Source organism: Chenopodium quinoa, unplaced genomic scaffold (assembly GCF_001683475.1).
Source record: "Chenopodium quinoa cultivar QQ74 unplaced genomic scaffold, ASM168347v1, whole genome shotgun sequence".
Taxonomy (NCBI): domain Eukaryota; kingdom Viridiplantae; phylum Streptophyta; class Magnoliopsida; order Caryophyllales; family Amaranthaceae; genus Chenopodium; species Chenopodium quinoa.
In genome coordinates, this window is record NW_018742329.1 from 4,427,436 (window position 1) to 4,499,524 (window position 72,089).

General features: G+C 34.9%; 5 protein-coding genes across 6 annotated transcripts in view; 2 read left to right on the plus strand and 3 right to left on the minus strand.

The window, feature by feature from the left end:
* Window positions 1-2,585, minus strand: part of LOC110690622 (transcription factor GTE11-like) — a 3,112-nt gene extending 527 nt beyond the window's left edge. The window contains exons 1-7 of one of the 2 annotated variants that reach the window (XM_021867479.1): window positions 2,410-2,585; window positions 1,127-1,932; window positions 848-983; window positions 590-814; window positions 386-504; window positions 193-259; window positions 1-88 (exon numbers count right to left, since the gene is read on the minus strand). The exon at window positions 1-88 is cut by the window's left edge and continues 34 nt beyond it. In XM_021867479.1, coding sequence (XP_021723171.1) covers window positions 1-88; window positions 193-259; window positions 386-504; window positions 590-814; window positions 848-983; window positions 1,127-1,918 — 1,427 coding nt within the window. In that variant the 5' untranslated portion in view covers window positions 1,919-1,932; window positions 2,410-2,585. Of the gene's footprint in view, window positions 89-192; window positions 260-385; window positions 505-589; window positions 984-1,126; window positions 1,933-2,409 lie in introns of both variants that reach the window. The other variant, XM_021867474.1, reaches the window with a different exon arrangement.
* Window positions 2,586-17,241: 14,656 nt separating this feature from the next.
* On the plus strand, window positions 17,242-28,186 carry LOC110690644 (exonuclease 1-like). Its single transcript, XM_021867499.1, has 15 exons — window positions 17,242-17,775; window positions 19,039-19,158; window positions 21,438-21,561; window positions 21,683-21,820; window positions 22,386-22,595; window positions 22,791-22,966; window positions 23,056-23,128; window positions 23,775-23,898; window positions 24,271-24,467; window positions 24,585-24,639; window positions 24,749-25,224; window positions 25,321-25,372; window positions 27,318-27,540; window positions 27,649-27,818; window positions 27,921-28,186. Exons 1-14 carry the CDS (start codon window positions 17,615-17,617, stop codon window positions 27,737-27,739), a joined length of 2,220 nt encoding a protein of 739 aa, XP_021723191.1. The 5' UTR covers window positions 17,242-17,614; the 3' UTR covers window positions 27,740-27,818; window positions 27,921-28,186.
* Window positions 28,187-38,438: 10,252 nt separating this feature from the next.
* LOC110691654 lies at window positions 38,439-38,873 on the minus strand. Its single transcript, XM_021868607.1, has one exon. The coding sequence runs from the start codon at window positions 38,871-38,873 to the stop codon at window positions 38,439-38,441; it is 435 nt and encodes a 144-aa protein (XP_021724299.1).
* A 9,836-nt stretch (window positions 38,874-48,709) lies between these two features.
* LOC110691668 (glutamic acid-rich protein-like) lies at window positions 48,710-49,366 on the plus strand. Its single transcript, XM_021868610.1, has 2 exons — window positions 48,710-48,890; window positions 48,984-49,366. The coding sequence occupies exons 1-2, from the start codon at window positions 48,710-48,712 to the stop codon at window positions 49,364-49,366; spliced, it is 564 nt and encodes a 187-aa protein (XP_021724302.1).
* Window positions 49,367-55,815: 6,449 nt separating this feature from the next.
* On the minus strand, window positions 55,816-57,168 carry LOC110691677 (ATP-dependent DNA helicase PIF1-like). The gene has a single exon (XM_021868618.1). The coding sequence runs from the start codon at window positions 57,166-57,168 to the stop codon at window positions 55,816-55,818; it is 1,353 nt and encodes a 450-aa protein (XP_021724310.1).
* Between the last annotated feature and the right edge of the window lie 14,921 nt (window positions 57,169-72,089).

Below are 72,089 nucleotides of genomic sequence, written 5' to 3' on the forward strand. Positions count from 1 at the left end.
TCTTGTCTTTGCCTTTTGAGTTTAGATTCTTCTCTTGATCGAGCAGCTGATTTGGCAGCTCTTATTTTTGCATCCATGTTAGATTTCTCTGTGACATGAATAGCATGTTTAGTTGCAGTTGAAGGCTTAAGTTAAAACTAAAAGTCAGATTCATGTATTCAACTGCACATAAGATAGTAAATGCATACTCACCTTCATGTTGCCGCCTGTGCATTATTTCCTTCTCTTTCTGCCGATTTGTTGTATCAGCTTCAGCACCCTAAACGTTTGAAAAGTACATGAGTAAATTTGCAAATGGAATGTATTTCTGAGCTTGCCAATAACAACAGAAATCAAAAAAAGACTGAACTTTCCAAGTGATTAGAAACTAAGATTTGGCAATTACCGGTTCCAACAATGTGTGATTTTGGGCCTTCGTTATGGTTTCTGCATACCGACTCTTCAATTTTGCAATATGCAGGGCTCTTGATGGAGAGAGCTCAACATCTGATATAGTTTCCAAGCCTATACAACAACAAAATGAGTATAGCTGACAAACTCAATGCAGCCATAATTACATCTAGATATTATTAGGATTTTAAACACTGACCTTTGGCAGTAGCACCGAAAGAGCCACTTGTAGAAGGAGCAGTAGCACCAAAAGAGCCACTTGTAGAAGGAGCAGTAGCACCGAAAGAGCCACTTGTAGAAGGAGCAGTAGCACCGAAAGAGCCATTTGTAGAAGGAGCAGTAGCACCGAAAGAGCCACTTGTAGAAGGAGCAGTAGCACCGAAAGAGCCACTTGTAGAAGGAGCAGTAGCACCGAAAGAGCCACTTGTAGAAGGAGCAGTAGCACCGAAAGAGCCACTTGTAGAAGGAGCAGTAGCACCGAAAGAGCCATTTGTAGAAGGAGCACTAGCATAGCCACGTTCTAAATCCATAAAACTCATACTTGCAGAATCTTGACCAAAGCTACCCTTTTGCAATGTTGAATTATGTTTATCCTGCACATTCAAAACTGTTAAAACCCACCACCAAGATTTTCATCTATATATGAATATAGTATATACATTAAACAAAGTAACCATTATTATAAGTAAGTTCCAACAAATTCTTCAGACCACAGAAGATAATGAAAGTAGCTCACCTTCACAGCAGTAAATTCATCACAAGGAATCATTTTCCGTGCTACAACGTCACAATTGAACTTTGATGAAGACAAAGGACAGGCACTCTTATGCAGATGAGTTTGCCTTATATCTTCGTGCTCCCCTCGCAATTTTATTTTTACAGGTTCCCAAAGACGATCAAACACCCTGATGAGAGTATTCGCACGCTGATGAATATAATGGCCAGGAGGATTGTATAACATTGCATTAGAAAACGTCAGCCTCACATCAGCCTCAAACTCTTCAGCATGATCATATCTATGCTGCAGCAATTTCTGTTTAATGGTCCCAAGATCCATTGGCTTTTTGATGATGTCAAAGTAGTCGTCAATATTCCACATAACAGGATCTACAGGGACTTCAAACGGGGCACTCAGAGGATTCTGCATCAGCTTTTTAAGAACAGCCTGACAAAGAATCGTCGTAGACCGGTCCAACTTCAACCTCTTTGATACAGGACCTTTGATCACTTCCTCTGATCTTCGTTTCAATCCAAGAGTAGAATTAACCTTTGTCCGATTGAAAGTTTCCGACGATTTCTTAAACCCACAGTCCGCTTTAGGCACTTGTTTTGACAATGGACATACTCCAAGCTCACGAAAGTTAGTTCCCAACATGTAATTTTCGACACCAGTACCGACTTCACTCGCATCATCAACAATCCGCGGCTTCTTCAAGCCGTTCGTAGGCTTCTTAACAAGAACTTTTAATCGCTGTTTCTTGCTCGTCATATCAGGTTCAGCAACACCTGAGAACACTTTGACCACCATGATTGATGGTCCGTCTGAAAACAATGGAAAACATCAATTTAAACTCATAAACTCATACAAAATTCTTCTCATAAATTACAAATTGCAGAAATTGAACAACCAAAATAACTCAAAAATTGACATAAAAATTTCCCCGCCTAAAAAAATATCGGCGTTAAATTCAAAGTTCAATCCTAACAATTAAAGGGTTATGCAATACATTAGCAACCAAATTTGATACCTCGAAAAATACATATTTATTTTTTGACGGAAAATTAAAAAAAAAAATAACATAATTTTAGGGATATTTGATTCAACAATCAAATTACTTTCATGATTTCCTTTTTTAGTAAAATAATCGCTGGTTATGATACTATAATCTTAGAATTTAGAAACAAAAGTTGAGATTTTGGAACCCTAAACTTAACGCACTGACAATTGAACTAGATAAGATCACAGATAAACCCTAGATTGGGAAAGTGATATGATGAAAACAAAAACAAACAACTTACATCAAAAGCTGCTTCAATGGGAGACAAATATCAGAAAGTGAACTGCGCTTCAATGGAGAACTTGACTGCGCTTCAATGGAGAAAGTGGAAAACTGAGAGAGAGGCTGGGTTAGAGCCCTAACAAAAGGCCATGAAGTCCTGAACCGCCTTAGTTTTTTTTTTTTTTTTTTTTTTTTTTTAATAAAGGTAAGAAAAAAAAGAGGCCTTAGTTTTTTTTGTTTTTTTTTTTTTTTTTAACAAAGGTAAGAAAAAAAAAGAGGACATTAGGAGACCCTACTCACGAGGGGAACTCCTAATTCAAACCGCCTTAGTTAGATTGGTCAGATTTCTTTTACTACGAGTACGTGTTTTTTTTTTTACAAGCAATTAGATACGAAGTAAATTTTTAAATATAAACCTTCTGTTCTTGAATTTTTGGCCCATTGAAATAATTTTTGACCGTAATATAGTGTTAATCTACAAGAAATATTATAGTCATTTGGGAACTCGTTGGATTCATAGGTATTTTTTATTAATATCTATTTTTTATAATTTTTACACGTATGAAATTGGAAATAAAATTATAATAAGGTGCGTTTTAGAGACCGCAAAAAGTCAAACGGGGCAAAAGATTAGGGACGGAGGGAGTAACACACTACACCCTCCTCCCCAAGTAACAACTAAAAAAAAAAAATCTCTGAACTACTCATATAAAAGCCTTAAAAAATATTACTCCTAGGGTTGTTAATGAACCGAGCTTGTTCGAGCTCAGCTCGGTCAAAGCTCGGCTCAAGATTAAACAAGACGATGCACGATCATGCTTAGCTTGCAAGGAGCTCAAATTAGTTTTTTTAAATAAATATTATACATTTATTTACATTTAAATAAAGTTAAAAAAAATACAATAACAACAGTCCACTACTATAATTAGGTAGTTTGGGTAAGTTACGTAACATGATTATGCATTTTACGGGCCCAAATGAGCCTAATTTCAAAATTGAGCTTATAACTAGCTTGATTTTGAACTCAAGCCAATAACGAGCTCAAGCCGAGCTCCACTTTTAAGCACTCGAGCTCGAGCCGAGCTCAATTTCCAAGGTTTGATGAGGCACGAGCTCGAGCCAAGCCTACCAATATTCATGCTCGACTCCGCTCATTAACAACTCTAATTATTACTACATTTTCTCTCTCCTCAAATTTTATACTTCGTACCTTTTAGTTGATATGTACATTTAAGTATAAGATTTTCACTTTTACTAATGTCTATTTATAGTTTATTATTATTATTATTATTATTTATAAACAAAATATATGTATATTTGAATAGTTAACAAATATTTCCTTGAATGCTTCCTAAAAAATGTGTAAATTTTTTTTGTCAAATTTGTCAGAACAAACCTTTTAAAAACAACATTTTGCAAAAAAAAAAAAAAAAAAAAAAAAAAAAAAAAAAAAACCTTTTAAAAGCCTTTTGGTTAAAAAAAACCACCACGGTTTTTTTTTTTTTTTTGCGCGAGAAAACCTATTTAGTATTTACTTAATTACCCTCTAATTTACTTAATTAATTGACAGGGTAAAGTCGTATCCCCAAATCAAAAGTAATACCTAAATCCTCTAACTAATGTAGATAGGGAAGTAGGGTCGAATCCACAGAGAAACGGATCTTTCTATTCCTAATTAACTAGTATGATCTAGATTATTAGGTAACCAATTATGTGAATTTGAATAATAAACTAAACTATGGAGATCAAGAATAGGGAGAAAATAATATATAAAAGGATCTAGGGCATAGGTTCACCAATAAATAATATTCCAGGGTAAAATATAATAATCATTCATCAATGCATATATGAATCGGATTATAAAGGGCTTTCGCTACGTATTATGATCACACAATTAATTTATCGGTATTAAATCTCATCTTTCGAATCTCGACCTAACCATTTATAAGTTAACCTGCCTATTGAAACTAGACCTAAACATCAATTCTCATCTGTCGAATCTCGAATCAATATTGTCAAACTCATGCATAAAAGATCGTGCCTAATCTAGTCACAGAGCATTAAATCAATCAATAGGAAATTAATCTAGCATTGACAATCAACAACAATAAATTACCCCTTCATATTATTTATGGATCCCCATAAACCCTAGAAATAGAACTACTCACACATAGTAAAAACTAAACTAATCAAAGCAATAAAACAAGTCATGATGAAAGGAATAAAATAAACAACTAAGATTAAGAGAAGAGAAATCGTTACCAAACAAATCTGGAATTAAGAGTAGATTAAGAACAAAGGTTTAAGAGAGAGAAAATCTAAGAAAACAATTAAGAGAGTAAAGAAAAAGTAAAAAGAGAGAGAGAAAGCTAAAATCGTATTACGGAGGAGTATTTATACTCCGTACAAATCCTAAACTAAAACAAACTAAAACGACGCTAATCGCCTCCCAATAAATACACGCGCCCGATCGGGCGAGGCACCGCCCGATCGGGCGCGCCTTTTTACACTCTAGTACCAATCTCGCGCCCGGCCGGGCGCGTCACCGAGCGCCAGCCTTAACTTCTCCCGCCCGGCCGGGAGTGACTCCGGGCGCCAGCCTCTTTGGCCGGGCGGCTCACTTGGGCCACTATTTGGACTACGATTGGGCTCCAATTCTTCGGGCCAATCTGGGTTTCCTCTTTTGGTCTTGAATACTCGGTCCAAATGCCTCGGTATCACCTATACCGAGCCCTTAATCACCGGTTCAATGGCTCTAACCGGCCCTGGGCTATAAAATCTGGTCGTGCTTCTCAAATGCTCGTGATTGCTCCAAAATATCTCGGGAAAATACTCCAAAAGTGTAATTTCCTACAAAAGACAACCAAATCTACGAAAACACTAGAAAACACCAATTAGTAATAAAAGTGGCTCTAAAGAGCCAAAAACACTACTAATTACGACCAAGGGACGGGGGTAAAATACTATATAAAATAGACGCATCAAACTCCTTCAAGCCAAACCTTTTCTTGTCCCTAAGCAAAGATCTCATCAATGAATCAATAAATATGCTTCACCCCAAAAGTAAAAATCAAGCACAAACGATCCAGGGTAAATCAAATAAACATGCTTCAAAATCAACCAATCAAATCCATCTAATTACCAATCTTTCCTAACGATTGTCAAACAGAGCAAACCACAATAGCATATAGAATTCAAGACTAGTGCTCACACACTCAACTCTCATTTTTTTGGCGAGTACAAGATGTACTCGATCGCTCTCCATCCAACCCCTTTATGTGAACAATGCACACTCATCTCACACTCTCGTGTGTATAAAACAATGAACGCTTAACCTACTAGTCGACTCGAAATATGTCAAATCATAACTTGCATTGATAAGCAACACTTTCACATTTATACAGTTCTATGCACAAAGGTCAGAAGGTCTTTAAAGCTTGTAATGTAAGGCTAGGGTAAAGGGTAGGAATCAGTTGGGAATAAGTGAGAGAAAAGCTATGCTTAAGGCAACAAATCCTATCGAAGCCCATGATCAAAATAAATAATGATCAACATCTCCTACATAACCAACTCTAACATCCACCAAATATACTCCAATCATAATAAACAATCCCAACTCTTACATATCACTCATAAGATATAATAATGAAGAAGTGGAGTGAATAAACAAACTTTATTTCCAAACTTGAATTTTTCATTGAAGCTCTATTATTTTTCTTTTGATCAACCTCCAACTAGAACATTTGAACATTGAATACTATTCTTTTGAAGTTCACTTATTTTTTTTCACATATTTTTTTGAACTTCTCTTTTTTTTTCTTCATAACATCATGCTTTATTTTTTTTTCAAGAAAATATAACTCTCAAACTCATCAAAAATAAACATAATCAAAAACAAAATAACTTCTCAAAACCCACCCAAATTGTGCAAATAATAAGCACACTACAAACTCCCTCACCTCAAAATCTCCCCCAAGCCAAGCTTGGGACTAGTAACCGATGGGGCAAAATAGGCTTGTAATATGGCTAATAAAACAACAAAAAGTCAAGGCAACAACATGGGTAGCAAGAAGGGAACAAATGTATCTACAATATCAGGAGGCTACCTAAAAGAACAAATGCCTTCGTCCTCCACAATGTGCATAATAATGAATCATATAAATATTACTAATAGTTGCAAACCAATACTCAAATTCATTGACATACCAGGAATTATGGAACTATCACACATTCCTAACCAAATCAACTAGTCAAGCACTATATTCACAAGTAGTTGGACAAAATTGACGCATGTTAAGGTTTCAAGGCAATCAAACATCAAATCATGATCAACTAATCCACAATGCATATCATCAAATACCAAGAATCAAAACAATTTTCTCAAGTAAGGGGCACAAGGAAGCATAATTTACAATTCATTGGAATGTATTTTTGGATTTTTTATTTTTCAATTTTTTTTTTTCAATATAAAAGAAAGCAATAAAACTAACCTAGAAAGCAAGAAATCTAACATTAGAAAACACACCAAAAATAAAAGAAAAGAGGAAAAGAAATATACCAAATCCAAAATCTCCCCCAAGCCAGAATCAGACAATGTCCTCATTGGCTCGGGAACTAGCCCAGCATAGCTAGTCCTGATCATCCTCATCCATCGAGCCGAAACCCGCACCTCCACTGCCACCTGCACCAGAAGAGCTACCACCAAAATAATCAGCATGAAAACTCCCCCCCCCCCCCCGCCGGTCCCCCGAAAGGAATGTCCTGGTCGTACCCATAGAAGGAAGAATAGTCAGTGTAAATACCATGGACAGTGGGATCCCTATCGTATCCCTGTGGTGGAGGCTGAAACCAGTCAGGGTGAATAGCGTCGCCGGGAATGTTGCCCTGACGAGCATAATCATCATACATAGGGTAGAGAGCTCTACCCTGGTTCCTCTCTAGGTACCCTAACCTATGGTTTATGGAACCAACCATCCTCCTAAGGTCAGTATGGGAATTCTCTATACGTCTTAAGGCCTGACCTATACTCTGAAGGTCCCAAACTGGGTCAGAGTCAACATGAGGGACGGAGTGAGACATACGAGGTGGAGAGAATGCCACCTCGGGCTGAGGTTGGGGTGGTGGAACTGGTGGTGGTGGTGCCTCCCCCCTAGCGTTGGCAACTAAAACATCATAAGTGTAAGATGGTTGCCCTGGGGGAAAGGCGGTCAAGTCAGGACTGGGTAGGGGAAAGATGGGCAAAGGTTGCTCGCTCCCAGTCCTAATACACCAAAAGGGTGTCTGCTTGCTATCTGGTCGAACCCACCCCAACTCCTCAAAATACCTAGCAGTCATATAGGTATCTGGTCCACAGTTGGTCAGCTGGTGGGGTCCATCCACTATAAAACCGGCCTTTTTCACTGCTATCCGAGTGATAAGGCCTCCTAAACGGATGGGGGTGCGAGATGTGGTGCTGGCCGGGCATGTCTACTCAAATGGTGAACAATAAACCTACCTATGTTCAATTTCCTGTACCCATACACATAGTGTCCTATGACAGCTAGTTCGTTAGATTGGGCATTATGGGGCTCGTTCCTACCTAAAAAACACAAACCTACAAATCTTTGCCAGATTTTTGGGACAGGGTAGTGAATAGGTTTGGTACTAGCATGTTGGGGGTCAGGAGTAGGCAAACCAGTCAAAGCATGATATATGTCACCCATTTTATAGTCCGCATGCCATTGGCGGTGAGATAGTTCAGAATTTAATTCAAATAATTTACAAAATTCTACAAAAGTTAAACTAATATTTCTATTGTTCAACCTAAAAAATAAATTTGGCCCATTTCTACTACTAACAACATGTAAAGAAGACAAGAATTCACAAGTAAGTTCTCGGAATGTAGGATAGTGCATATCAACAAATTTTCTCATGCCAATTTCATTTAAAAAACGTTTTACAAAATCATATAAACCAAATGATTCTAGAGTAGGGCGGTGTAACCACCGAGAAGGAATTACCTCACGACCGATTAAGTGTTCTAGCCGCTCCTTTTTCTCTCGGTTAGCAATACGGATCGTCGGTCAGTATGGAAGTTGCAAATCTGGGTCATATTCCTCCCTCGAACTGGAGCTCCTACCTAAAATGGACCTAGCCCTCTTTGAAGCCATGTTAGAAAATGGGTTTGAAAATATATTTGAATAAAATCTGAAAATTTTTATATGGAAATGTAGAGGATGAAGAGAGGATTACAAATATGTAAAAAGTTTTGAATTTGGTTAAGGGATGAAGGAGAAATCTTAGAGAGAAGGTAGAGAGAATTTGAGTTTTAGAGTGAGAAAGTAATGGAGGAAAGAAGAAATGAAGGAAGAAAGAAGAAAAGAAAGAAGAAAAGGACGCGAAACCCACTCGCGCCCGGTCGGGCGATCTGGTATTTATATTTTCGGAGGTTCTCGCGCCCGGTCGGGCGCCTTTCGCCTAATCGGGCAATCTGATACTCGATTTTCCTCAACACTCGCACCCGGTCGGGTGCCCCTTGCCCGGTCGGGCGATCTAACGCTCAACATCTGATGGTCTCTCGCGCCCGGTCGGCTGGCATTCGCCCGGTCGGGCGATCTAATGAGATAATTTTCGCCTCTTCTCGAGCCCGGTCGGGCGAGATTCGCCCGATCGGGCGGACAATTTAGTCCGTATACGACGAGTTTTGCGCCCGGTCGGGCGGCCATTGCCCGGCCGGGCGAAATTACTTGATTTTGAAGACTTGCTCTCGCGCCCGATCGGGCGAGCTTCGCCCGGTCGGGCCCGAGGCTAAATTATCGAATTTTTATTTTCTTCTTTTCTCTAAAATTTGGCTAACTCTTTTCCTTCAAACCTGTACGAACACTCATAAAACTCGTTAAATTCCCCCATCTCTCCTCTCATAAGAAAAAGGAAAGAAACACTAGTCTAAAAAGCATTAAAAATACGGGTTGCCTCCCGCAAAACGCTGGTTTATCTAGGTCCCGCACGACCTTATTACCAAGTACAATAACTAGGACCCTTGGCCTAACGCTTGATCGGGTGGTTTCTCACCCGGTCTAGCGGTGTTTAGGCTACGACGCGGCTTCCTGACATACCTTGTGGGACGCCAATTCACCTTATCGGGTGGATCCTCCTTGACTTGGGTAAGGGGTTCTTCAATGCTACTCACCAAAGATCCTTCTTTGATCGAGGATTGCTTCAAATTGTCATTGCATTCAACACTTGCAACTCGATCTGGCGGAACACTTACCGTAGGCTCAAATCGCACAACTTGCTTGATCGGTTCCACCTTTTCATCCTCGAAACCAAAACTAACGGTGTAAAGTGCTCTTTCTATTGCATCGACTTCCTTCTTCCATTTGTCTATCTCATCTGAAAGGGATGCAACACAAGATACCGCCTCCAAGGGATCTTTTTCAAGAGCTTGGGGCTTGTTAGAATAATTCTCAACCACATTAACACTAAAACATTTTTCTCAGTCATGGAGCTTTTAGGGGTATTATTAAGATTAAAAATAACTTTATCATCCCCTATTGATAGTGTTAAATTACCACTTCTCACATCTATGATTGCTCCTGCAATGTTAAGGAATGGTCTACCCAAGATAATTGGGGTTTGCATATCCTCAGCCATATCAAGAACAACAAAATCAACAGGTATATAAAATTTACCTACTCTAACGGGGACATCCTCTAAAACACCTAAGGGGTATTTGAAAGAACGATCGGCCATTTGTAGAGTTATATTGGTAGCTTTTAATTTACCCATATTTAACTTGGAACACACAGATAATGGTATGACGCTAACGCTAGCACCCAAATCACACAATGCATTATCGATCATTAGATTGCCTATATGACAAGGGATAGAAAAACTACTCGGATCTTTTAATTTAGGTGGAGACTTATTTTGAAGTACGACACTACACTCTGCAGTGAAAGCTACTGTCTCTACCTCACTAATAGACCTTTTCCTTGTCAATATTTCTTTCATAAATTTTGCATATGAAGGAATTTGTGTGATTAATTCAGTGAAGGGAATTGTTACCTTCAAATCTTTTACCATCTCCAGGAACTTACCAAACTGTTTATCCAAATTTGTCTTCAATTAACGATTGGGAAATGGAAGTTTGATAATTGGCTTTGGAGTATTATTGCTCTTGTCTAGAGTAGCCACCTTCTCTAGAATCGTACCCTGCAATGTAGAATTAGATATGTTAGTACTATGCTTTAGCCCTGCAGGGCTATTAACTACATTGTTTGGTTTAACGAAATCAAGATTAGCGTTATTTAATAAAACAGGTTCATCAACCCTGGGCATAGGGAGCTCTTCATAGTTTGAACCACTCCTTAGAATAATAGCAAATGCTTGATCCGTAGGCCTGGTCGGATGTGCCGGCAGAGCTCCCTGTTGGCGGGCTTGTAGAGTAGTGGAAAGTTGCGCAATTTGATTATCTACAATTTTATTATGTGCTAGAGTTTGATCAATTGTCGCATCTCTATTCTCCATGTGCTTTTGCATATTAACCAACATTGCTCTAATTTCCACCAGAGAAGGGTCAGAAGATGAGGAGGATTGCTGTGGTTGGTTCTTCTGGCCAGCATTGGGATGGTAATATTTCTGCTGCTGTTGTTGTTGTGGCGCCTGTGGTTCTTGTGGTGGTGAATTCTGAACATTAGTACTCCGGTAGGAAAGGTACGTATGGTTCCGATACCCAGGATTGTAGGTGTTGGAGTATGGGTTATTCTGCCTATAAGCTTGAAAGACATTAACTTGCTCCACGGAACTCCTGCAATCTTGTTCCCATTGACCTAAAATACCATAATTTTCACAGAAGGCCTCATTAGAATTATTATTAATCGCAGAAACATTAGCTACATTAGCAGTGCTCAGATTATCTAATTTTTGGCAAATAGAGGTTAGCTGAGCTTGCAAAAAGGATACAGAGTCAACACTATGCTTTCCCTTGTTAGCAAATCCTCTAGGATTCCCATATTGGGAATTGTGTATTGCCATGTCTTCAATAACCTGACCTGCATCTTAAACATCAAGATTCATAAATCTCCCACTAACTGCAGAATCTAAAATTATTCGAGAAGAATTTCCAAGGCCATTATAAAAGGCTTGGATTAACTGCCATTGTGCTAAAATATGGTGGGGGCAGTCTCTTTGTAGATCCTTGAACCTCTCCCAAGCCCCATATAAAGATTCATCGGCTTCTTGGGCAAAGTTCTGAATCGCACTCCGTAGTACGGCTGTTCTCTCTGCAGGATAATACTTGCTATAAAAATTCAAAATAAGAGTTTCCTAGTCAGTTATACCAAGTGCAGTTCTATTTAAGCCATTAAACCACAATTTAGCTTTTCCAGTTAAAGAAAAAGGAAAGAGAATCTCCCTGATTTGGTCTTGAGTGACCCCGGCTTGCCTGATGGTGTTACAATATTGACAATAGTCGGCAATGTGAAGATTTGGGTCTTCAGCCTTTGCTCCACTAAATTGCTTCCTCTCTAACATCGTTATAAATTGAGGTTTAATTTCGAATTGAACCCTATCAAGAGCCGGAGTAGGGGTGAGATGTGGAAAATCTGTAAGCTTTGGTTGTGAGTAATCACTAAGCTTCTTTGGAACCGCCATCTCTGATTCTGCGTCTGATGATACTTCTGAATCGCTAGAACCAGTCGGAGGGTCGCGGTGATTATTGTTATTATCACCAGAATCCGCCAGGATTTGCTTGTAGAGATTTTTCTGTCTATGAAAGGAACGTTCAATCTCGGGATCGAATGGGATGTACCCCGATCTGGAACACCTGGGCATAAACAAAAACTAGAAGCAAATGTGAGATTTGCCCCAAAGAACTAACGTTCTCTGAGATAAAAAGAAAATAACCTAGACTACAAAAATAATCAGAAATAAAAATTAAACCGTTTCCCCGGCAACGACGCCAAATTTTGACAGGGTAAAGTCGTATCCCCAAATCAAAAGTAATACCTAAATCTCTAACTAACGTAGATAAGGAAGTAGGGTCGAATCCACAGAGAAACGGATCTTTCTATTCCTAATTAACTAGTATGATCTAGATTATTAGGTAACCAATTATGTGAATTTGAATAATAAACTAAACTATGGAGATCAAGAATAGGGAAAAAATAATATATAAAAGGATCTAGGGCATAGGTTTACCAATAAATAATATTCCAGGGTAAAATATAATAATCATTCATCAATGCATATATAAATCAGATTATAAAGGGCTTTCGCTACGTATTATAATCACACAATTAATTTATCGGTATTAAATCTCATCTTTTGAATCTCGACCTAACCATTTATAAGTTAACCTGCCTATTGAAACTAGACCTAAACATCAATTCTCATCTGTCGAATCTCGAATCAATATTGTCAAACTCATGCATAAAAGATCGGGCCTAATCTAGTCACAGAGCATTAAATCAATCAATAGGAAATTAATCTAGCATTGACAATCAACAACAATAAATTACCCCTTCATATTATTTATGGATCCCCATAAACCCTAGAAATAGAACTACTCACACATAGTAAAAACTAAACTAATCAAAGCAATAAAACAAGTCATGATGAAAGGAATAAAATAAACAACTAAGATTAAGAGAAGAGAAATCGTTACCAAACAAATCTGGAATTAAGAGTAGATTAAGAACAAAGGTTTAAGAGAGAGAAAATCTAAGAAAACAATTAAGAGAGTAAAGAAAAAGTAAAAAGAGAGAGAGAGCTAAAATCGTATTACGGAGGAGTATTTATACTCCGTACAAATCCTAAACTAAAACAAACTAAAACGACGCTAATCGTCTCCCAATAAATACACGCGCCCGATCGGGCGCGCCTTTTTACACTCTAGTACCAATCTCGCGCCCGGCCGGGCGCGTCACCGGGCGCCAGCCTTAACTTCTCCCGCCCGGCCAGGCGCGCCTCCGGGCGCCAACCTCTTTGGCCGGGCGACTCACTTGGGCCACTATTTGGACTACGATTGGGCTCCAATTCTTCGGGCCAATCTGGGTTTCCTCTTCTGGTCTTGAATACTCGGTCCAAATGCCCCGGTATCACCTATACCGAGCCCTTAATCACCGGTTCGATGGCTCTAACCGGCACTGGGCTATAAAATCTAGTCGTGCTTCTCCAATGCTCGTGATTGCTCCAAAATATCTCGGGAAAATACTTCAAAAGTGTAATTCCCTGCAAAAGTCAACCAAATCTACGAAAACACTAGAAAACACCAATTAGTAATAAAAGTGGCTCTAAAGAGCCAAAAACACTACTAATACGACCAAGGGACGGAGGTAAAATACTATATAAAATAGACGCATCATTAATCTCTAATTTCCTCCTATTTCTTCTAATCTATTAACTATTACTAAAACAAAACATGCTGACATCATTAAAGAACACTTGTCAATTTCTTATGAAATTTTTTTCCGCCAAAAGTATTTTTGACATCATCATTTTTTTTCTCTATTTTTTTTTCTCTTAAGTTCTAAAACTAAACAATTACAATATTTCTTTCAAAATTAATAAATAGGATTATGATTACACTTTTTTGAATCCTTCACCAAAAAAAATGACACTTTTTGAATGAAGAATATTGACAACTATTTTAAACAAATAAAATCTATTTAAATCATGCAACGTATGGGATTAATCTAGTTAAGCTCTAATCCACTAACTTACTAAATAATAATATTTAATTAATCAGCTTGTCTTGTGTGCGACCGGCCACACCGTGTGACCACTTAAAGTAACCCCTATAACATTGATTAAGTAACCCCTGTAATACCAATCAAGTAACCCCTATAACACTGATCGAGTAACTCTATAATAGTGATGAAGAAACCCCTTTAACACTGATCAAGTAACCCTTATTACACTAGCAAAGTAACCCCTATAATGTCTGGCCACACGGTATGGCCAGCCACATATAAGACTTTGTGTTAATTTATATATAAAACAAACCACCATTCCCGACCACCGCCACCCCTTCCTCCTCTCCTGGTAGCAACCCCCTCCCCCCCACCTGACCCGCCACTCAAATCCCCAACCTTCGGCGACCTACATCCACTACCGTCCAACCCTGTTTTTCCCCTTTATCCCCTCCGGCGACCACCACCTTTTCATTTTGAAAAATAAGCCTTAGAAAATCAATTTGGGGGGTTTTTAATTTTATGCTTCTTGCTTGCAATTGATACTTGTTTTTGCTTTGATTATGTCTATATGTGATGCTAAAGTGATTTAAAAGCAAATTGCATTTGATTTGGACTTAATTTGAGCATGTTTAATTTGAGTAAACTAGAGCCAAAAGTTTGAAAGGAGGTGGTGGTCGCCGACGGGGATAAGGGAGGGAGGGTCGGCCGGCGGTGGAGGTAGGTCGCCGGAGATGGGTTGATCCGGGTAGAGGTGGGGGTTGCTGCCAAGGGAGGGGGAAAGGGAAGGGTGATTGGTTGGTGGTTGGGTGGTGGTTTATTTATATATATAAATTAAATATAATTATTAAAGTAATTTGATGGATTAGAGGTTAGTTAGAAGAAATGGGAGAAAATTAGAGATTAATTAAGTTCATTAGAGGTTAATTAAGTTAATAGGTTTTCTCTCGCTAAAATAATGGACGTGGTGATTTTTTTAAACAAAAAAGCTTTTAAAAGGTTTTTTTTTCGCAAAATGGTGAATTTTAAAAGTTTTTTATTTATTTTCTTCTTCTTTTTTTTAACGAAAAATGAGTATATGTTAATTTGAAATAATGTTATAACGTATTTGAATTATTTTTTTTATTATTATTTTTTTTCTATATTGACATATATTTTTTCAAACAAAGTCTATTAATTCAACAAATAATAACGCAAATCAATAAAAATGTCTAACAACAAAAATATAATAATTTGAATATAGTAGGTTGTATTAACAATATTGAACATTTACATATACAAAATGAACGAACATTTACATATATACAAAAATGAACATTTTTATGTGATTTGAAACCGAAAAATATAAGAGGACATCATTATGAAGGAAAAGGGGGTGCAACCGTGCAGGTAGTGCTACCTATACAAGGGTGTAGGTAAAAACTAGTATGGGTTAGATCCTTCTAATAATAAATGGTGTGGGTCTTTTATACGATTGTGCAATCATGGGACAATGTGGGTCGTATCAAGGTTTAAAGTAAACCTACTTTACTAAGCACTGGTACTAGTTTTCCTTTATTTTTCTATTTTGCAAATGTTATTTTCACACACCAAAGCTTGTATAAATTGTTTGTAAGGATGTTTTTATTATTATTTTTTTAATTTTGAAAACGGCTAAAATTACATTAATTGATCGACTTTACAACAAATAGAAAAGTTAAGTAACATAAGTTACTATTATGCAACATCAACTAAGGCCATTAACGACATTTTTACCTAGAAGCTATTATACAACAAGTGAACACAAATAAGACTTACTAACTAACCAATTTACATTTAAACATGCGATGAGACTATTGATAGAATGGGGAAGTAAATGATGATGCTTCGTGGTGCAAAGTCTTTTCGAACATACAAATAAAAGTCGATGAATATTGCTGAAATGACGAAGTTAGCCAAAATCCATATGACTTATGCTAAGTGACGAAACCATTTTCCACGGATTAAAATATATAAAATCCTCTTGATATTTGTGTTGATATCAATCACATTTCCTTGTGATCAGACAAAGTTATTCCAAAAAAAAAAAAAAATCCTAGGTATTGTACATGTATAATTGTATATATATCCCCTACTCTATGGGATAATAAACACTTCTCTATTCTTTATTTTACAATCGTGATCAATTTTCATTATATATTTATTATTTTTATGTTAGGTTTAACTATACTAAAATCTACATACAAAAATACTAGTGTACTTTTTTTTCTTTTAATTTTTATCCTCTAATTAGTTATTACTTCGTCCGTAATTTTTTTTTTTTTTTTGCCAATTTGACGTCTTACGATCTCTAAGATGTGTATTAATTATACATATCTCCGGTTCTGTAATATACTAGTATGAAGTAGGGATATAAGCAGTAATACGACAGACAAATTCCATGTATTAATTTTAAATGGCGAGCATGATTTAAGAAGTGAATTGCTATATACCGCCAACGTTTTTTATCAAACCGCCGACAAAAGTAATGAAGGGACAAAATTACCCTTACTCATTTATAAGTCCATTAAGCTTCAAACTCAATCGTCAACCACCCCAAAAGCAATCACCAACGCCCAAGCCGCCACCAGCCATGCAATGATGCAATAACAAGTAATGGAGTAATTATAATAGAGAGTACTTTTTTTTACAAACAAATAATTTTAATGCTAATAAATAAAAAAATAAAAATCTAGCAGTGAAAACCAATGCCGATCGGCGCCCAAAATCGGTCGACCATGACCAACAATCGGAGCCCAAAACCGGTTGGCCAGGGTAACCAACGGTTTTGAGTGCCGGTTACCGGTGACGTCAACCGGCGTTGAGCGTCAATAGTGAAAGTCGGAGGTGGTAAAAAAAAGGGAAAACGAACTGGTTTTTCCGACCACCGCAATACCAGTCTGTCACCTTCGGGGTATAGTAAGGGCATTGGTGTTCAATCACCTTAAATGTTAACGTTGTTGATAAAAACTGTTGGCGGTATTTACACCCCCCTTTAAGAGCAAGTTTAGCCTCAAGTCTTAAGACTTAGACGTGACATCATTTTTGGTAGTCCCTATTGAAAATGATGTCATCAAATTCTTGTTAAAACTCGCCAAGACTTACACAAATTTATCATTTTAGCCCTAAGACTTAAATATTTGACATATTATGTAGAAAAGTTTAAAAAAAGAAAAAGGGATAATAAAATAAAATTTAAGTGGGTGAAGTGAGTCCCAATCTCAAGTCTTAAGTTGAGTATTGAAATTTTTGAAGAAAAATGGGAAAAGTGTTAAGTATAAATCTTAAGACTCAAAATGATGATGTCATCGCAGGGAAGACGACTTGGCTAATTACTCACTAACCCGAGTGCAATTTTCTAACACAAATTCTAACACCAAAACTACTGTACATTCCCGCCAACAACAGAGTTCATAGGCGCCTTTCTCATCTGAAACCTTTCTTCTTCTAAACCTAAAAACCCCTTCAATTTCTCTCTCCCAAATTTCTTTCAATTTCATCGAATTAGTTCAATTATATTTGTGCCCTTAAAAAATGGGGATACAAGGGCTATTGCCGCAACTAAAATCGATAATGTCGCCATTACACATTAAGGAATTACAGGGTTGTTGGGTTGCCATTGATACCTATTCTTGGCTACACAAAGGTGCCTTATCTTGTAGTACCCAGCTTTGCAAGGGTATTCCTACTTCTAGGTCAATTTCATCTCCCTTAAGTTTTGCTTATCATGTTTGATTTTGGGATTTTTTTTTTTAAATTTTTTATTTGTTTGATTGGAAATGAAATCTTTGATTTTTTTAGCAGTTTTGGAAATACCCAATTGGAGAATTTTGTTAAAAATGACTTTAATTTAAGATTTGTTTGGATGGTTTTCTGATTTATTTGAGTTGGGTATTTGGGCCTTTTGGGGTTAAGCTTTATTTTGTTGTTGTTGTTGTTGTTGTTGTTGTTGTTGTTTATATTAATTTCCTAGCTAATAATTAAGGTTGTGTTTGAGAAGAATAAATCCCAATTGAAGTGAATGAATTGGTATTAATTTTTGGGATTCTATTAGGTTGATTTTATTGTTTAAGTGGAGATATATCCTTGTATGATTTACCATTTTGGAAATACCCATTTGAAGAATCGTAGGAATAATGTTTTTATTTTTGATGAATTTTGACCTAGCATCTGACTATGGTGATAATATTTCAATTGGGTATATGGGGTTAAGCTTCTACTTTTAATGTTAATGGTATCAGTTCCCATTTCCCAGCTATTGAGGGAAACTAAAATCCTGATTACAGTGTTGTTTTTATTAGTTTTTTATTTTTTATTGACAGCAAAAGCACAATTAAATTAAAAAGTTAAAATTTTGCATTTTCAATTTGGCATGCATGTGTATGCCTGATTGAATTGCTGGCATAGGGGGTTTGATCTAGTGGCTTCCTCTCTATTCTAATGTCATATCTCCCAACCTCCACATAGTCCACATTAGAGGTGGAGTGGAATTACATTAGAGGTGAGAAAAGACAGTGGATCTCAGAATAAAGTTTACAGTTATTACAATGTCATCAATTTTGACATGAATGGAACACCTTCATCTTCGATCCATTGGTCTCCATCTCAATGTTCATAGCTGAGTAGATTTCTTTTAGCTGCAAAAAATGCTTGTGAAGTGGTAGTCATACACTTGTCCATATAGACTGGAATTGATATTCATATTTGTTAGGATTTCTTTTAAAACTGGAAAGACAAGTTGTCAAGCTGTATACACAATTAATGCAGTTAATATGTGATTGAGACAGGTCAAGGGAGGAGATGGCACTCATATGTCAATATAAGATCAGGAAATAAAGAGATTATCAAAAGATAAAGAAACTTTACTATATGAACTATGAAACATTTTTTAGTAGCTAGTCTAATTATTGATCCTCAGCTTTGATATCATATACATACTAACGGTTTTGCATTGTCAGGCACATTGATTATTGTATGCACCGAGTCAATTTGTTGCGTCATTATGGTGTCAAACCCATTCTTGTTTTTGATGGAGGTGATTTGCCTATGAAGGGTGAGCAGGAAAATAAACGTACACGGTATGCATCATTTCATTGCAAGGAATATGCTGTTTTCATCATCTCATACATATCATGCTATTAATCTTTAAGCTACACTTGAGCATGATGTTTGATGTAATTGTGCATGCCATACACCTAGGTTTCTAATTCTCAGCTGCTCCTTGGAAATAATATTCATTATTAAGGATTGCATGCCATTACTTTAGTGCCTCTAGCACGTTTTCCACTTATGGAAGACTAACAACAAGAAGAATTCCTTACCTATATACAGTTAGGGAGGTTTTGTTAGCCATATCCTCGCTGTTGTAAAGCACAGACCTTTGATTGGAAATACTATTGATTGACCTTACTGTTGTAAAGCTCAGTGATGGATCTAATCTACTGCATTGTAATCTGAAGCTGAAAGTTTCTCAATAATGACTCAATTAACTTTGTCTAAAATGGACAAAATCTTATGTGCTTCCGTTTCTTATCTGTTGTGAAATACTGAAGTGGGAGCATCTGATCACCAATGAATAATTTTTTGATTAAATTATTATAGTATTTTTGGTTTAGCTTAATTTGCATATTAAAACAGCTCATGGAAATTTGGGATGTGACATAGTATTCATTATTCTTGTGGGCACCTCTAAATACCCTTGCGGCTTTCTTGTATGAATAAGTGGCAGCTTTTTTTTGTTTTGTGTTTGATTATTATGTTGGTTGATCATAATCAATTTGGACTGGATGAAAAACTGTGGTACTTGATCATGGTAACATCAAATCACTTTGGCTACAGCTAAGAGTAAGGTGTATGACAGCCTTGACAGGTTGAGTTGTAGGCCCTTGAATCGCCGATACAAATGCTGTGACGATATAGTGCAATGCTTTGGTTAAATGCAGGGGACAATTTACAGTGAATATATGATTCACTCTAACCTCGCAAATTCCGTGTTGTCAGTAGCATGTTGATGTAGTGAAACAGATATGGGAGCTTGATTTGCTACACAATTTTGTTAAATACTTAAATCAGTCCAAAATTATACCACTGTTAGGTGTAACATGTACCAACGAATGTTCCGGATCATGGTAGGGGACTGGGTGGAATTCAAGCAACTATTTTTCTACCATGGACATAAATTACTTAACACTTTGCAAATAATTGGCTTTTTACATGGGTTTCTGTGGCAATAAGCACACATCTATTGCTTTGGAACTCAGTGATTAAAGCATCATAAAATGTGGGAGATGTAATTTGGATACTAGATGGGATTTTGCTGCTGCATCTAGGATTGGTGTTACATTAGTTGAAGTTGTAAAGTGCCAAATTTAACTAGGAAACAAGTTGTATCCATGGTGTAGAAAAAATCTGTATGCTTGTATCCATGTGCGTATTTCTTTTGAAAATAATCATGTGTATTCTGTTCTATCAACACTGGTTACGTGATTTTACCAAATCATTATGAGTTTGGGTTTATATCTGTAAGTTCTGTGATTTCTCTGCTTTACAGTATCAGGGGGATTAAGTGCTTATGAGTCTCTTACAATTTGTGTTAGGGTTGTTAAATCAGCTCGTAGTCGTGAAAATCAAAGGCTATAGGACCCTATACTATGAATGATTTTCTTTGAAAGAGAGTTTGTTATATGAAGTTTGCGTCTTTTTCCTGGCAAGATTGCTTCGAATTTATCTCTCTTGATCTGCATGACTGAAATACATATTTAAACCCTTAGTTTTGGCGAGTGGAACCTAACATGAGTTCCTTTATATTGAAAATTACTCTAGTTGAGTGAAACCAACGAATTAATTTAAGATCTCTGTTAAATTGAATGTTAAGTATGTGAAGCCTAAGCCAAAAAAATTAACTGGATGCTGTAAACTGAGTGAAGGCGTTATCTTTTAACATCTATCATTTGAATTCATTTCTTTCTAAGCGATTGGCCTGCTTGGCCATCCAAAGACTACTGTATCAAGGCTGTAATACAATTATACAAGTAATCTCCTTAGGCTGCCTCAGTGCCTTTTAACTTATTACCATTTGCCACATATAGGAGGAATCCCTTTGAAAGGCACTTATGGTCTTGTACTATTGCAGAAAGCTTTTGACAGGGTTAAGAGAACAGAGGATTTGTCTAATGACCTTGATGAAATGACAAAATCATTTTTTTCATGGAGAAAGTAACACATGCGACAGTTCACTTTGAATAACTAATAGTCTAATACACAGTCTGTCCATCGATTGAGCATGAACTTTCTTGCTGTGAATCCCTTACCCCTAGAATAATGATAAATTCTTAACTTAATTTTTGCTAAAATGCAGCTCTAGGAAAGAAAATCTAGAGCGCGCTATTGAACACGAGTCAAGTGGAAATTCAGCTGCTGCCTATGAATGTTACCAAAAGGCTGTTGATATATCCCCAGCAATTGCTCATGAATTAATTCAGGTACTGCCCTGTCTTCAACTCTGATGGCTCTGGTTGCAGTTACTTTTAGTAAACTGTTAAATATTTGAGTTGTGTATCTCTACAAACGAGATGAAAGTTCACAGGATTTTTTGCTTGCAAGGTTTTGAAGCGGGAAAGTGTTTGCTATATAGTGGCCCCTTATGAAGCAGATGCGCAAATGACATTCTTGGCAATTACTAAGCAGGTTGATGCTGTGATAACAGAGGACTCAGACCTCATTGCATTTGGTTGCCCAAGAGTAAGTAGCAATATGAGCTTCTTAGGTGTAATTTATTGCACCTTCATCTAGACTGGAACTTTGTCATAAAAGTGTTTTTAAGATAGTGTGAAGGATTATGTAAAGCAAATATTGTACTCCGTAATAGGCAATGTATTACTAAGGCCTCTGTTATCTTCTACTCAGCATTTTCCATGCCTAATTAAACAGTTTTCATTTCCTGATGGGACAATCTTTTTATATTTAGCACTATTGTATCCTTCAAGTTTAGGTATTATGTGGAGGGACAATTGTCTATTTGTCTTACATAAATCCTTGTTTAACTAAACTTGTGAGTTTGTCACATATGCACAATTACAAGACTGATTTCTATAAACTTATAATGTTCACACAAATGGACACATCCTTTATAACTATGCTAAGAAACAAAAATGTTGTAGTTTTCCCTGTACTTTGTACACCCACAAGGCTACAAGGTTAGGTTACTTGAAAGTTCTCTTTTTTATTTGAAGAAGAAGCAACTTTAAGGATCCTAATTATTTTTAATTTTTCGCCGATGCACTTATCTTATTTTGTTCAACTGCAGATCATTTACAAGATGGACAAATATGGACAAGGTGTTGAATTTCTGTATCAAAAGCTACAATACAACAAGGATCTAAATTTTGCGGGATTTACTAATGACATGATACAAGAGATGTGTATTCTTAGTGGCTGTGACTATTTGCCATCACTTCCTGGCATGGGTCTGAAAAAAGCCTATTCCCTAATTAGCAAATTCAAAACGTATGAAAAGGTGAAATTTCAGTTAGCAGTTGTACACACGTTTACTTGGTATATAATACTCTGTTGAATATCAAAACTGACATGTTTTGCATGATAGTATTATTTATTATTTTACCATCCACAAAGCTAAAGCAAAGACCCTGAAAGTTTATCTAATGGGATTTTGAGTTATAATTTAAGCTATTACGTTTTCTTAAAATTCTAGGTAATTAAACACTTGAGGTATAGCTCGGTTGCTGTTCCTCCTCTCTATGAGGAATCTTTCAAGAAAGCAGTGTGGACTTTTCGGCATCAAAGAGTTTATGATCCAAACAAAGAGGATATTGTGAACCTAACAAATATCACAGACAGTATTGATGGAGATACTGATTTTTTAGGCCCATATCCTTGCATAGTCTTCTTATTGCAAATTCATACTAATTTTATATAAATTTCAGAAGTACATGTGATTAACCTTAACCAGTTCTTACATTGATGCCTCAACAAGTAGTCAAAGCCATAGCAAAAGGTGATCTTGATCCGATAACTAAACTACCATTTCAGGTACTGTATCCTTTGTAAACATTATTATACTGTATATGTCTTCCTTTTCAATGAGCATTAATTGTTTTGTTTAAATTGAAACAAGCTTTTCTAGGAATTGCTTTCAACTGGGGATTGACTCAAAATAGATAGTTTAGGATGTTATGTACGTTGCTGCCTTTCTTTGATAACCAAGATTTTGTGGAGCATAAGTCAGGCACAGGAGGGCTTTATAATGTAATTTAATGATGCTCTTAAAAAATAAGGCCACAATTGACAATCTATATAGGACAAGCATATTTAACTTGTAGGACTAGCGATGTGTTCAGGATGAACAGCACAAACAACCACACACATGGTTAAAGTTGAATTGTTAGGATGCAGAAGCATGTATATATAACTCTGCTTTTTAGCTATGGTGATGTCTAATATTATAACTTAGAAGTGCATAGCAATCAACTCCATTGCATTGGCCAGTGTAGTGGTCTGACATTATATTACGAGGCTAGAATTGCTGTGAAACTATGCACACTTGGGGTAACTGCACAAGGTTAGGCGTAGCTCATTCAGATCATGAGATAAGATTAAAGACTAGACACAGTAGCAGATTTATACGCTGTCCATTATCTTTTCCGAACCCTCATTGTCCATTTTTTTTACCTTACAGGATGAGAATGGTCATGAGAATTCAGTGTTGCATACATCTTCTCAACTCAAAGATTTTAGACCTGAAAGCAACAAGAAGAAGCTGGATTTGCCTGTGCAGAAGAATGTTATGACTAACTACTTCTGTATCCTTGCATTTATCTTCCCCTTTTTTCATATATTTTCTACTGTTCTACTGTTCTACAAATCCGTTTATAGATTGTGTTATTTTTCTTCAACAAAAAATATATAAATATATCTTAGTGTAATAGACTTTAAGCTGGTGCAGAATTGATGTGAGAAGAAGACACTGGACATCTACAGAAATTATAGATATAGTAGCCACTCCCAGAATTAACTAAAAGAATAATAATTAAGCCCAGAATCAATTTTCTTTCCAGAGATTCTCAATGATTTAGGTCTTCAAACAAACTGAGCATTTTGAGCGTCAGATTTCTTTTTATTTGGATTGGATTTTTCTGCATAATGTTTGCTTTTATGTTCCTTAACTTGTTTAGGTTTTGCATCACTAGAAGCAAAGAGGAAGTTCAGGATCCCTCGAGTCTCACCAAAAGATTCAGATTCAGGAAATGACTCCCCTACTCTGATGAAACAAGTTTTTGGATCCAACAAAGCCTGTAAAGCAGATGATTCACCATTTGAATCCTTGCTTGATCAGGTGGTTCAGGGAGATAACGTGTCTTCTCATAATTCTGTAAGTTCATAGAAAACTTTTTTCTGCTGTCCCCTTTTATACGATGTTATATTGTTATGATTCATGTGGCAAATTCTGCCATGGTTATTTATTTATTTTCCTTAAAATACTCTGCAGATGAAGAATGGGTTTTCCCAAAAAGAGGTTGAAGATAATGACTCTCCAGTTGATGGTAAGAGGGTTAGCTTTATTTTAGTTTTTGAATCAGTATTTGTACCACAAGTTTCTGTTGCAATTTTGAAAACCCATATGTAATGCCATTGACTGTATAACTTCTGTAGGAAGTCTGGGGCAAAATCCTTTGGAGCAATCCCATCGTTCAATTCATAAACCTTGCTTAGTATTGCGTAGGGGGAATGTTGATGAGCATGGTCTCGGAATAGTCTCAGAAAAGGAAAACCTGCAGGAGCAGGAATCCCCTGTCAAGAGCTCTTCTTTTCATCATAATTCAGTATGTGAGCGTGATCCTGATTGTAAAACTAACAGGATGACTTTGAGGCGTTCTTATTTTGTAGATAAGCCAGATGAGGATCAATTATTGGGGTCTGGTAAAAAGGTTGTCATTAAAAGTTCCTACTTTAAGCCTAAGTCGAAAACCACTGGAAGTTTTGTAAATGATAAGTGCTTAGTCAAAGACAATTCTTCTATTGACGGTGACAATAGTGAAGAGTGTTTACCAGAAATGGCTGCAGTTGGTAATAACTATGATGAAGACTTGTATATTAAAAGAAAAGCTTCTTCTAGTCTTGACCCTGAGGTGAGTTTTTAGGTTTCAATATTCCTATTTACTTTTTAGCCGCAGTGCATCTATAACCATAGTTTGTTTAATTAATACTGACTTGTGATCTTTCAGGAACACGTAGAGAAAAAGCATGCTCGAACAGATACATATGAGGAAGCAAAAGGTATGCTTCTTTTTGCCTGTAACAGTAGCTTTCTTGACACTGCTGTGTGTAGCTTTCTAATAATCCTATCAGGCAATTTGGTTGATTGTTAATGATAATTGGCAATTATAGATTGCATAGAATAACTGCCACCAAATTTTAGTTTTACAACTCCATTGTGATATGTTATAGAAAACATTAGCCGCTACACAGTCTGCAAGACACAATTCGAACATTAGTTAGTATTTGGAAGACACATAAATTCATAAAATAATTCTAACAAGATATTTTATGATTTTTTCTATGTATATTAAATAAATTGCGGTCAAAACTTACAAATTTGGACCTTGAAAGGACTAACGTTTTGATTAATATGGAATGGACTGATGGAGGAAGTGTCTTCTAGAGATAGAAGCTGTGATGAAAATTTAAGATGTACATTTTAGTAGATTAAGCATTCTTGGGGCTTGGTTGGTTCTCTTTGACTAAGAATAGTGTGTGGTTATAATTAGTGAGAGCCATTATTTAAGAGAATCTCTTACACCTCCAAACTCCTTTTAATAGGAGTGGTGTAGTGAAATATTCCCTTATTCCTTTTTTGTTCTATTCACTTTACTTATTTCTAATTTTGGCATACCTTTTTACCATCTTACCCCTTAAACCCCACAATAATTACCATACTCACTCTCTTACTTTATTCACCTTTTTCTTACACAAACCCACTCACATTCTTTAATATTATCTTAAATAGCGTATCTCTAGTAACTGAGTAGAACATAAAAAGAACAAAGGGAGTATGTGAGAAAAGATTTTTTGGTTTCCATTATGTGATGAGATATAGCGAGAACATAGGAGGATGCACTGATGCAGCCTTAAACAGATTGAGAGTTTGTTGTGTGAATGTAAACTGTTGTCACTATCGTGTCATCTTCTATAGATGATGAATTTTCTATTAGTGATTAGTAAATTGAGGTCTGAACCATATTTTGTTACTATTCTCCTCTGTACTTACTAATCATCTTGTTAGCTTTTTGTTGTTGAAATTGAGAATTTTCCCTTACAGTTTCCATTGAACAAGATACTTCTTCAGCCACAAAATGTATTTCATGTTGACTTTGGCATGTTTTTTCAAAATAAGTTACTGAACTTTCCTCAAAATAATTTGTAATTGCCCTCTGTGATTTGCTTTTTGGCTGGATCTCTGTAATATGAGTTTCTTTTAATTTGTGAATTTACATCTTATTCCCCATGGTGCTTTCCAAACGTGAAATAGTGTATAGAGGTGGTTATTCCATGTTGAAAGCTAGTAGCTTGACCTACAGATTTATCTGTGTCATTCTCCTTGTTAGTCTGTTATATTGATTCGTTGATGTGATCTCAAAGGTCATGAGATCCATGCCTAAACACCTTTTGTCCTAGACTCCAAGATTATATGCTGGAAAAGTGAATAAGGTGATACGCATACGTGAACAAGATATAATACTTTGTATACTACTTGTTTAAACATTCCTTTTTAAGTGTTTTGCAAAATTCTCTAATGCCATGCTCTTTATGTGAGACAAATTTGGCAGTTGGCAATTTGTTCATATACATTTGTGGACATTTCACCTCTTCACTGTGTTCTTGAATTAGCTTAGGTTTTAGTCAATACTCTTGCATATTTAGGTTCGACAATACAGAAAGAATTTTGGAAGAATATCCTTGTTAACAGTTTTCTTAAGGCTTCTTAAAATTACATCATGTTGGGCTATGACTATTCTGGGGTCATGAGACTATTCTTTACAGTTACATTTATGTAAATGTTGTCAACATAGTGTGTGCTCCTATGCAATGTGATGTGTGATTAATGATAATTTGCTATGGATCTGATGCTCAGTACTCGCTTTGCATCAAGCATTTCCAATTCTTTGGATTAGCGGGATACATCATACATCTTAAACTCTGGTTTCTGTGTCTTCTGGACTAGGTGCTGACCTTTCAGCTGGTGGTGATAAAACAACAGATGTGGAGCCCAAAGAAGAAAAATTTGGGTGCAAAATTTCCCATTTGGGACATTACTCTGATATATCTGGGAAATCAATTGAAAAATTCGTGTCTGTAGTATCATCATTTAAATTTGGCTCATCTGGTTCTCGTGCCAGTGGACTCCGTGCTCCATTGAGAGATGTTAAAAACACTTATCCTAGCAGGTAAGGTAACATGCTTTTTTCTTGTTTATCGAAAATGTAGCTTTAACTTTGAATACCTTTTCATCCTATTTTCATCAACCTGCACTAATTATCATATTATATTTACAGGACACCTGCTGCCACTGAGATTGGAAACTTCTCATACATACCCAAGAGTACGAAAATCAAGGTTAAGAGAGCATCATCTCAGAGGCTCTGAAAATTGGACAGTTTGTCGATGAATCCTTGATTGGTTAATGGACATTACGCTTATTTTCAGTGCCTCACACTGGAGGCAGGTAACCATTCTGCAACCTTTTTGTAGTCAATCAAATGCATAGTATCAATATTTGGATTGTCAATTGATCTTAATGCTTTTATTTTTGTTATTTTTGTCACAGCAATCGCTTTAAACTACTACAACTACGTTGTAACCATACAAAGAATCTGCCTCAATTTTGAACATTTGGGTTGCAGTACTGTACTATCGTCTCTTTTTTCTGATTTTAGATTCCAGTAGCTTTTGATTCATTATGACAGTACATCCTTATTTTAGGCCTCTGGCAGCATAATTTTGTATATAGTCTGTCTTCATTGTTGATACACCTCCATTCTTTTCAATGAAATTAAATTGTATTTACACCTTTATATGGATGTCAAGACACTACTCATTCACAGTACACCCTTCCGAGGATGGACAGGGCACCCTCGTCCCTCCCTTGCTGCTTACAAGAATAAGAGCTACCATTAATGAAGGGTGTAAGTTTTGCACCCAAAAATAAAAAGCTCAAAGGTAGGATGTAAACGAGTCGAGTTTAATATAACATACTATATTTATTTTGAACGTATAGATAAGATATTAAACAAAAGTAGTATATTTGATGTGTTAAATAAGACATGCTACATGAAAATTTTCATATTTCTATTAATTTGCTTATTCTAAAGTACAACTTTACAGGCAAAAACCACAAGGAAAACCCATAAAGCTCAGTATACTTGTATGTACAACAGACTTGATCTCTTTCCTTTAGATCAAAAATCACCTAAAAAAATAAATAAAGACAGAAACTATTAATTTGTTCTGAATCCTCTGCAAATAAGATTGAGAATTATCTCAAAAAAACTATCATCAGTTAAGATTTTTTTTTTGACACAATCATCAGTTAAGATAGCTCGTCATTCATCATAATAATGCAGTTTCTAACGTAATACAAATTCCTTTCTTTGAGAGGAAATGACCTTGCTATATCTTTATTAGCCCGTCTTCTCTCAACAATCAAATGTGGAGGTAACCTCATCATTTGATCTTCATCATCTAAATCCGAACTTGCCTCGTCGCTTTCATACCGGAAAGAGTACTGCTGGTTCCCGCTTCCCGGTATATGAATGGGCAAAGAGGAGCTAACCTTCTGTGTCTTCTTCTTAAGACTCTTCCTCCTTTTCAACACCATTTTCGACGACCCATTAGTTTGGATGTTGTTATGCTTGCGCGTCCACTCAACGTTTTCTTCATTTTCATTGTTGCATTCCATGCTTTGATCCGACGAGTAGTCCGAAAACATCACATCGGACTCTTGAAACTCAACAAAATCCATGAAGCTTAGTAAAGAAGGAAAATCAAAAGAAAGGTTTTCTTCAAGTGTTTAGCGAGTCTTGTAGCTAGGCAGAACCCTTGAATCAAATCCTGTCTACACCACTGCCTTTTATGACTATTTAAAAAACTCGAAAAATTGAATAATGATTTGGAGGGATTAGAAGATGAGTTTATTATGACGAGCAAGAAAAATGAAGAGTATGAACTGGTAGTAAAGGGTGTAAAGTAAATGGGTATATAAAGGAAATGGGAGGTGAAGGGTATCAAATAGGAAAATGGACCCTTAAAAGGGAATATAAATTGGACAAAATGAAACGTAATGGCGACATTGATATTGTGTATGGTGTTTGGGTTCCGAAACTTGCTCTTGTGTTTTCTTTCAGCCCACGACTTTGTTGGAACTTAATCTTGGTCAATTATTTTATTTTATTTTATTTTAAGGAAATAACATATTTCAATGGATTTTATAGGAGAGAAATTCTAATTTAATAATGTCATTACTCATAAGGAATAAATAGTGACACTCGTATATGCTTAATGATTCCTTCATTAGGGGAGAATTTGGGGATTGGGATGTAATTTCTATGGGTTGTATTTTCTATTTTTGATACGCAATAAAATTTCAAAATTTTTATTTTTATATTAAATTTAGAAAAAGGCATTATTTCTTACTTATGTCTTTGTGCTTAAGTTAGAAATAAATAGATGCAAAGACATTCATTTTAAGTTAAATATTGGGTGAGTGTTAATTTCAATTAATTTCGAGTGATCTTGACTTGGCCTAACTTTAATTTAGGCAGTAACTTGTTTGGTTTAAAATTGAGGATAATTGATACAAGTTAAATTCAAGTCATATTAAATTCTTATTATCAGTTTTGGGTCACAAATTTGATCTTACAATGAAAGATAAGGATAAAGTATAAGTAAATTATTTGGTCATTATATACATTTTTTTTTTGTAAGGAAGAAGGGCCCTAACGCCCTACTGGGTTAGAACCTCTCACAGACTTGGATTAGTGGGCTAGGCATGCACTTTGAAAGTGGTGGAAAGGTAATGAAATTCCCATCCCTAAGTGCCTCTAGTGGAATTTTATCCCATAAACCACTGGTTTTGGTCATTGTATACTTGCCATTAACAATTTTATAACATTTGTTCAACAAAATAATGTTATCCAAATGTTGTAATTAGATGAAGTGATAAACAAACCCTCTAATTAGTAATGTTTCTCTAGGTATGCTTATCTATCTTTAAATTAAAATGTATCCATACACACATCTTTTAGTCTAAATTTGTTATTGTGTCAATCAACAACTAACTACTTAAAATCGTCAAATATAGACATCCATTAATCCAAACTTATCACCAATTCACCATTAACACATTGTGATAAGCATCATGAAATAATAACTAAATAACCAATTAGCATCTTGGAAAACTAAAGATAAATCCCACCACTTTATATAAAATAGTTTAAGTAAAGTTGAAGCTATCACCCAATTAGGAATGAAGTGTAAGTAATTTAGTAAGCATATATAAACTATAGTATAAATTTTACCATATATAAAGATATAAAATCAATATATAATTATAGATCTTGCTTGACAAAAAGTCTTAATAAAAAGTTTGTCATTTTGTATAGAGTTGACACGTAAAGATGAATAATCCAACCTAAAAGCTGCCAATCAAATCCTTTTTACGTCTAATAGTATTATTTAATTTAATGCATTAATTAATTTATTTCATTTTTTAACAGCATTATATGACCAAAGTGAACATGTACATCCGAGCTGGAAATACAAGCTAATTACGTTAGCCTTAATCAGAGTGATTATGATTAACTTAATTAGAGTTGGAATTGCTAAGAGAAGTCTTTATTACCAGCACGTAACCATATTCTTAACACGTGGCTAATACATTTTATATTGGATATATTTTTGGATTTATTAGATGCTTTGTTAAATTATATACGTGGGCTTTTCTATTCAAAAAAAAAAAAAAAAAACGTGGGCTTTTAATTTTGATGTGCTGTACTTTAAGAAAGTTCTGGAATTGTCGCTTCCAAGGGAACGTATTTGACAAATCTATTTCTTGATTTATTTTATGTACTACTAGTAGTATTTTATTTATTTATTTAGTGTGTATGTGTATGTGTATGTGTACACGTGTATTTATAAATGAGTAATACCATATTATGAAGAAATTTTTAATTTTTCCATTATTCAAAGTAAAAGTTTCATTTCTAACGATTATAGTTTGAAAATTATTCCATTCTTAATCTTTGGCAATTCGTCATAAGTTTGATTATCAAGTGCTTGAAGAAATAGTTCAACCATGAGGTGAACAAACCTAATTTAGATGTTTAGTTCGTGTTTTATGTTGTGCTATGAGATACCAACATGACATGAAGTTGACAATCTTGACATGCCCTAGTTTCAAAACTCACTAAAACTTATATTGAACTAACGTAATCATTCCAATGTGAATCTACTAGGCAATAGCAAAACATATGTACCGAGCCCTTGACATGATCTTAGGATGAGCATTGAATGTGTAAGCTTATAGTTACCCTGAATATCTTCGTTTATGTATAAATGAAAATTATAAAAAGTTGATATTTAAAAAATTTATAATCAGCGGAATCTAATAATTAAGATCTCTCATGCTAATTTAAATTGATTGTATAAATCAAAATATGTGGTCAATTTTATTTTATTTTGATTACATGAATAGTAAGTGAGCCGAACTGTCATAAAAAGAGGTAGTATATCCAATGTTTAATTTGGAGTACACAATTTTTAATTAATTACTACTGTGTTCTAAAGTATTGTAAAGACCTTTCTTCAAAAAATAAAAATAAAAATAAAAATGTAAAGACCTTGTGCATCAAGTATAATTGTATAATATCTTATCAAAAAAAAAGTATAATTGTATAATACTAATAAATTATGCATTTTTTTTGTATGCGAATAATACTTGTAAATTGTAATGAGTTCTAATTGTATCATGACTAGTTCTATCTTTTTCTCAAACAATCTCTTGAATAAAGAAATGAAATTTGTTGTAGAAAAGTTCTAACAGAATCAATCCTAATATTTGCTTAATTGCTCAAACAAATTGACCTTTGGATCCTTAATTATCTTTTATTCTCAAGTATTTTAATAATATTTAATCTTCTTTCCTTGAGACTTAGGTGAACTAAAACATTCATTTTTCTTTTATTTTCATTTTATGTGCTTTATATATATATATATATATATTTTTTTTTTTTTTTCTTTTTTTAATTACTATATTGACAGGAGATGATAAGAAGATGAAGTACAAGCTATTTAAAATGTTAATTTGACTTGGGTGATTGGTCCGCATCAGCTTATCAATAAATTTCAATTAACAGAATCTAATATAGTCTTTACATTTGTTTAATCCTTTTAAATAAAAAAATAGAATAACCAATAGAAAGAGCTGAAGCAAATTGAAATTATTTCTTAATTTTAAGCCCATGCTGAATAACAGGAACATATACTCGAGGCATTTGATGTTGACTTTTTGTATTGATGGGTGAAATGAAACATTATATTAGGTTGGATCTTGGGGTGTTAATAAAAATTGTTTATTTCAAATTAATGTTCTACTTTTAGTTATCTTATTTAACACATTCGGAATATTCGTTAGCTTTTATCTTTTATTTTTTCTATTATTATATGACTTAATTTCAATTTTTTTTTTTTTTATTTTTTTTCTTACGAATTAAGCATTTTAATTCAATCTGGTTAACTTGAATTTCTTTTAGTTCCATTAAGACCCATTCACTATAAAAGGATAGTGTATTTTGTTTGTGAACTATTTGATTTCCATTTGAAATTTTCATGAGTTGAATATAATAAATATCGACTCAAGAAGCTAAATTGTAAACTTACTTATTCAACTAATCAAAATAGCTCAATTCATGGCTTAAGTTTGAATGCATGTGTAATTAGTTAAGCTTGAGCTCGAATACTCGAATGGCATTGTTGCTGGTCTTATAAGGAAGCCATGATATTAGAGATCAAATATGGAATTGTTGATGTTTGATGGTAATGTGTGGCAATTGAAATATTTACTTCAATTTGATTAGTTCGTTTTAGCTCAATTAGCTTTTAAATTATTTTATTGATAATATAAAGATCAGTGTTAAATACAGGTGTGGGCAAATATTTATATAGACAAATTACAAATGTAGTATCAACAAAATAAGATTGGGCCTTTCACTTGAAACAATGTACTAGTATACTACGTACAAACTTGGACTTGGATGTTAGTTTGAGTATAGATTTGAATTGGTAAAGAATCAAAATATCAAATGGAATCACAAAATACTACGTATGTACTTGTAATAAATTACAGTGCATATTGAAGATAAGAATATTTATTGAGTATAAATAGACGACTCTACCCTCAAGTGCGTAGCATGTACTATTATTACATCAATAACTAATTAATTATACATTATACAAAAGTATCAAATTTACATTCACTTGTTTAATAATTTCACGGGCAAAAACTCAAATGAAAAAACCCATGAAAATTCAAATAAATTCACGGGCAAAAATCCAAATGAGAAAACCCATGAAAATACAAGTCAATGTAAATAACTATGTTTTCCTCGATCTAAAACTCCTAACCAAATAATATACGGAATATGGAGTATATTTTTTAAAAAAGAAACAAGAAAACTCTTTTTTTTTTTTTTATTTTATTTATTTATTTATTTTTTTAAATCTGATTTACGGAGTAGCAGTTTTTTCCCTTTCTCCTTCACACATTTTTTTTTTCCTCTCATTTCATCCTATCTAATTAAACACACCAAAAATCATTTTTTTTTTTCGTTTTTGTTTTGTAAGAAAACAAAAATTAATTAAACTATCATCTCTCAAGAAAACCAGTCATTCTGAGGATGTTGTTCCTAGCTTCACACAAATTTTTGCCTTTCAAAGGACTAAATGACCTTGCCATTTCTTCATTGTCTCTTCTTTCCACAATCAAATGTGGAGGTAATCTCCTCATTAGATCATCATCATCATTGTCCTCGTCCTCGTCCTCATCGAACGGTTCGATACCGAACCGAAAAGAGCTCACTGCCGGTATATTAACCGGCATAGAAGAGCTTACCCTTGGTTTTTTTCTTATGACTTTTCATGCTCTTCATCATCATCCTTGGATGGTTCGCTTGACATATTCGTCTAAAATGCTTTAATCTCCGATCATCGCTCTCGTTTTCGTCGCTTGATTCCACACTTTCATCCGATGATGAGTACTCTGCGAACATCACCTCTGATTCTTTAAATTCATCAAAGAAGTCCATTTTTTTTGAGTTTTTGGGTTTTCTTGTAAAATGACACCTTTGTTGTAGAAAAGAAAATGAGGGGTTTTTTTGTTTATTGTCTTAAACAATAGTAATAGAAATGAGGATTAACTTTGAAAAGATTTTTTTGTTTTAGGTGAGAAAGAAAATAAGATTAGCTGTATTTTGATTTTTAGGATGAAGAAACCACTCCACATGTATATATAGATATTTGGATATTGAAGGAAAACGTAGGGAATAATGGAATATTACATAATTGAAAGCGTACAAAGCACTTTTTGTTGATTTATTATTATAAATTTATTATTCTTGATTTTAATGAAATTTTATTCGATTGAATTTGTCCATCTCGTAAAAAAAAAAAAAATGAATTTGTCTACGGCTTTGTTGGATTACAAACCTTCACAAACCACCTTTTTCTTAAGCTCCACGGCTTTGGTTTTGGAAGCTCTATAGTTGCTTATACAATTTCTTTAGGAATGGTATGATTCCATTTTACAATTTACATTTTTAGAAGTAAGTATTATCCTTTTTTTTATACCTTGACTTGGAATTTCATTTTATAGGGAATGGAAAAGATACAAGAAAAAGGTATATAAATTGTACTTCATAAGGGGTAAAATTGACCCCTAAAACCTTAACTAAATAATTATTAGCACATAAAAAATAATGACTCGCAAATTGAAACATTTCTTGATATGCATACGAGACATTTATGTTGTTTTATTTATTTATTATTTTTTTTTGCTAATTTCGAGATCAATTTGAACCCTTAAGACTTAAAATGACCCCCAAAATTTTATAGTTGAATAAATTTTTACTTGCACATCGATACATTAGACATACTAGTGAGAAGACAAAATAAATAAATTAAGGGTATATCAATAAGAAATGCCAATACCAACCGAGGTTTACCAATGATATACAGATTAAAGGTGATTAAACGTTTACTTAACGGATTAGTCACAATAGTTAATTAGTCTAAAATACATGTGTGCCGCTGATAAATACTCCATCCATCCCCGATTGATAGTCACTTTTGCCATTTTTGGTGAATAAAATATATATATATATATATATATATATATATATATATATATATATATATATATATATTACCAAAATTCTCTAACATTTGCAAAAATATTTGTGCAAATTTAACTTTCTCATGTACTTTATTTACTTTCTCTCTCTATTTTTTTGCATACCCAATGTAAATTTACCTTTTTAATGTACTTTCTTTATTTCTCCTTAATTCCCGTGATTTTTTAGCAAAAGTGGCTATCAATTGGGGACGGATGGAGTATAATCAGAGAGGGTGTACCATTGACAAAAGCCAAAACCAATAGTATACTAATGATAATTATCCAAAAAAAATTCCCCACAAAGGTTTGACCAAAATTGTCATTGGTATCATATAACTACTCCGTAATATATAAAGCTAAACTTTTGATCAGGTCACAAGATAGCGACACTTAGCATTTCAACTTTTTGCCAAGTGTCACGCCACGTTGGATAGAGTTAAATAGACTTTATAAGATAAAAAAGTTACTTTACAATTCTATTTGGATAGAATTTTAGGATAAAATTTTTAGTTTAGAATTTTTATTTTCGATAAAATACCAATATTTCAGATGTACAAATTGAATTATAATTATTAGATTATAATTCTAAAAAATTATCATATAAATTTATCATTTTTTATGTCATAATATTTTTTGGAGCGGAGGAATTAGTTTAAAGCATAAAACATCCATTTATATAACATATACTAATCGGTTAAAATAATAATATAATAGAATTTTATTACAATGTAGACCTGTCAATTAGAGTCTGGTCATAAGTCATCTTCGATTGGTTCATTTCAGATTATGAATCAAGAAATGTTCAACACTTCAACCCTTACGCAAAGTTTTGGGCTCGGGTCAACCCATTGGGGGCTTAAACATTTATTTTATTTAATTTATTTTTTGCTATTTTTTTGTTATTTTTTTCAATGTATCAAATCGAATATTTCCACCAACATTATTATTAGTCATTGCATGCCTACTAGATAGCAAACCGTCACAAAATTAAAGCACATCAATTCCTAACTAATAATTTTGTATCAATGATATATTGTAAAGTTTGACATTTAGATTAAAAATTTATCTTAAAATTTATTCAACCTTGGTATCGCACGGGACACAAAACTAGTTAACTATAAGAGATTGAACTCAAATCAACACAATTAAATAATTACCTTTAATTATATAATTAAATATGTCCTTATATCCAATCGTTAGAACTAAAAGTATAGGATATTTAAAATTAAAATTGCATTGTTAAATATTGGGAAAAAAAATAAATTTTTGCTTAAATTATACTAATACCAATAATTTTTAATTTAGTTCTACCCTTTTTTTTTCCAAACAATCTCTTCAATAAAATAAAATTGTTGTATGAAAGTCCTAACAGAATCAATCTAAATATTTGCTTAATTGGCCAAACAAATTGACCATCCTTAATTATTTTTAAATATAAAATATTAAATATAAAATCTCTTAATAATTATTTCTACCATCTTTAATTTCTCCCTTGTGACTTTTTATTTTATTTTTTTACATATGCTTAATTAACTTTAAGAATTACACAACATGAAGTAAGTTGGGTAACCCTTGAGACTTGAGTGAACATGGAGATTTTTTTTCTTTTTATGATTTATTTTGTATTTTATTGAGGGGAGATGAACAGAAGATAAAGGACAAGTAATTTAAAATTTTAATTTGACTTGGGTAATTGGTCTGCATCGCCTTATCAAAGTTATCACATAACGGAATCTAATATAGTCTCTATGACTACAATACTTGTTTAATCCCTTTGAATAAAATAATAGAACAACCATTAAAAAAAAAAAGGGTTGAAGCAAGTTGAGTTCATTTCTTAATTTCAGGCCCTTGCTAAATAGCAGGAACAATACTGAAGGCATTTGATGTTGACTTTCTTGTTTGGTAGGTGAACTCTAACACTATATGAAGTATTACAACTTTACAAGTTTACAATCTCATATAGTGTTATTACTGTTATAACTTGTATTTATTTACTTAATTTTCTCATTATTCAGTTAAATAAAGCTTTTAATAGGTAGATCTTTTTTATAATGAAGCGCAAGTCAGAATGATCTAACTATTAAATTCAAATACAGAGTTAGTTATATCTTAATGACGGTGAGTTTCAATTTGAATTGCTTTGTTATTATAAAGATGTCATTATTGGAGTTCAAATATGGATGAAGAGATAAGGATGGATTGATCTCATTGATGAAAATGAATGGCAATTGAAATACATTCTATTATAACTGTTTTTTTTTTTTTTTTTTTTTTTATTATTATTATTTTTTTGCTCAATTAGCTTTACAATAATTTTATTGATAAAGAGGACCAGTGATTAATATAATGCCAATGACTATATTAAACACAAGAAACGATTAAAAAAAACATCAATTGACATGAACCAATATATAATTCAAACTTGGACTTGGATGTAATAAAAAAAAATTACCCACTTTTTTTTTTTTTTTTTTTTTAAAAGGGAACCCTTACTAATATGGTATATTAGGACCCTTCTCGATCTTAAGGGCGCAACATTTATGTATTATTACATTAAAACTATACATTATACAAAAGTATCAAATTTACATTAGTTTGTTCAGAAACTTCACAGGCAAAAACCTAAATGAGAAAACCCATGAAGATACAACTCAATGTAATTAACATTTCTTTCCGTCTATCTAAAACTCCCAATCAAATAATATACGGAATATGGAGTATAATTTTAAAAATATGGTGGTTAACTCTTGCCAGAAGGAATCTGATTTTTTAAATCATTTTTTTCCTCCTTTTATCCTTCACACATTTTTATTTCTCTTTTTTTTTTCTATCCTATCAAATTATTAAACACATCCAAAATCATCATTTTTTGTAAGAAAACAAAAATTAATTAAACTATCATCTCTCAAGAAATCCAGTCATTCTGAGGATGTTGTTCCTAGCTTCACACAAATTTTTCCCTTTTAAAGGACTAAATGACCTTGCCATTTCTTCATTGTCCCTTCTTTCCACAATCAAATGTGGAGGCAATCTCCTCATTAGATCATCTTCATCATCATTGTCCTTGTCATTCTCATCGAGTGGTTCGATACCGAACCGAAAAGAGCTCATTGCCGGGATATTAACCGGCATAGAAGAGCTTATTCTTGGTTTTTTCTTATGACACTTTATGCTCTTCAACATCATCCTTGGATGGTTTGATTGATTGTAATAATGCTTCCATCTTCGATCATCGCCGCTTTCGGTCTCGTCGCTTGTTTCAACACTTTCATCCGATGATGAGTAGTCTGAGAACATCACCTCTGATTCTTCAAATTCATCAAAGAAGTCCATTTTTTTTTTTTTTTTTTTTTTTTTGAGTTTTTGGGTTTCTTGTTAAATGACACCTTTGTTGTAGAAAAAGTAAAGGTATGAAATTGAGGATTAAATTTGAAATAAAAAATTTTTATGTTTTTGATGAGAAAGAAAATAAAATGAGTATGTCTTTAGATTTTTGTAGGTGAATGAAAATGTAGGGAATATATATAGATATTTGGATGTTGAATGAAAATGTAGGGAATATTTGAAAGCGTATTAAGCACTTTTTAATGATTTTATTAATTTATTTATATTGATATTTTATTTGATTGAATTTGTCTACGGCATTGTTGGATTATAAACCTTCACAACCAACTTTTTCTTTAGCACCACGGCTTTATTATCTACTTGGAAGCTAGCTCTACAGTGCTTAAACAATTTCTTTTGGAATGATATGATTCCATTTTACATTTTTGGAAATTAGTATTATCCGTTTTTTATTCCTTGACTTGGAATCTTATTTCTAGGAAGTAAGCAACTGGGAATTTGGAAATGGAAAAACTTTTCAAACAATATATGTTAAAGTATAAACAATATAAACTTTTCAAACAATATAAACTTTTCTTGAAATCCATTTTACAAGAGAAAATATATACTTGTATTAGTTAAGTATAAATTTTTCAAACAACTAGTTGAGCCATCGCGCGCCACGCGCGCGATAGCCCAATAAACACAGATTATTTGTGAGTAATGATATTGTTAAATAGATGGGATACACTGATGTAATTTAGTTTGTGTGGAGTAGGAATTTGTCTAATCTGGTTCTAAAATGTAGGAAGTAATAGTGTGTTCATTGGGTATTTTTTTGGGTTCTGAGCAGTGGAAATTATAATTGTTATTCTAGTCTATGATATGAAATTATAATTGTTATTCTAGTCTGTTTCTTTTTTAGCGTCTAATATGCAAAAGAATAATTTGGGTAAGGTAGCTTATGGTTTTGGTGCTAAAATGCTAAGAACTCTGTGTTATTTTTTCATAATAACTAACATGTATGCGTATACCGAAACAAATTTTTCATCGCAAGCAGATATATTTAATCTTCTATCAACAAGAAATTATAAAAATTAATAATGTATTTATCGAGACGGATTAAATAGGATTCCTTACGAAGATACGTAGCATTTTTTTCTATATATAACTTATTTAAAATTTCTGCGCTTTTAAAATCTATTAGAATAAATTTTATACTGAAATTATAACTAACACACGTGTGTGTCGATATTGTGTACGTAAGGAATGCTACGAATTCTGAGCTGCTATTTTTAGAATTGTAACTGTATGTACATATATATCAATCTAAAGAAGTTGAAAAGTTGTACTTGATATAAAAATTATGTAAAGAAGTTGAAAAGCTGTACTTTGTAAGTATAAGTTCTTTTATTCTTTCTAGATTTTGTCATGATTGTTGGACTTCCTCTTGTTGGTCAGTTGAAAGCTTTCTTTTGTGTGGTGTATAAATTGCGCCCTGCTCTGCTGTCTTGTCTTTCATTTTCCTGTTTTCTTTTCTTTTTTTTTTGTTTCATCTTTCCTTCTTCTCTGTGTTTTTGTGTTTTGACAAGGGTTAAATCGGTCGCTACAATCTAACTCTCAATCAAACAATACTTATACGAACACCCTATAACCAAGTACAATGGCAAATAAAGGTTCGGTCCACGAGGAACGAGAGTAATTGCAAATCAATCTTAAACCTAAGCTAGTTCGAAATCAATGGAAAATGGTGTTCTAAAATACTACTAATAAGATGGAATAAATCAATAAACTAAGACACTAGGGAGAACGGGAATCCGCCTAACCATTGGTAACTAAGCAACAAGGAATCACAGAGACAAACGGGATATGAAAAGACTATAAGTCTGATCAATATCATGTGATAGGAAGACAACGGGCAATATTAAGCTTGGATTTCTCATGCACTTAACATTACTCGATACATAATCAAACCACATTCAATAATGAAATACTCAATTCACAATCTCTTGTTCAAATCAAGAATATCATGCAATCAAATTCAAGATTCTAGGTTAGCTACTCCTATTATAATGAATTAACATGCAATCGCATATAATCAATTTAATCACAATCCGTTTATCAAAATCAATCCTCAATTACATAGATTACCTAGGCCGGGTTTCATCCCGAAACCCTAGCTAGGAGACTACTCACACATATTCATAATCAAAGCAATAATGAATTCCAAAAGCATAATAGATATAAACATGAATTCTGATTAAGGAATAATAAAGCTTGATTAATAAACAAGAATGAATAATACCAATTGTTTTGATGCGAATCAATGGAAAATTTCAGAACTTTGATATCCGTCGTCAATGAATAATACAAAGAATCTTCGCAAATCTTGCTTCAAATCAATCCAAGAAAACTAAAATCTCTAGAAATATCTCTAAGAAAACTAATGAATCTCTAATACTAAGAACGTTCTCCAATAACTCTCTACAAAGGCTCTCAAAACTATCTCTAAAACTGTATATGGAATCCTCTTAAAGTTGGGCCTTATATACGTCTTCTAATGCGGAGAAGTCAAGCGCGCAGTTAACCCTGGATCAGCACGGCCGTGCTGTATTTGGCACGGCCGTGCTAGCTTGTCAGTAGGTAAACCGGATTTCTTCTTCAAATTGGCACGGCCGTGCTATATATGGCACGGCCGTGCTAAAAATGACACGGCCGTGCTGAATATGCTCTAGCACGGGGCTCATACTGAAGCTGACACGGGCACGGGCAACATCTGGCACGGCCGTGCTAATGGCCTGCACGGCCGTGCGGGTGCGTGGATACTGACACAACCGTGCTATTGGCTTGCACGGCCGTGCTACGTTGCCTGGGTTTGCTTGCTTATAGGCCAGCACGGGTGTGCCTATGGTAACACGGCCGTGCTGCCTGTGCTATGTAATCAATGCACGGCACTTGAACTTCCTTAACTCCTCGGACTTCGGTCAAGGCTAGCTCGGTTACGCATCAAGGGCTCGGGATCCGATTAAACTCGGTTGATATTACCTGAAAACACAGCAAAAACAAACCGAAAACCCGTGAAGCACGTAATATGGGGAAGGTAAGCATAACAAGGTAATAATCGGCCAAAGCGGCTCCAAATACATCCAAAATCATCCTAAAATATGCTCTAAAGCGCGCCTGTCAAAACCCCCCAAGCTACACTTTTGCTAGTCCTCGAGCAAAAACCAAGGGAAACACACACAAGATCAAATAAACTATGCCATTGCGAACAAATCAAATTAAGCACGGAATGAAATCAATGGATCCTACTTAGAACAACCATGCACGGAAGGAAAACTCACTCAAACAAGCAACGAGACACACAATCCAAGATATCGTTGATCAAAATGCAAACAAAACCTAAACCAAGCATAGAGAACAAAGAAGTCATGCTTCCCTCTAAACCCAACCAAACCGGCCACGTCCTCCCCTTTTGCTTCAAATCACCACCCTAATTGGCCCCTTGTGATTCCTCGAAGGAACCGGAAAAAGTGATATTTTGAGGAAATAACAAAGGTATCCCGACATCTCGATTACGCATAATCTTTCCATAGGGTTGAAAGGTATCTCCCTCCACCGTTTGAGAACCGAACACCTCTAAAGTCTAAGGGTCTTAAAGGGTTGTAATGTATTGGCAATGGGTAAGGTAGGTGAAAACAATTTAAAAAATGGGGTTAATTCCTAAATGAAGCGCAAGAATCACAATTCTCAAAAACAATAGTTCAAAAGATGCAATTCACATTCCACAATAAACATTGATCACACTTTTACACATCCCAAACTCTCTATGTTATACACACTCAAATCACCTTTTTCAAACTTCAAAGCTTTTATTCATATGTCCTCGCCTTTTTCACAATTCGGACGGCTTTTCTCTTTTTTTTTTTGATTTTCTTTTCTTTTTTTTCTTTTTTTTTTCAAAAACAAATTTTCATATTACATCTTTACAATTAAGCTCACTTTCAAACTTGCTCAAACCAACTATCGATCATTATTCTTGATTTATACACAATAAGCTCAAACAAACCTTGCGAGGTAAACGCTTCACAACTAAGGGTTGGTAAAACATCGGCCATCGGGTTTGTAACATGGGTAACCAAGAATGGAATTAAAGGCTCAACATGGTTAGCAAGTAAGATGATGTAAAAAGAAAATTAATTTGTAACAAAACAAAAGGAACAAGAATAAGAAAAATGAAAAAGGTGCCCTCTTCCTCCCTTAAAAGTGTCAAGTCGGTCTTGGGAGCTACCAGTCAACACAAAGATCGAAACATGCGTAATCAAGGATCCAAATATGCCACTCAAGAAGAATGATGAAGGCTAGAACAATAAAACCTCACGGGATTCAAAAACAAAGCAACTACCAATTAAGGGGATCAAATCCACAAATGGGAAGCGACTCCATCTTACCACATCCCAAAGGCATAGAGTTTCACATGACAAAAGTGTTCTAACCAACTACCTTCGCCTAGACTCGTCTACATTGATCAACAATAGACTCAAACTGTGTATTCATCACTGGCTTAAGTAGAAATAGATATTCCACACACATTCATTCACGTTTCGAATCCAAATATGAGCATTATTCCAAAAGTTTATGCAATTAGACAAGTTTATCACGATCCAAAAATATAGGAAAAGACTATGAGGAAAATCATATAAACTAGACTACACATTCTCATAACAGAAGCTTTTCCTATATTGCACACAAAAACAAAAAAACTAAAGGAAAAAGGGAAAGATTTCACCAAATGCTTCTTGAAAACACACTAAGACAACATGAGATGCGGCGAAGCTCCTAATGCTACCTCCATGAGTCTTCATATCTACACAGGTTAGATAGAAACAAACCAAAACGAAACCAAAAGAAACTCGTTTTTTTTATTTTTTTTATAAGAATATGAAGAAAAACAAGGGAAAATCAACAAGGAAACCATTCACCAAAAATAAGGGAAAATCAACAAGGAAACCATTCACCCCCCCCCAAGCTAGTATAGACATTGTCCTCAATGTCAGGCATCGAGAGACTACCTAGAAGGCAAAAAGGGAAAGAGAAAAGTACCTCATTGACTGGGTCTCGGGTTGCCTCCCGGAAGCGCTTCTTTAACGTCATTAGCTTGACGCAACACATGGATTACAGGTTACCCATAATCAATACTTGTCATTGCAGTGGAGATAAGCTCACCATTCTTATTCTTGACAATAGTCACCGCCCCTTTCTTAGGTACTACAAACACAGGGGAAACCCTTCCTTGATGTGTTGGAAGGGGTTTAAGCTTTACCTTTGGTGCTTCATTAGCCTCCTTTGCAGTGGCCACATCTAATGCATCTAGAAATTGCTCCTCCATGTCCCTGTTTTCCTTGTTCTCATTCAACTCAAAATCATGATTAGTATAGAATAATTCGTTACGCATATCAGAGACAATGGAATCAACAGTGTCAACCATCATGCAATTATCAGAATTAGAACAAGGATATGTCATAGTTTTATTTAAATCAAAATCTAAAACCTCCTTTCCTACTTTCAATTAAATCTTGGCACCCTTTACATCAATAAGGGCCCCCGAAGTAGCTAGGAAAGGACGTCCTAGAATTATAGGTATATGAACATCCTCATCCATATCTAGGACCACAAAGTCAACAGGTATGACAAACTTCCCCACCCTTAGGGGAACATCTTCCACTTTACCCTTTGGAAATTTGATCGATCGATCGGCTAATTGAAGGGATATGTTAGTGGGAAGAAGTTCTCCTATATTTAATCGTTGATAAACAGAATATGGCATGAGACTAACACTAGCTCCAAGATCACACAAAGCATTATCAATATTCATTTTGTTTATAGCACAAGGTATTGAAAAGCTACCCGGATCTCCTAACTTAGGAGGCATTTTGTTCATTATTATAGCACTACAGTGTTCAGTGAGGTTAACAGTTTCTACCCCTTCACAGTTTCTTCTACCACTCAATATATCTTTTAAAAACCTAGCATAGTTAGGCATTTGCTTGATAGCATCAGTGAATGGTATAGAAAGGTGGACTTCTCTCAAGGTCTCTAAAAACTTCCCGAATTGGGCATCTAGATTATTTCTCACATATTTTTGGGGGTAGGGGAGTCTATGTAATAGGTCGGGTTCATTGGTTTGTGCTCCCACCTGTTCCTTTGGGACCTCATTAATTTTATCTTTTTCTCTGGTCCTCTTATCCTCACTTCCTACAACATTATCAGTGATAGGTGGAGTCACAGGTTGACTCCTAGGGGGTACTACTTCATCGCTCCCCCTCAATGTCTTTCCACTCCTAGTGGTGATAGCATTTACAGAGTTTTTAGGGTCAATACCTTGAGGCGGTAGTTTTGAAACTCCAACCCCATCTTTTATAGCACTAGCCAACTGAGAAATCTGGGTTTCAAGCATCTTATTATGTGTCATCACTTCACTAAACTTTTTATCAGTGGTGGACATAAAAGTGTTGAACATTTTGGCCTGGGACTCCATCATTTCCTCCAAGCTAGATCTCTGTGGTGGTCCATGAGCATAATAATTATCATTTGTAGCTCGGGAACCACGCACATTAGATTGTTGGGGATTTTGATTAGAGTACCCCTTATTATTATTCCAGTTTCCCCTGTTATTAATGCCGTTTCCCCCTTGATTGAATTGCCCTTGGGAATTATGATTCATTTGATTACCCTATTGGTATTGGTTTTGATTTCCAAAACCACCATGTTGATTATAGGGTCCTTGGGAATTTTGGTCCCTTTGGCCCCTATTTCCCCACTGGTTTTGATAATCAAAATCATTACCTCCCTGATTATAATTGTTCCCTCTTTGATTAGGTGGCAGATATCTATTATTGTCATTCCTAGGTCCGTTATCATAAGACATAGCATTGACCTGTTCATTATTATATCTATTACCATCATTATTATTAGGATCATATGAGGGATCAAAATTACAAGCATTAGTATAATGATCATAAGACCCACAGTTTTCACAGAAAATACATCCTACAGGCATATTAGAAACAGAAGGATTAGGATTCATACCTCTCCCCTTAGATTGGGAGGGAAGATCTTGCAATGGCACGGAATCGAGCTTGGCTTTAATCACTGACATCTCCTTCCCGAGGTTCGTAATTTGTGATGTCAGGTTGCTAATGGCATTGAGGTGGTCCACTGAATAGACCGCTCCTCCACTCTTGTTCACAGCATCTCGCTCGCCGTCTTGCCAATCCATGTGGTGTCGTACCACATCTTCGATAATATCTATGACTTGCTCTTCAGTTTTGTTCATTATTGGGCCACCTGCTCCCGCATCCAAAATGGTCTTCCCTCGAGGACTCAATCCTCCATAGAAAATCTGTAAAACTTGATATGTTGGGATTCCGTGGTGTGGGCACTCTCTTTGGTACTCCTTGTACCTTTCCCATGCTTCATAGATCGACTCCCCACTCCTTTGCCGAAACCCTTGAATCAAGGCTCTAGCATCGGCCGTCTACTTTTGAGAATAGAATCTTCCCAAAAATGCTGTCGTGACATCATCCCAAGTGTGTAGAGAGTTCGACTTCACCTCCTTCTCTAACCATTCGAGAGCTCTCCCAATAAGTGAAAAGGGGAAAAGCTTCAATCTCACGAACTCTTGATTCACCCCATTAACCTTGATGGTATTGCAGTACTTCTCAAATTCGTTCGAATGAGCCAAAGGGCTCTCATGCTTGGCACCACTAAACTGCCTTCTCTCGATGAGGGTGATCATAGCTGGCCGGATCTCGAAATCATTGGCCTCAGTAGTGGGTGGAGCAATCCCACTTGAAGCTCTATACGCCCCAGGAGTTCCCAACTCCTTAAGGGGTCGTGGTGCTGGCCGATTAGGTTGGCGCGGTATGTCTTCCATTGGAACCTGTTGTGTGTTGTGTTCCTTTCCTTGAGAGTTTGATGACGTCAATCGAGATTTACGATTGCTCTTCAAAGTTCTTTCGATTTCTGGATCGAAGGGTATTAATTCTCTCTGTTTAGACCTGCGCATACACACTAACCAAACCAATTAAATAGCAGGGCTACAAGTGTAGCCAAAAGGGAAAAATCTTTTTGTGCTTTTTTATGATGAACTAGACTCAAGAAATCAAAAAGCAATTAACAAACACCGCTCCCCGGCAACGGCGCCATTTTGACAAGGGTTAAATCGGTCGCTACAATCTAACTCTCAATCAAACAATACTTATACGAACACCCTATAACCAAGTACAATGGCAAATAAAGGTTCGGTCCACGAGGAACGAGAGTAATTGCAAATCAATCTTAAACCTAAGCTAGTTCGAAATCAATGGAAAATGGTGTTCTAAAATACTACTAATAAGATGGAATAAATCAATAAACTAAGACACTAGGGAGAACGGGAATCCGCCTAACCATTGGTAACTAAGCAACAAGGAATCACAAAGACAAACGGGATATGCAAAGACTATAAGTCTGATCAATATCATGTGATAGGAAGACAACGGGCAATACTAAGCTTGGATTTCTCATGCACTTAACATTACTCGATACATAATCAAACCACATTCAATAATGAAATACTCAATTCACAATCTCTTGTTCAAATCAAGAATATCATGCAATCAAATTCAAGATTCTAGGTTAGCTACTCCTATTATAATGAATTAACATGCAATCGCATATAATCAATTTAATCACAATCCGTTTATCAAAATCAATCCTCAATTACATAGATTACCTAGGCCGGGTTTCATCCCGAAACCCTAGCTAGGAGACTACTCACACATATTCATAATCAAAGCAATAATGAATTCCAAAAGCATAATAGATATAAACATGAATTCTGATTAAGGAATAATAAAGCTTGATTAATAAACAAGAATGAATAATACCAATTGTTTTGATGCGAATCAATGGAAAAGTTCAGAACTTTGATATCCGTCGTCAATGAATAATACAAAGAATCTTCGCAAATCTTGCTTCAAATCAATCCAAGAAAACTAAAATCTCTAGAAATATCTCTAAGAAAACTAATGAATCTCTAATACTAAGAACGTTCTCCAATAACTCTCTACAAAGGCTCTCAAAACTATCTCTAAAACTGTATATGGAATCCTCTTAAAGTTGGGCCTTATATACGTCTTCTAATGCGGAGAAGTCAAGCGCGCAGTTAACCCTGGATCAGCACGGCCGTGCTGTATTTGGCACGGCCGTGCTAGCTTGTCAGTAAGTAAACCGGATTTCTTCTTCAAATTGGCACGGCCGTGCTATATATGGCACGGCCGTGCTAAAAATGACACGGCCGTGCTGAATATGCGCTAGCACGGGGCTCATACTGAAGCTGACACGGGCACGGGCAACATCTGGCACGACCGTGCTAATGGCCTGCACGGCCGTGCGGGTGCGTGGATACTGACACGACCGTGCTATTGGCTTGCACGGCCGTGCTGCCTTGCCTGGGGTTGCTTGCTTATAGGCCAGCACGGGTGTGCCTATGGTAACACGGCCGTGCTGCCTGTGCTATGTAATCAATGCACGGCACTTGAACTTCCTTAACTCCTCGGACTTCGGTCAAGGCTAGCTCGGTTACACATCAAGGGCTCGGGATCCGATTAAACTCTGTTGATATTACCTGAAAACACATCAAAAACAAACCGAAAACCCGTGAAGCACGTAATATGGGGAACGTAAGCATAACAAGGTAATAATCGGCCAAAGCGGCCCCAAATACATCCAAAATCATCCTAAAATATGCTCTAAAGCGCGCCCTAAAGTGCGCTTGTCATGTTTGCATCTTACCAACAACAATGGCTAGCACCGATAGCACGGCTACTTCTGGGACAATATTTGCACCTCCAATCTGGAAGCCAAATCAGGCTAGGTCGCAAGAGCAAAATGTTGCAAGTTTTCGAGTCTATGCTATGAGTATGACAATGAAGATGGACAGTCATCTGAAATTGTTAGAACAAGGAATGTCAAAAGCGGAGAGTACTAAAGAAAAAGGATAAGCGAGCCACAAGCGGAAGCGAGGAACTGTGAAGGAGGACTGTGGAGAATGTCCTGTGATCATTGTTGAGTCAGACAGTGATGAAGCTAAAAAGAAAAGCAAGAAAGGTGATGAGACAAAAGATCAGGGAGTGGAAAGTAAGGGAAAAGCTGAGACCAAGGAAGATGTCGAGAAGGAAGCAGCAGAGCCAAAAGAAGGAGGCGAAGAATCTGAAGAAGACGAAGATGAATCTGAAGAAGATGAGGAGACTGATAAAGATGGGGAAAGTGATGTGGATTCTGATTCTAAGAGTGAGAGGATGGAAAAACTGGTTGCAGACCCAGAGGATGCGGATGATGAATCTAAGAGCACTGATGATGGTGATAGTGGTTCGGCCTCTGATTCTGGGAATTGTGTGGAAGGAAATCGCGAAACAAGCGAAGACTCTTCTATGTTACGCATGAAAATTTCTGATTAAAATGCCTAATGTGAAAGCTTGTGTGTAGGAGTTGGGTTTTGCTTATTCTGGGAAGGTTGTTTATGGGTAAACATTTTAAAATGTTAGGATTATTTTAGAGCTTTATTGGTTTTTTTTGGTATATTGTTAATGCTATGAATGTGTGTTCTGATGAAGGCTTTGTATATATAATTATGGGGTAATGGTATGAGAAATGGATCTTATTTCTATCTTTTTTCTTGCATTAATGTTTTAGTTTGTATTTTTTGTTGGTAGTATAATTTTGATCGTAGGTTATATTTGCTTTTGAGTAACACCTTTATTTTATGTGTTTAAGCACAAAAATCAATTACTCTGATATACAGTTCATAATTTTCTTAAATTAGTCTATGGTTAAGCAAGATAAAAGAACTCATCTATAACTATTGTGATAAAATTACAGGATAAAATCTAATCAGAGCATGTATGCCATCATTTTTGTTTCTACCTATACAATCCAGACATGTTTTAAAAATAAATAAAAATAAAATGATACAAACAATAAATTACTCAAATAGAGTACTTAAGTATCTGAATCTTAAAATTGATGTAAACTCTGTAGGGTATAAGTAGGAGGCTATTCTGGATTCTTATAAGAATGTGTAATGCTGTAAGCTATGCAATTATGCCAATATAGGGAAGGTGAGATAATTGTGATGAAGCGGTATAACTTATTAGGTTTGCTTTTAAAGTATTGCACGATAAGCTATATATAAGCATTTGGATTACTAAACCATAACAATCATTTATATTAGCTTGATATCGTAAAGACAAGCTACTGATTACAGCCATAGGAACATAAAGCTAAGCTTTTGTTTTTTTTAATTACAATATTGGCTGGTAGACTATAATCAAGCATTTAGATAACATAAGACTATTTTTTCTAGAAGTAGTGTTACATAGGAACATGTAATCTAAGCTACCTGTTCCTATATAAAACCAAAATGTCTGATTAGATTTCTATTTAGCTCTAGGGAATCAGACAACAAAATTTAGGCTGAATACACTATTAACGGTGTTGTCTAGGAACATAAATTTCTATAAGTTCTGTTCCTTTCCAAGACCACAACCTATAAAAGCCTTCACTATAATTGATATGGGTTACATATGTGATGTTATTGTGGGACAAGTAATCTAAGGATACCTGTCTTTCATAACATCTACATAATACAAAATATTTAGTTATAAGGCATAATCCTAATAAAGATGCACATACCATAATACTAATACTTGAAGCTGCTATCCAACTGATCTGTCACACAGACTTTCTTGTTCTTTTTCATTCAAAAAGGTCATCAGAATCATCATCTTCAAACTTGAGTGCCCTGCGCTTGTTATCTTTCTCTTTTTTAACAGGTGGCTTTGTTTCAGCAACAACAATTTCTGTGTTAAAAGCCACACCCTTTCCTTTAAGTGCTGCATGATTTTCTGGATCTTTTTCTTTTTCTGTCATGATCTTCTTGCCTTGTATTGTTGACTCTATTTCAGATTCAATGGCATCCTTCACTGGTGTTGCAGTTTCAGATTCATTAATAGCACTGAGTCTTTTCCTTTTTGATCTAGACTCTCCTGTGCTTGACTGAGCTGCTTTTTGTGCTGCAGCCATCAATTCAGCTAATAAGCAAGCATCTTCCTCTTCCTGGCTAAAGATTGATAAGTCATAAGCATGAACTGTTTCTTTTTTTTATGGTCTTGCTTAGGAGCTGGCTGTCTTTGGCTGCATCTGGATTGCCTTCTTTAACTGTACCATGTTCTGTATCAGTTGGTGCTTCTGCATGTTTACAAGCAGATTTTTCAGAGCTGCTTCTTGCAGCATTAGGTGTTATGGTGTCTTCCATCTCCACACCTTTTATACCCCATTGCAGCACTTAGTTCTGTTCCAGAGCAGTTGTTGGGCTGATCTTGAGTAGGAAGTAGGTGTTTCTCAGCTTATTGGCTATCTGACCAAACTTGGTTGTGTCATCCTATAGTATACATGGATTGATACTTAGTCTTTGATGTATGAGGTTAAAGAAATTAAGGATTTATGATCTGTGGTACTAACTACTAAATGTAAGCTGTGGAATATTTACCAGTGCCTTCATGTGATAGATATCTGCAGCTGACATGCCAAGCAGTGGCACAGAATTTTCAGTAAACGCGGTAAGCTGAAGTGCTCCAGTTCCATCCGAAGCAGTAAAAGTGATAGTTGCTCTGCAAAAATGGTAGTTTAGTGTGAGTTTTCAAATTTTTGTTGGCAACATATCATTGTAGACACTTAATCTAATCCATGAGTGTGTTGGGTACCTATAAGTAGCAGATACTTCATTTATCTCACAAGCTATGCAACCATAGACTGCTCCTAAAGGCAACTGTGTTCGCTTTCCACAGTAAGAACATCCTATGTATGTTCTAATCCTGTCATACTGAATATCAGATGCCGTAACTCTAAGCCAATAAAATTCCTGTGGAAGTGTCTTTGCCGCCTGCATTATGAAACAGATATCATGAAAATGAAACCGAAACATGTTATTGTTATCAACAGAAGACGAAGAAGGCTGTGAAACAGCAGCACACAACTCTTGTATAGTAGCATTTACCTTCTTGGTCTTGATGTGGGCAATTGTTGTTAGGATTCTTTCTGCTGGTGGATTCCAAGCAGCTGTAACTCTATTTTGATGCTCGATTAAAACACTTTGATGCTTTCTTTCCCTGTTACCAAGGAATATAATGTGCATTAGTGTCAAAGAATCTAACTTACATGCTATTAACTAATCAAGGAAATGTCTGACAACTAAGATACCATTCAGTCAAGGCAGCTGCTTTCTCGCCTTCAGGCGATTAAATTATTACAGTTGACATGGATGATTCAAGCTGAAAGCCTGGGATTTGAGAATGGTAAAAAGTATTACTGAGTGGATGATACTGAATAGAAAATGTAAAGTTAGACAATTATATATTAGCCTGTTGCGTAGGCTACCTTTGCGAGTAATAGGGCGAAGAGCTGTGATGCCAATCACTTTGAAATTGTCACTCTCTGAAACAAGAGTCTCGCATTGCTTTCCTGATAGATCATTCCAGGTACACACTTTTACTGGTGAATCAGTGCTGAGAGTAGGTACACAGAGTGAGAGTGGAACTATTATAGCTATGGTAATACTGCAGTGACAATGAATTTATGTAAGGCATATTTGCATGTACCTATGATCTATAACCATCAAGTCGCATACAGATGATTCTTTGTTCAGGGTTGTCACAATCTTCCTTGGTTCATCTGCAACATACAGCACAATAACTAGGATATCTACAAGAGAAAAGTATTTATGAGTAAATTGCAGCATACAAAGTGGATATAGTCACTTAGAAACATGTATTATTTTCTGTGTAAATCTTGCTTACCATGTCTAACATCATCAGTAGAAACTCTAGGTACAGAAGCAAGAGATTGATATCTAGGAAACACTTGTTCTCCTTCAGGTTTTGAAGACTGGATAAGGGTTCTGCTTCCTATAGTCATCTGAAATGGCAGATCTGATTCTTTAGCTCTGTATTGCGCATCTAGTGGCCTTATTAAAGCATTAGCAATGTCATAGTTTCCTCTAAACAGGATTACATCCTTGTATGCATCAATTTGATCACCAAATAATGTCATTTTCATGCGATTTTCTACAAAAACCACAAAAGAATAGGTCTATGTTTGGTTATCTATTGTGATAAGCTGTAACTCATAAATGGCATGCATAAATCATACCTTATCATCCTGTAGAATGAGATACTGGTACAATATCTTTTTCTCAGACTCTTGCTTTCTACCTTTTTCTACAATGTGTACCTTAACCTTGTAAGACTTACTTGATGTATCAAGCTCGTCGAGAAATTTTCGTTGTGGTGCCATAACACTATATTCTGGAAATCAGAATGAAAAGATTGATTAAGTTTGGATTTTAGAAACAAATTATTATAACTTATTAGGTGCTATGACTCGCATGTATAAATGTGTACATATAGATGCTTAGTTTTTAGAGTAAGTAGCTAATTAAACTCTATGTTGTTGTTATGCTGATATCATTTAAGACTAAACTGTATTTATTGTTATGCTTGAAAATAAGTAGGGTGCATATTGCTTTTGTATCTTTGGTATTAAGTAGTTTATTCTTGTAGCTCAACTCACTTTTTGAATTCAAAATTTGATTTAAAGATGTTTGGTTTATTATAGGGAACTTACCTGTATAACAACTCATTATAACCCAAAAAGCCCAAAAACTCAGTATCTCAGTTTTAGGGATCTATGATCTGTTTTGTGTTAGTTGATATAATTGTGTACAACTCCTAAAAAGTAGATGTTACAAGAATCTAAAGAATGATATTGTATACTATGATGTATGTAGTATATTCTAGCCTGAAATGTTGTTTTCTGATTTGGTAAAGCTCACGTAGTGTAACAATTTACTGAGGGTACCATATCAAAGGCATATTTAGATGCTAATTGCACCAAGCAAACAATTTGGTTCTACTTAATGCTAATTTCACTATAAGATCAAATTCAGTGTAATAGCCATTAAGCGCTGAAAAGAGATAGCTTACTCATTTATGTCTACAGAAGCCTATTATAAGTTGATAGAGCACATAAGAGCAGAAAGAAAACCATTTTAAATCCTGATGCTTAGTTAATCAACTAAGCCTATAAGACTATAATACTTAGTAGTTTTCTAGTGTGATGTGCATATACTGATCTACCATTTAATTAAAAGGGTCTGATTAGGTAAATACAGAGGGATAGAATCAAGTAGAATACCAGCCATATTCATATTAATTAACATGGTGAACAAACTTGTAATTTTTATCATCAACAGGAATCTATGCATGCTATAAGTAAATTACATACAGACCAATAATGACTTTTTTTGCTGCATGATGCCTAAAGCTGTTTGAATATTAAATGCTAGCACACATGAAATCTATTATGCATTTTCAGCGAGCAATAACTGCAAATTAAACTCAACTCAGAAATTGAATAAGAGTCAACATACTGAAGTAGTGCATAGGCTGAACATACCTGTCCAAGATTAGAAGATTTAATGTTTATGTGTGAGAATATGACCTTCTTTTTTACCCTTAGGTTTTTTGTTTTGGCCTTTTTTCTTTAGTTTTTCTGGTGGTGATGCATACATTGCCTAGATAATGAAGCGCATGGGAAAGCAGTAAGACCTACTGTTTTTATTTATACTATAATATGAGTGAGCATATAAAATAACTAAAGAATATTAAAATAAAAGCAAAAAGCAAGAATTCAAACTTACTGTTGTTGTAACAGTAGTCTGTTGTATTTCTTTGCATAAAATCAGTAACCTTACTTGTAAAATAGGGAACTGTATATATTAGAGATGTATAGGATGTACTTTCATAATATCTAAATATAGATTTGCAAATGCATCTTCATATCTTTTAGTCTGCATATATGTTCCTATATAATATTTCTTATTGTACTGCTGTTCTATCTAAATTAAGGCTAGTCAAGTGTTATAATTTGTAAATTTCTTTGTGCTATGGCTTAAAATGATATTGAACTAACTGTTTGTGTCATATGCATTACATGTATAACAATAGACCATATCTTGTGCATGTGGTTTGTATTTTCTTTATTTTCTAGGAACATATTTTCTCCTCAAATTCTTCTCTTCCATTAGTTCTGTGTCTTGGGCAGTGGTAGCTAAACCAAAGTACCCCCCTTATATTATTTAAAATAAAGGAAAAGCATATAATTTATTTTCCTGTTTTTTATCAGATTTGTTGCTAATTTTTGTATTTGTCAAATTCTTACTCTATAATTACAATGCTTTTGTGTTCAGTATTTTAAGCAAACACAAATAATGTATCCAAGGCATTACAAACTACATAAAACAAAAAGCAATCACATCAGTCTATTTGCCTGCTTACTATATACATATATATATATATATATATATATATATAATGCAGGCTGATCATGATAGGTTGTTGTTTATACAGCACATATAAGAAGTTTACTCATTATAGATATTGTTTGGTTCACTGTCTTCGGCATACGCATGAGGGAGAGCCCAAAAGCCAAGCTGCTACTGTATGGCTCTGTGATCACCAAAAAATGCTTCCAGCACTATACACAAAACCCAACAGGCATTAGAAGATCTTAAAGTTGATTGTATACCAGAATCTTTAAAAAAAAGTTCAAAAATTGCTTAATAGCATACCATATCTTAACTAATACTTAGATTGTTGTTTAGTGAACTATGCCATACTGAAAAAGGATGTTAGTTGACTGAAAAGGCTAACCTGCAGAAGAGAACCAATTCTACAATTAATCAATTACAGAAAAGTATCTAGTTGGATGAGTTAATATAAAAATGGACCACAAAACTTGAATGGACTATTATAAGAAGAAGTGCTAAGAAAAAAAGCACTCACTGATGTAGCTAGATGATGCCAGCCATACAAAGAATATCATAGGATACCACATTCAGATCTAACCGATCAGCATCCACATCAGTTATAACACTTACATTTGCTGCTTCTCGAGCCCTAGACAGGGCAACATACAATTGAACATGTGAAAAACATGATCGTGGAAGATAGACAACAACTTTATTAAGCGTTTTCCCTTGAGCTTTATTGATGGTCATTGCAAAACTCAGCTTTAAAGGAAACTGTTTACGCTGAAACTGAAAAGGATAAGCTGAAGACTCTGATGGTCTTAGATTAATTCTTTGTATCAATACATGCTCTCCTTTATGATGGCCAACAGCAATTACACATTCAATGAGATTTGGGAAGAACTTTTTGCATATCAGCCTTGTCCCATTGCAAAGACCTGATGATGGTAAGATGTTACGCAATAATATAACTGGACTGTTGACTTTCAATAACAGTTCATGAGGACTCATGCCGCCAGGACAGAGTTTATTTAAAAATTCTGTAGGATATATGGAGCAATTATCGTCAATCATGGAATCATAACTCTTGTAGGCTACAACTTCACCCGGAAATTTTGCTATTAGGATTTCATTAATAATATCTACATCATCATTGATTGGTGTGAGTATAGCTCTAGTGGTGAATATATTAGCATCAAATGGAGGCATATCCATTTCTGGAAAAGCAACTGATTTCAGTTGCATATCCTGACCTACGGCAGCATCATAAGGCTGTACAATTGCTGGTGGAAGCTGAACAAGAGCATTTTCACTGTTCTGCAACTGTCCATTTCCTAATGCTAGCAAAAAGGCTGCATAGGTTGGATCTTGTCTAGCCCGAATATTCTCTGTTAATCTAAATTTAATTAACAGAGGCCACAAAACAGAACTGACCAGGCTAGCAGCAACTGCTTCGCGTTGTGTTCTTTTTGGGACAACCGGAAGAACTTGCCTGAAATCTCCTCCAAAGACAACAATTTTCCCTCCAAATAAGAGTTCAGGGTTACAAATATCCCTTAGCAACACATCAAGTGATTCGACATTTTCTTTTTTGGCCATTGAAGCTTCATCCCAAATGATGAGGGTTGTTTCTCTTAGTAGTGCAGCTAGACTGCCTTGTTTAGGCACATTACAAGCAAGTGATTCAAGAGGATCGAGCGATATTTTAAACCGAGAATGAGCAGTCCTTCCCGAGGGAATATTGGCTGCAGCTATGCCAGATGTTGCAGTTGGCAAAACAATCTTATTCATGAGCCTTATTTCAGCATATAAAGCATTATATAAAAAGGTCTTTCCTGTTCCACCAGGACCATCTATGAAAAATGCTCCATGTTTTTGCCTTTTAACGTGATCCATTATAACATTAAATGCCTCTCGTTGAGCTTGATTAAGCTGACTCTTGCATTGTAAACACTAGTCTGGTATTGGAGCATTCAGTGCATCTTCAATATCCTTTGTTCTTCGTATTTCATCATCATCAGGCTGAACTAAATGGTCTAAGCCATATGCAGCAAGAGAGCTGCCCATCGATTCTAGAAACCACTCAACTGATCTGACAGTGAGTTGCCTTACTTTTTGTGGATCAGAAGTATATTTGTGTCTAAAATCCTCGGACAAAAAACTATAGTATTTCATCTAGAGAGAAACAGGATTGCTGGGTTGGCAAAAGATCAGTACTGTGGCAAAGAGTTTGCGAACTGCAATTGGCATTTGAACTGCACAACCTTCTTTCAAACATAAATCGACTGAATCATCTTCTTCCAATAGCCTGAGTTTGAGTGCAACTTGCTGAAATGTAGCACATAAATGACCATTGACTGTTCGCAGATCTTCAAATGACCTGGGACTTATGACATTGTGGAGTAACAATCTAAGATAGTATCTTTCTCCTTCTGAAGGTCCAACAAAAGCCAGTCTACCAATGACTATTTTTTTTATTTTGCCTTTTATACCAATGTTTGCTGCCTGCATCCCAGCGATAGTGCTCACAAAACTCATTGTATAACCAGCCTGTTCCAGATGGTAACCTACAGTTCATGCGGAAAAATTCTGTAAGGCAAGTTCTTGAACGTTTGTCATCTGAAACAACCGATGTCAGCTGCTCATGGGGTCTTAACTGTATAACCTGTGAATTGGGTAAGTGTACAGGGAGAGGCAAAAATGGTGGATGCATTTCATATAAATCAAACCCAAAAAGGCGCCAGGCAGCTTCACATGGAGAAACCCAGCGACCTGATTGATATTGCTGTATTTCATCATGAATGGCCACAACATCTTTAGATTGCACAATATTGAAAGATATCTTGTCATGACCCTTATAAACATATTTGTATAGATACTTCACTGCCTCTATAGTGGAACAGACTTCAACATTTAGGTGGCAATCAAAATATGCTGACAAATATGGATTATATGGAATGACCCATTGATTATCCATGACTGTCTTTCAAATTGTAACAGTTTCTCCTTTATCTCTTCTCCGATACAATGGATAGCCATCATTGCTATTTCTTGTTTCATCACAAAATTGTTTTGGATACCCATACTTACAATGACCATGACTTCCCTTATGTTTCATGCAAGGACACTCTGGATTCAAATGACCACATGGACCATGCATCATATGCTTCAGAATAATTGTCCTAAGATGATTGCAGATGGTATTTCAGCACAAACAAATTTGTCAAAGTCAGCAGGGCATTTGATTTTATAGTCCTGATTCAAAATTATCAGGAAATGAGCATGAGGTAGGCCTCTTTTCTGAAATTTGATAACATAGATCATTGCTGCTACGTCCCCAAAGATCTTTTTCTTTTTAATCAAGTGCTTTAAAGCAAGAACTTTTGCTCTAAAGATCCTTGCAACAATATCTAGCCTGTCTTGTGCCTTTTCTCCAACAGCAAGCTCTTGTTTAATTTCAGGCCAATTAGCATTGCAGGTCATTGTAATGAATAGATCGGGTTTGCCAAATCGCTGAACCAAAGCCATTGCATTTAAGTACCTCTTCTTAAGATCTCGAGGACCACCAATGAATGTCGGAGGCAGTATAACCTTTCGCCCCACATTTGCTGCACAATTCTCACCGCAGTCAATAGTATCCAGGATTCCTTGATACAGATCTGCTCTTATAGTCTGCTGATTTCTACGGAAAAAATCCAAACGTGTATTCTCAACTTTGACATACATATCCACTATGTATTGTTGGAGGCATCTTCCTCCTCTTAGCAACATGTTATTAGGTCTGCACTGCAGCTTGTATGCATAGTATTCCCTGGCTGAAATGTTCCTATTTGTCTTTGACGAGCCTCCACTTGCACCTGAAAATGCACAAATTTTTTCAAATTTAAAAGAATCGGAAAAATAGTTCACAACAGAAGACTGAAAATTCCATGGTAGAACATAACCAAGCATATCAGCCTAGCCCTTTTTAATAGTAGTTTTTCTGCTTTTGTTCTTACTATATTTTCATTTCCTACATTCAAGGATAATCTAAGTGTTAAAAGATATAGAATGTACATACGCCTTGCTTCCTCTTCTAGCAGCTCTTCAGTAGTATGAACACTACACGAAGAAACAGGGTCAGTCTGTGATCGCAGCTGTTGTATTCCACCTCGAGACATCTTCTTTAAACCTTGTGTCCACCCACATTCACCGTATGGAAAAAGGAGCGGATATTGTAAAGGATCATAGCAACCATAATAATGCATTATTCTATGACACGAACTCTGTTTAGGTACACTATAACTTGACCCATCTCCTAGTAATTCATTTTCAGCTAAATCATCATGTGGTATATCATGCTGAGATGTATTTTTTTTTTGCCGTCACCAAAATATGGGGACTTTTTGATTCACTGGAAGATGTACCTTCTGGCCATATGACAGCAACTTCATCAGTTGAGGGAGCATTATAAACACGCTGATCTGGCACAGTTGTTTTATTTATTAAAATCTGTGTAGATTCAGTCACCTGAATCTCTCTTAGTGAACGAAAGAATCTAGCATAAGGATTTAGTTTAGTAATTTCCATCAGAATAGCTAGCACATCTTTCCTGAGCTTTGGAAAGCAGCCAAGTCTTTTTTGGGCCTCAAGTTCTCCATCATAGAAATAGAGTTGCATGTACTTAGGTCCTTCCTTTCCAGGAAGTAAATAGGGAATATAATGATATAGCTGACCATGTAGCTTAAATACATATATCCCCTTTTTAGTCTTAGCATCAAATTTCCCGCCCAATGATGTAAATGCAAACATGTTGTTATATAAGCGTATATACTGCCTAAAATGTTTTTCATCTTCGTCCATAGAAGTGAGCAATCTCACAAGTTGTTCAGGGCATTCGTTTGCTGCAATCTTAACCTCACCATCAGCACAACAGAAGTGAGGCGTTTCAAAAGCAAATTTACGTGCCCCACACTTGGGACACTCAGTTGGAGAAGGAAGTTCATAGGGTGTTGTAGGTAAGTTATTGCCAACTGCTGCATCAGGGATCCCTGTTTAGTAAAACACATTTGTAAAATAATGAAACATATAGATCTTAGTTAAAATGAGAGATACAAATGTTGAATGCATTTATATGTATATTGAAATGATATCCATAGATATTCAGTGTCATATAAGGTATGACATAGCCTGCATTACTTGTAATGGGACGCTTGGGTTTAGGTATTTTGGGACGCTTTGCAGCTGGCAGACTCTGCATCCTAGCAAAACAGAAGTAGCAAAACATGTAACTATTCCATTAGATGCTTTTCTATGCATACATAGCCTCTATTGCAGAAATTAAATGATATTTCTAAGATAGAACAGCTCCATGGCTGCAAAGATTCATCGAAACACATTTCAATATGTAAATATACCTTTGCATTTCATCTTGAGAGCCATATTCTAAACTCTTAAGCCGTGTAGTTTTATATCCTTTTGAAGATGATGGCTCTCGTAATAACCGATCTACACCATGATTTTCAAAACACACAGCTCAGGATAACTACCTTAGATGGTATATCCATCTATAATAAAGATAAAACGCATGTTCCAGGACATACTCATAGCTGAACAGGCAAGGACTTTAACAGCTATCGCACGATAATTCCATAGTATGAGCAACTGTACTACATAGATCCTGGGTACTAACAAATATATAATATAGTAGATAGTTAGCCAATAGCATTTCTATCAATCTAATAAACACACAGCATTGAACAGCACATGCATAATATAATAGATAGTTAGCCAATAGCATTGCTAGCAATCTAATAAACACAAAACATTGAACAGCACATACATATATTCTGCATATCTCAAAAATCAACAGAATAGGCTCAACAATAAACATACATAAAAACTTTAGCCAAGTCCATTCTATTATCACATCAAATATATATTTATTATACAAATACATAAGATCAGAAATACTTGTCACAAAAGATGCCATACACAATGTCACTTAATACAGCCCTGATATTATCCTGGTAAATAACAGATAGTCCTATGATAATTCTAGTACTAAGGAACTAACCCAGCTACAAAAATAAACAAAAGAGCTAGGTAACACAACTACTGCAACACCACCCTTCTGCATTACACTAATAGGATCTAATTTTTCCTAGCACCACGCTTTGCTCGCTTAAAACACTTAGCCAAATCTTCTGGAACTGGAAAGACAGAAACCATCTCACAGCCAGATTCTGCAGAAGGAGATGTTTCAGCATATATGTGTCTTAAAAGCCGCTTCTTAGGAGGCAAAGCAGGTGGAATAGACACGGGCACCTGAAATTCCTGCCCAAGTGGAGTAAGACAATCCTGCTCAATAAGAACAGTGGAAGGTTCCAACTCCTGTTTAATTCCCAGCACGCGTTCTTTGACACCTACATAGCTTCCCTCTCTAAGGTACATAAGATGGCATCAAACCTAGCTGCTGTGACCTTATAATTGGCATCAACTATGACAAGGTTAAAGACATCACTAAGATAGTCGATAGCCTTTCTAGCCAGGCTTTGCTTAGCTGCAACTGCAGTTCGGCAGCGATCACTAAATAAACACCGAAAGCCTATTCCTTCTTTATGAGGCATGACAGTAAACCAGCAAGTATACTCGTCAGGAGAATGTTCAATTGTTTCAATCGGAGTGCACCTTATCTCAACAGTCTTAAAGATGGCCCTTAAAATGACAACAAAATCCACAACAATCTTCCTATAGTTATCCTCAGTTTCAAAATGAAGGTCTTCGTACATACACACCTTGCATTCCTCCTTCTCAATGCGCTCTAGATCTTCCTTCTTCAACCAAAACAGCTGACCACAACGATCATACATTTGTTTCCTTAAATAAGTCACATCCTCAACAACTATTTCATATTTTTTCATTAGGTCATAAACAGCCTTTCTAGCAGCCACTTCACAAGACTCTTCTACACTGCTAGTATATCCACCAATGTAAACAGATGCAATGGGGCCGCAATCTGTCTTGATCACCACACAAGCAATGCTCCTTGGCTCATCGACAAACTGGTAATCCGGATCAGGAAAGTTCAAGTACTTGGTAATTTGCTTCAGAAGGGGACGAAATGGCATCACTACTTGTGTGGGTGGCAAGTCCATGACCTGTAAAAACAGGCACCAAATTTTTTAAAACACCCAAGGCACTAATAATTATATGTAACCCAAATTTAGATACCTAGGCAATTTTAACAGCCTTTTTACAGCAACAAAGCAAGCTATTATAGGACCACATATTCTCATGCACAACCCTAGATAAGCAGCTCATACCAGCAGCATACACCACAGGGAAAAAAAAGGTAGAAAAAGGGCAAATATCTAGCTGCATACATCAACAAGCATACTTAATGCATAAAACAGAACACTTCCTAGAGAAAAAGATACTCCTAAAAAACCTATAGTACAGATGACAGGAAATAAAGGATTCTCCTATGACCATATAGTAGAATCTAGCAGCACACAAAGCAAGTCAACATTTCCTATCATTTCATGACTACTTAGAACCATCCTTTCATCACTTTTCACCTCCAAAGCACAATCAACAAATGACAAAAATTACATGCAAAAGGCAACAAAAGATTGACCATAATGTAACAACTGAACCCAAATACCAAATCTCCAGACCTACTGCATCACACAGCTAAGCTCTGCAAAGCAGTACCCAAACTCCCAAAAATCAACAAAGGTAGCAATCTACCACCAGTATCCAACAAACACATAAACTACTCCACCTTTTTTGGGTTCTATAAAAACAATCCACTCAGATGCTGCCTAAAACAACCGATTATGACCGAATAGATACAGAACACACTGCTTATATTCATAAATGCAAAAATCTAAATTACTCAGATACTACATCACTTAGCATGCATCCATAGATAATCATCTTTAATTTTGCGATTCAGAAAAAATAATGAAACTTTCATAATTGTAAAGTATATGTCACTACGAATTTAATGCCATCTCAATTCACAATGTACAAATAAGGCTAAAAGGGCAGTCAAATCTACAAATTAAAAGTGGAGAACTGATCATAGGCTATGTGACATACTCCAAACAACACAACCACACCTCCCAACAACACATAACATAACTGAACAGATAAAAGCACACTAAACAGACCATTCTCCCAACACTAACTAACATAAAAGCAACAGTTGTAGCATCTAAACCAAGCACTATATTTCATAACAACAAAAATCATACATTTAGAAAACTTAATCCTACATTCCATGACTAAATCACAACAAACCAATAACAAATCATTTCACTGAACGCATCAAGTTCCATTCATCAAACAACAACATAATGATACACCCACATGTATACAAAATACAATAGAAAATCTTCTAAGTCCTTGTCACCGTCCTGTATGGCATTATCTTGTGTCATGGATAATCAAAGTCTTGGTCCATAAGATTATTGGCAATTGTTCCATAGATCATAACAATGTAAGAATTAATAACCTACATATATACAATATACATTTATATATCCGAAAAAGCTAACAAATTTTAAGTTACCTGATTTTCTTTGCTTAAAACTAAATCACTTTGCTATGACCCCTTTTTTTTTAGCACCAACAGGAGAACAAATCAAATGAAAGAGAGAGCTCAAGTGCTAGACTTATTCAACTACAAACAAGGAAACTCATTTATATAAATTCATTCACTCTAAGTACAACCCAATTTCCCTTTTTAATTTTAAAAATAATTAGAAGTACACCTAATTTCAAAGTCTATTGTTAGTCAAAGAAGCATACACATGGCTACACTCTAATATAACCCCTAAAACATGGAAGACCAAATCTTACAAGTAGCAATTCTGATTGACTGACTAAACATCACCACCCCACACCACTTCTTTTCAATCTAATAATCACCAACAATTAATCAGCAACAAACTACTAATTAATCTGTAACCGAAAACCCTTTTAAAAAGCAAGACAATTTTTCAAGAAATTCAGACCCCAAAAACACGTGCATTAAGCAACACAACCAAATACTCTATTATTAATTATCAACAGTAATCACGAACACTAAACCAGGTACGAAATAGCTAATGACAAAACCCAAATCACATGTGGCAGACTAATACATCTCTAATTTTAAATCTCAACATTAATTATGAACAATAAACCAGGTCCGAAATAATGACAAAACCCAAATCACATGTGGTAGACTAATACATCACACTAAACCCAAAAAAGGTACAGAAAAAAAACCCAAAACTCAAATCCATAATCACCCATTTTGACACTGCTCTATAAAAGGCATTAAGGATTTACAGTAAATAAATGAACTAAAAGGTAAAAAAAAAAGGCAGGAAAAAAAACCAAAAATCAAATCCTAAGCAATCAGTCTTTCCCTTTTTCAAAAATACAAAATAGTTACGTGAGGCCCACAACAGATAAAAATATTTCTGCATTTTCTTTAAAAAAATTACATATCTTTTTTTAAAATACACCTTTGTTACGTGGGGCCCACCACAGCTAGATACAACCCAAATCAGTGAAAACTTTGGCATAAGGAAAAAAGTGAAAAAAAACAAAGAGAAAAAAAGAGGAAAAAGGCAACAAGGGTAAAAACGGGATTGCACTGTAGATTTCAAATAGTGCTCACAACTTCTGGTTTTTAAAAGGGTAGAGATATATGTAAGTGTCTCACATTGAGAAAAAAGAAGAGAGTCAAGGCTAGAGGTATTTCTCCTATTGTCATATATGATATTGTCATATGATTTTGAGATGAAATCTCCTTTGATCTTATCAAGTGAACTCTCTTAATTACAAGTGTGGCCCAAATCCGTATTTAATATGATATTAGAGTCAGACCCACTGTTTAGGACAATCCATGTGAGGGGGATCGAACCACAAAAACTATTGTGTTTTTGTTGCTTTCTTAAACTTATTCATTGAACCTTGTTTTGCATTAATTTAAGGCAAAATTGGGTTCAACACTCTGAATTATGACTTGGGTCCACTCAGCACCCTGAACTAAGCGGCATAGTCAAAACACCCTCAAGTATTAGCTTGGATGCACTTAGCACCATAAATGAAATTATTCGGCCAAAAATGGCCGGATTTCGGCGAATTTTTTTTTAATAAAAAAATGTTTATTATTATTATTATTATTATTATCTCAAAAACAAAAGTCATACAACCTACAATAAATTAGTGGGAAGCCGAAATACAATCTGGGTCCCCACTCCTCTAGCTATAACAAAGCCTACCCTAGTGAAGATATGAGTTGCAGCACAAGCCTCAATGTCTTGCGTCGTCGAGAACCTCTGAATCCGCTTCAGCAACGCAACAACCTCCTTCTCTAATTCCCCAAATGGAGAAGGGAATGGAACAATAGTCAATCGCCCGACAACGAGCGTCATACTTAACCCGCTTCCGATGAGCCGCATCAACCACAACCCGTTCGCATCAACCACAACCCGTCTAAGAAAAAAGTTAGATAGCCCTGTTTGTGTCAAAGGAGAAGACTCTGTGAAGTCCACACACATCACGACCACGATCCCATGAATAAAGTAACACATCGACAGGTCTGAGGGCCCTGTCATTTCCTCCAAATTAAACAACCCTATGTCAACCTCCTTCCTTGATGTAATCCCATATCATCTGTAGCAAATATCAACAAGTGTATCTCGAACAACATTATGCCGATGTTTAATACCTACAATACCAGCACACGACACCGCGTGGTCGCCGAAAATTTCCCCAGTAATAACCCGAGAGCAAGCAGAGCACGGTGTCGAGACAGAGAACAATGGAATACCCAACCGGTAGCACAACACACATCGGTAAGTCTTTGCGTTCATCGTCTGACCCAACTCAGAAATAGGGACTGTTGAAGCCAAGAAGAGGCGTGATCTCCCTGTTATTATTATTATTATTATTATATGCACACTCATTATTTTAAGAAAATGTTGAGAAATAAGCTAGGTTAGTGAAGTTAGTTTTTTTTTTTTATTTTTATTTTTATTTTTTTTTAAATTTATTTATTAATTTTTTTGTACTACAGTGTAAGGCACTTCTTCCGTTCCACATAGAGCCAATATTCCTTGTTATATATCTCAAAATATAGTGTTCATTGATGAGTCTTTCCTACTTTTTCATGATTTTGGACAATCTAAACTTCTAAAGTAATATATTAAAAGACGTTAGTAAGAACATCTATGTGCCACGTAGACCACGCCACGTACTCCATCTCTCATTATGGCACTTCATCACTACTCAATCAAGATGAATCATTATGCCACGTCAGCCAACATTTATATATCTAAACTAATATATTAAAAGACGTTACTAATAAGAACGTTGATGTTCCACGTAGACCACCCCACGTCACGTACTCCATCTCTCATTATGCCACATCGTAACTACTCAATCAACATGAATCATTATGCCACATCAGCCAATATTACTTTAAATAAAAAGATGATCATAATATATAAAGGGATTCGAATATAAGGGGATTCGAACACCCAACCTATTATGAGAAGGATGCTTATTTAACCATCTAAACCAATTATTAACTATGTTATAAACATGAAAATAAATGTATATAATTGATTATCACAAAGTCTAAATAAAAAAAATAAAAAAAGACATTATAAATATCAAACAGAGTAAATATAATTACAAGGAATAATTAAAGTAGTAACTTGGTGCAACGTACGAGCTACAACTACTTATATCCTTATAAAACATATCATCATGATATTTATACATATTTCCTCTTTGCACAAAAATTCTAGTATCTCATTATTATTAGAGGTGATGAGTTGTCTTTGACTTTTACCTCAATAGTCTAAACACGTATATATTATGAACATGAGATGAATGAAATAACATGACATTAATGAAATAACATTCGGGAAAAAACTTTTAACAAGATAAAATAACATGATATTGGAAATAAAATTTAGACTCTTAACAGTTAATGCACATAAAAAAAGTGTATGTTAATTTAGATCATTTAATTGGGGTGTATCTAAATAAAAAGATAGCTAAGTCAAAATCGAGGTCATATATATATGCAATAGTCAATAGATTACATGTTCAAATTTCCTTATCTTCATGTAGATTGTGTTATTCTTGTGGTTTAATTAAACCCCTACAAAAATTATTTTGAAAGGGACGGAATACAAATGATCATCCAATTTGGTTGAATTTTCTCTACCATTTCAGATCATTTCATTTGAACTTCTTTGAGCTTTAAAATATTCCGTTGAGCACACCGCACACGGCCAAGTAGGTGGTAGTTTGGTGAAACGTGGCCTTTGACAATCATTTTCTCAATATTTTGAGTCTCTTTTTAAATCATTGGAAATCTTCACGAGAGTTTAAACTTAAACCACATAATATTAAAATTTCAATTTCTTATTTAGACTGCTAAGTTTATTAGTACTTGCCGTATCAAATCTTTTAACTATTACCTATTGGATAGGTACTAATCCTTTAAATCACCCTCTTGCACAAGCTCAACTAGTTATATATCCTTAAAGATGAATTTTCTATCACATGGAAATGTTAAATTATTGCACCCTCACACACGCAATATTGTTGGGAAAACATCTACAATAACATGTGAACTGGGGTTAATTTTCTTGAACTAAAAAGACAGAACGAGAATGACTAACGGTGTGTTTGGATTGAAGGAAATAGAGGGAAAAGAAGGGAAGAGAAATGGAGAGATGGAGGATCTTTCATTTGGATAGCAAATGAGGAAGGGAGGGAATTGGAGGGGAGAGAAATGAAAGGATTAAATTGTAGGAAATTGATCCCTCCAACAATTGAGAGATTTGGAAGGAAAACTCACCATTCTTCCCTCCCCTTCTTTTCCTTCCCCTTTCTTTATCCAAACAAACTGTAATACTCCCTATACTACCATGTTATCTATTATTTGCAATGAATGAATATTTTATATTTCACAAATAATAGTTAACGGAGATAGTACAAAAATAATTACGAGTATCACATATTGTTTTAGGATATGATAAAACTTGGTTATCAAAAAAAAAAAAAAAAGGATATGATAAAACTTTGTTGAGTTTGACATTTATTTCTCACATAATAGAGAGAATTAAGAATCTAATTAAGGGACGAAGGGAGTAAGAAAAATCATTATTTTGTTAGAATTGTATCAATACATAGTTTTGAACATTTATTATTTATATAAGGAAAATGCTATACATAACCCTTAGGGTTACATATAAGCATTAAATTTACACTTAAAAATTGTACTCCGTAAATAGTTAAGAAATTTTAGGGCTACATATAAGCATTAAATCTTGATAAATATAATCTGGTTAATGTGTTTAGGTAAGTGACTTTCCTTTGATCCACGTAGCAAGTGATACAAGAGTTGAAACTCCCACGTGGCCTTGCCTGTAATTTAATGCCATTTTGTTGCTTTCTAACATGTCTAATTCAAATAGTTGACCTCCTTAATAGTTGTCTTGTCTTTTAATTTTTATTTTTTTGGTTCTTTTTTCCTTTTAGAATTATTATTTTTATGATGACTATTAGACAAATTAGTTGTGTTTATGTGTTGTCACTATATGCAAGGTTTATATCTATGAGATTAGTCCTAGTTTTACATCATCATTTAAGCATGGTATATGAAATACTTCTTTTATTCATCATTTGCTAATTGCTATACATACATGATGTTACCATATTTAGGTACCTAAGCTAGCTAGTTCAATTAACATTTTAATTAACTATACATCCATTTAATAGTAATGTAAAGATTAATTTAGTACCGGAGTAGCATTTAACAAACACTACATACTACAAAACTTAAGGAATTGAAATACTACACACTTCAAAAGTTTAAAGGCATTATTTATCACTTTATCATAAATTGTTGTCGAACATTTACAATCACCAATATTCACCTTAATTTCATAACAACTACTCCATATTATTAAAGCACCAATAATCTTGCAAGTCCAAATCCACCAATTTCATCCAACACATCCCTAAATCAATTCATCATAATAATGATATCAAAATTAATATGAAGTGTCAATAATTACACTACAATATCAATCACCCATTATCAAAATTCCAAAAAAAAATAAAATAAAAATAAATAAACATACAAATTAATACTAACATACAAAATATGGTGTAGATTCATTTAAACATAACTTTGTTCTTATCTATATGAACAGGTGGCGCAACATAAAGAATGTCAAATTTACTAAATTGAATCATCAATTAGTTGTGATCACCTGATCATTGGAAGTTAGTTAAATCAACTGTCAGTTTCATAAGCATACTTGTCAGCTTAATGACTTTAATTTAGAGTATTTTGTTGTAATTATACGTCATATTTTATTTTCAAGTGAATCGTATCAAATCAACTAAATTAGTTTTAAATTTAGAAAACTCCACTATTTGACTTGCAATTGCGTATATTATCATTGACTTTCTTTAACAGACCTACCAGCCGACTTAGTAGTAACTAGTAAGCCTATCACAAAATCTTGATAATCATTATAAATAAAACGAAAGTCTGGGTAGTAATTTACTTTAAATTGAATATCCTTAAGGAAAAATTATATATTTTGTAATTTGGAGAATTTTTCATCATTGAATATATGAAAAGGACGGAATAAATTATTCAATATATGAAAAAAGTAATTTTACTATTAATATATACGTTTATTATAAATAACATGAACTAGTCATGAAGATCTTTAAGTGGATTCTAAGATCGTTCAACCTATGATGGTGAACATATATTTTAAATCTGCAAATAATAGAATCACATACATAAGTATCAAAGTATTATTATTGATATGAACATTGGGCTACAATCTCTAATATTTATTTCGATCCGAACTACTTTGATTGACCACGACTTAATTTATTGACTTCATTAGTTGATTTGGATCCCTCTTGTACTTGATTTGGCTCATGAATTGATTTGATTAAATACAATGACATGTTAATGAACTGGTTGAGATTGTTTAATCCCTTAATTTTTTTTAAGGAATAAGAGTTCTTTTTTTTTTTTGGAAAGAAAGAAAGAAAGAAAAAGAGTGTTTTAAGTTTTAAACATTGTAGAGTTGCAGTTTGATTTCTCTTCTACTTGCCTTTGATTTGGACTTGATTGTCGTGGCCCATTAATCCATTTATAATGCAATATGTTTTTAATGCCCAATCCTTACAGATAATCATTGGCTAGCAACATTACAAAAAAAATGAAAAATATCACAATTAGCTGCTATGACTGTAATGCCCTTAAAGCTGTATATTGACCTAATTAGTTTTATTGTGTTTTATTCTTTAAATCAAATGTACTTAATTATAATACTATGTATTTAGATTTTTTTTTTCTTTTTTTTTCTTTTTTGAAATCCTACTACGTATTTAGTATTGGCATAATCTGTTTGTTCACTCAAATTAATTAATTTCAATTGACCTTGCAATAATCATTATGAGAAACTTTTGACTCAATAAAATCAAATGTGGCATATTCACAATTATTTCATGCCTACATATATATTGGCAAAATAATAGTCAACATTAATTAGTAAAATTGAATAGTAGTTGCCAACGAAACTGATATAAAAAATCTCGAACCAACAAAAATGAATGCCAATGAAAATGATGTCAAATAGGATGAGATATTGATAAAAGAAAGATGTTAGTCGGAGTAATTATAGGCCCATACCTAGTATAGTCCATAATCAAATTCTTTTATGTTTCTGTTTACACTATTACTATTGATTTTATATTGTAATTATTGATTTTTTAAAGTTATTTTTTATTTTATAATATTATTATTCCAGCGAGATTTTCAATAGAGAGAAAGAGAAAGAGGAAAGTTTTTATTAAACTATTATTATTGACTATATACTGTTTTCGCCCCTAAGTATGGTCCATACCTGATAACAGCCCATCACGCTTACTCGTAGTAATATGAAGAAAAATAACAACAACAAATAGAGAGAGATCGATTAGGAGTGACGTAGTTACCCACCTCCAGACTAGGATAACAATAACCCCCAAAATGGGGGGGGGGTGTAATAGTTTCCCCTTCCACACTAGATTACTCTAAGATAGAATCAGAAATGAGATAATTTGCAAGAAAGTAGGTGTGACAGACATTGCAAATAAACTAAGGGAAAATCGCTTGCGTTGATTAGGGCATGTAAGACGGAGACCTGAGGGTGCATCGGTTCGAAGAATGGAAGAGTGGGACTATGGAGGGGTCAAACAAGGGAGAGGGAGACCTAAAATTACTTGGTTGGAAAGAGTTACGAAGGATATGAAGTATATGAATTTGCATGAGGATGAAACATTGGATTGCAAGGGATGGAGGAGAAAGATTTATATCGATGACTACACGGAATAATCATTTTGGTCGAACCCACTTATGGAATTAAGGTTTTGATTGATTAATTGATTGATTGTTATAAAAAAGCTCATTGAATTTGTTTTAAACGAACTATCAAAATATGTCAAATTGCAACTTCTATTCAACCATATCCTCTCTAAACTCTCAGTACTCAATTTCTATGCATTTTATTTTATTTTATTTTATTAACAAAAAACCCAATAACTATCTCCTACAAATTGTTTTTCTACTTAAATAAATATCCTGTACATTCATACGATACGAACTTACGAAGTATATATATAATCACCGTTTGTGTTCGAACTCTCAAGGATTGAATTGTCAAGTGTGGACCATGTAGCAAGCATAAGATATTGATAGAAAGTGTAATTGGTTCAGGTGTTAACAGCTCGTATTTGTTTAT

Bases quoted from the DNA above. Each gene is read 5' to 3' on its own strand.
- LOC110690644 (XM_021867499.1), top strand. From the start codon at position 17,615: ATGGGGATACAAGGGCTATTGCCGCAACTAAAATCGATAATGTCGCCA. The intron at 17,776-19,038 runs GTCAATTTCATC...TTGCATTGTCAG, and splicing joins AAGGGTATTCCTACTTCTAG to GCACATTGATTATTGTATGC. The intron at 22,596-22,790 runs GTGAAATTTCAG...TTAAAATTCTAG, and splicing joins AATTCAAAACGTATGAAAAG to GTAATTAAACACTTGAGGTA.
- LOC110691654 (XM_021868607.1), bottom strand. From the start codon at position 38,873: ATGGACTTCTTTGATGAATTTGAAGAATCAGAGGTGATGTTCTCAGAC.
- LOC110691668 (XM_021868610.1), top strand. From the start codon at position 48,710: ATGGCTAGCACCGATAGCACGGCTACTTCTGGGACAATATTTGCACCT. The intron at 48,891-48,983 runs GTACTAAAGAAA...TTGTTGAGTCAG, and splicing joins AGGAATGTCAAAAGCGGAGA to ACAGTGATGAAGCTAAAAAG.
- LOC110691677 (XM_021868618.1), bottom strand. From the start codon at position 57,168: ATGGATCACGTTAAAAGGCAAAAACATGGAGCATTTTTCATAGATGGT.